This window comes from Vigna unguiculata, chromosome 3 (genome assembly GCF_004118075.2).
Source record: "Vigna unguiculata cultivar IT97K-499-35 chromosome 3, ASM411807v1, whole genome shotgun sequence".
NCBI classification, from domain to species: domain Eukaryota; kingdom Viridiplantae; phylum Streptophyta; class Magnoliopsida; order Fabales; family Fabaceae; genus Vigna; species Vigna unguiculata.
Genome location: NC_040281.1, coordinates 20678180 through 20750268, shown reverse-complemented (window position 1 = coordinate 20750268; position 72089 = coordinate 20678180). Strand labels below are relative to the sequence as shown.

General features: G+C 35.6%; 2 protein-coding genes across 2 annotated transcripts; one reads left to right on the top strand and one right to left on the bottom strand.

Moving 5' to 3' along the window:
• Positions 1 to 9544: 9544 nt before the first annotated feature.
• LOC114179861 (probable LRR receptor-like serine/threonine-protein kinase At1g67720) lies at positions 9545 to 14566 on the bottom strand. Its single transcript, XM_028066340.1, has 15 exons — positions 14340 to 14566; positions 13682 to 14219; positions 12988 to 13499; positions 12782 to 12911; positions 12493 to 12564; positions 12347 to 12415; positions 12182 to 12253; positions 12022 to 12090; positions 11708 to 11874; positions 11373 to 11626; positions 11031 to 11157; positions 10875 to 10940; positions 10432 to 10618; positions 10218 to 10350; positions 9545 to 10115 (listed from the first exon to the last, which is right to left on the bottom strand). Exons 1-15 carry the CDS (start codon positions 14407 to 14409, stop codon positions 9771 to 9773), a joined length of 2811 nt encoding a protein of 936 aa, XP_027922141.1. The 5' UTR covers positions 14410 to 14566; the 3' UTR covers positions 9545 to 9770.
• A 38609-nt stretch (positions 14567 to 53175) lies between these two features.
• Positions 53176 to 57561, top strand: LOC114179475 (two-component response regulator ARR11-like). The gene is made up of 5 exons (XM_028065824.1): positions 53176 to 53427; positions 55083 to 55235; positions 55353 to 55739; positions 55896 to 55972; positions 56319 to 57561. Exons 1-5 carry the CDS (start codon positions 53277 to 53279, stop codon positions 57291 to 57293), a joined length of 1743 nt encoding a protein of 580 aa, XP_027921625.1. The 5' UTR covers positions 53176 to 53276; the 3' UTR covers positions 57294 to 57561.
• Positions 57562 to 72089: the final 14528 nt, after the last annotated feature.

Below are 72089 nucleotides of genomic sequence, written 5' to 3'. Positions count from 1 at the left end.
AAATAGCCTAAAGTTTTAACTAGCCAATTCAACCCCCCTTTCTTGGCTTTTCAACCATTTCAAAACTAACAATTGGTATCTAGAGCAAGGTACTTGAAATTTGATCAAGTAAGGTCCTAAATCTGTTTTGAACTACTTGAAATGGCTGAAAACAAGTTACCCTTTGGTGAAGGTGCCTCAATTCATAGACTCCCTATGTTTAGTGGCATTAATTACCAATTTTGGAAAATTAGGATGAAAATCTTTATTGAGTCAATAGATCAAGGGATATGGGATGCAATCATAAATGGACCATATACTCCTAAACATATTGTTGATGATGTGCAGGTTAATAAGCCATGGACTCAATGGAATGAGGAAGAAAGGAGGAGAGCCCAATATGATTGCAATGCAAAGAATATCCACACTTCATCTCTCAACATGGATGAGTTTTTTCGTGTTTCAAAATGCAAGAGTGCCAAGGAAATGTGAGAGGTTCTTGAAGTGACTCATGAAGGAACCAATGATGTTAAGAGAGCTAGAAAGCATGCCTTGATTCAAGAATATGAGTTATTCAAGATGATAAAGGCTGGATCCTCTTTCAACATCAAGAATGTGCTGCTGGTTGAAGGACTCAAACACAATTTCATAAGTATAAGTCTACTATATGATAAAGGCTTTAAAGTCATGTTTGAACCAAATAGTTGTTTGATATATGATGCACAAGGTAGTATTGTTTTGATAAGCAAGAGAGTCAATAATATATATCTACTTGACTTGCATCATGCATCATTTAGCATCCATTGTTTGCTTACAAAAGAGGATGATACTTGGCTATGGCATAGAAGACTTTGTCACATACACATGCAGCATTTCAATCGGCTGAATAGAAAACAGTTGGTTGAAGGACTACCAAAACTCAAGTTTGAGAAGGATAGAGTATGTGAAGCATGTCAAAAAGGAAAACAAACTAAGGTCTCTTTTAAACCCAAAAATGTTGTTTCAACTGAAAGACCTTTAGAGATGCTTCACATGGATCTATTTGGTCCATCTCGAACCATGAGTCTTGGTGGCAATCTTTATGCATTAGTCATTGTTGATGATTTCTCTAGCTACACATGGACTTTGTTCTTAACTGCCAAAAATGACACTTTTCATGCTTTCAAAAGACTTGCCAAGATGCTTGAAAATGAAAAGAGTTCCAAGATAGTGTCTATTCGAAGTGATCATGGTGGGGAATTTCAAAATGAAAAGTTTGAACACTTTTGTGAAAAGCATGGTATCAACCATAATTTTTCTGCACCAAGAACACCACAACAAAATGGTGTTGTTGAGAGGAAAAATAGATCACTTGAGGAGCTAGCTAGAACTATGTTGAATGAAAACTCACTACCTAAGTACTTTTGGGCTGATGCAGTCAACACTGCTTGCTATGTCTTAAATAGAGTGTTGATTAGGCCAATTTTGAAGAAAATCCCTTATGAGCTTTTCAAATGGAGAAGGCCTGTTTTAAGTCACCTAAAAGTATTTGGATGTAAGTGCTTCATCTTAAATAATGGCAAAGAAAGTCTTGGCAAATTTGATGTAAAAGCGGATGAAGGTGTTTTTCTAGGCTATGCTACACAAAGTCATGCATATAGAGTCTATAATAAGAGATTGATGACTGTTGAAGAGTCTATGCATGTTGTATTTGATGAAACTAACCCAAAATTGCAAGATCAAGTGTCAAAGAATGCAGATGAGGAAGATATACTGCAGGAGCAGATTTCTGCTGCAGAAAAGTCCACTGTTGTAGGAAATCAGTTGGCTAAAAAGGAAAAATAGTCGACTGAAAAAGTTGCAGACAACAAATTGCCCAAGATTAGATCCAGCCTAGAGGTTTATCAAAGGACAACATCATAGGTGATATCAAACAGGGAGTATCTACTAGACGTAGGATTGTATTTTGTGAACATGTTGCATTTGTATCTCAAATTGAACCTAAGAATGTGAATGATGCTTTGAATGATAGTAATTGGATTGTGGCTATGCAAGATGAACTCAATCAATTCACAAGAAATGATGTGTGGTTTCTAGTACCTAAAACTGATGATATGAATATAATTGGAACCAAATGGGTTTTTAGAAACAAAATGGATGAAGATGGTAATATAGTAAGAAACAAAGCTAGACTAGTTGCTAAAGGTTATAATCAAGAAGAAGGCATTGATTTTGATGAAACTTATGCACCTATAGCTAGGCTAGAAGCTCTGAGATTACTCTTAGCATATGCTTGCATGTGTAACTTTAAATTGCATTAAATGGATGTGAAAAGTGCATTCTTGAATGGTTTTCTAAATGAAGAAGTGTATGTATCACAACCTCCTGGATTTGAGGATCATCTCTATCCTAACCATGTTTTCAAATTGAAAAAGGCCTTATATGGTTTAAAACAAGCACCAAGGCAATGGTATGAAAGGCTAAGCAATTTTCTCTTATCAAAAGGTTATGCTAAAGGTGCAGTGGATAAAACACTCTTCATTAGAAAACATGATAATGATGTTATACTTGTTCAAGTGTATGTTGATGATATCATCTTTGGTTCAAATAATAACACATTGTGTGAAGAGTTTGTTGCAGCAATGCAGGGAGAGTTTGAGATGTCCATGATGGGTGATCTTGCTTACTTTCTAGGGTCGCAAGTCAAGCAACTCAAGCATGGAACATTTTTAAATCAATCAAAATACTGTTTTGACTTGTTGAAAAAGTTCAAAATGGAGGATTGCAAAGAAGCTGCCACTCCAATTGCAACAAATTGTCTTATGGATGCAGATGAGGCTGGCCAACCAGTAGATTCAGCCAAATATAAAGGGTTGATTGGGTCTTTGCTCTATCTTACAGCAAGTAGGCCAGACATTCAGTTTGGAGTATGCTTATGTGCTAGATTTCAAGCAAATCCTAAGGAATCACACTTTAAGGCTCCAAAAAGGATTCTAAAGTACCTCAAAGGAACAACCAATATTGGTTTATGGTATCCATGTGATTCTAACATATCTCTTAGTGGTTTTTCAGATTCAGACTATGCAAGGTGCAAATTGGATAGGAAAAGCACAAGTGGTACTTGCCATTTGCTTGGATCAAGTCTAATCTCATGGAATAGCAAAAAGCAAGCTTGTGTGGCACTTTCCACAGCTGAAGCTGAATATATTGCTGCTGGACATGGTTGTGCACAAATCATATGGTTGAAACATCAACTTTTGGACTATGGTGTAAGCCTAAGTAAGGTACCTTTGTATTGTGATAATACTAGTACAATCAACTTAACCAAGAATCCAATACAACATTCTAAAACCAAGCATATAGAGATTAGGCATCATTTCATTCGTGATCATGTTCAAAAGGGAGATTGTGAAATCAAATTTGTTAAAACTGAAAATCAATTGGCGGATTTGTTTACAAAACCATTGGCTAGAGATAGGTTTAACAAGCTAAGAACTGAACTAGGTATTTTAGACATCAAGAATGTGGTCTGATGTGTTTGTAGCATGTTAATCTTATGTACTCATGCATTGGTTTCATAAAAATCTACTGCAGTATGCAAAAATTAAAAACTGTCATAGTCAACCTGTTGATTTTGCATTTCAACGTGTTGATTTCACTTAAATCTGCCTCTGTTTGCAAAATTCATGATCTGTCAATCTGCTGTTTCTATATTTCAACATGTTTATTTCACTTAAACTACCACTGGATGATGAAAAATTGATCTGCTATGATTTTGATCTGCTGTTTTCATAATTCAGTATGTTGATTTCATTAAAACTGAATCTGGAAAAATGAAGTTCAATTTCACGATTTTCAATCGATTGATTTTCAAAATCAGTCAGCTGATTTCACTTAACCAAATTCTGTTTTTAATCTCTGATACTCTGATGTTGTTTTAGTCGACTGATTTTATTTTCAACGTGTTGATTTCACTTAAATTGTGCTTTTACTCACGAATTGAATTGTTAAGCTGACTCAGTCAAAGCAAGCATCTTTTTGTCAGGTACTATCTGCTCTTAACTGCCCATTTCATCAGCCATGTGTTACTTTTACTGATTGTTTGACCAAAAAGAATTCTAGTGTACAATTCCAATGTGCATGCAGCTCACATGATCTGAACTGATTGATTCTCTCATAAAAACACATTGAAAACATCATGAATGCACGATATACTATTTTAGACTGCATTAAATTGATTTGGGTAACATAAAACAAATTAATTAGAAAAATCTGCACCATTTAATCAACTATTTCTGAAAATCAGTTTGTTGAATTATAAATACTGGACTTGTATTGCTGCATTTGCATCATACATCTCTTAGAAACAGCCATACCAACACTCATCATGCCTCGTCGTTCCCAAAGAGCTACCCAATCTGATGATGAGCACTCCACTCCTCCTACTCCAAGGTCTCCAAATCATGAAAGTCATGGGAGAATTGAAGCATGGTTTGAGGATCATGAGGACAACATTCAAGTGTTCCTCATTGAGATGAACAGGAAGCAGATCAGTATTCCTAAGGTGTTGAGGTTCTCATGGCTAAGGACTGAAGGCTTTGAGAGCCTATTCCAACAACTAAAGCATCAAAAGTTGAAGTCTTTCCTTGAACTTTCAGGGAAAATATATCCAAACTTGGTGAAGGTGTTTTTCACCAACTTAGAGTTCAAAAATGATGTCCTACTGTCCAGCATCAAGGGTGTTCAAATGGAGATCAACAAGAGAGCTTGGAAAGATTTGGTTGGACTCAAACCAAGGGGTGTGCAAGTGAGAAAAGGTAAAACTAGGGTTGTTCCAGAATTCAACAAGATGCAATACTATGGCCAATGCTTGAGGAATCCTATTGTTGAAATCAAACACTTCCATAATGGTGGTCTCAAGGTGGATCAAAGGTTACTTGGTATGATTGTCACAAAAATCCTTGTTCCACATGGTAGCAACCATTCAACATTGAATGAGGGAGATTTGATACTCATGTACTACATTCAACACAACATTCAAGTGGATTGGATCTATGTGTTTCGTGATCACATGCTCAAGGCCAAGAGGCTCACGGATTTTAGACTTCCATATGTGGTTTTGGTGTCTAAATTCATTGAATACTTTGGTATTGATGTAGAAGATGAGCTAGAGGAGTCAAGTGGACTATTGAACCATACCTCCAACCAAAATCTGCACAAAATGGGCTTTATCAAGGTGGGAAATGGATGGACAACTGCTGGTATTATTGGTGGTGCACATGACCATGAAGCCGGTCCAAGTGGTGCAAATCAAGAAGAGGAACCAACTGCTGAACCTATGGACTTGATTCCCTACAATCCTCCAGAGGATAGAGGCCCTGTGTACTCACATTTTGAGAGGATGGTGCTGAACCAGCTGCATGAGCTCAATGTGTCTCAACATGAACATCACAACTATTGCAATGAGAGGTTCAATGCATTGGATGGCCAAATCCATGATATCCATGATATACTCCACTCATTCCAGACCAGAAATGACCCTCAGGATGACTGAGTGTGGTGGTTGTTTAGGATCATGCATTGCATCCTTGTGTTTGTGATTTTTCAGTTTGAGTTCTGCCAGTTGGTTGTTTTTCATTTCAGTCGGCTGATTGTATCAGCTTTATGCATCTATTTTCTGTTTTCAGTTTCTGTTGGCTGTATTTCCTTCCAGTATTAATCAAATGATATGCAATGCTTGTTATCTCTATGCATTTGTTCTGTTTGATGAATCCAAAGGGGGAGAAAAATTGGAAAATTGGAAAGTGGATAATTGATCACATTAAACTAAGCATTAAAAATTGGAATCAATAATCAAATCTGAATTTGAACCCATATTATTGATAGGGGGAACATGATCACAGTTGTATACTTGCTAGCTTGTGTGTATTGCTGCTGTAAAATGGTTTTTCAGGTTCACAAGCTTCAAGCTAAGTGTTACTTCATCAATTGGTTTCCAACAAATGGAAGAAGCATTTTGCAATCGAAGATAGATGGAATAGAGGTTGGCTTCATCAAATCAGGGGGAGATTGTTGACATGAGAAGCCAAGGTGGTTTGCTTCTTGAAGATTTGATGAAGATTGAATGAAGCTCTTTTGAACTATCTTGAAGCCATAAACATTGGAATGAAGTCTACATTGATGAAGGAAAAGAGATTTGATGATATCCATGGTGATCAAGGCTGGAATGTGTGTTCTCCATGTACTTACATCATTAAGAAAGTGTGCTTGTAGTTTGTAATTCATGTTGAATAGACCTTAAAGCATTAATTAGATGTAGTTTGGTCTTTTGTGTGTTTTTAATCTATTGAATGATTTTCAACAGGTTAAAATGTCTTCTTTTAATCTGTTGAATGGCTTTTTAAACAGGTTAAAAGGTTGGCTGCAGTAGTCTTAAACTGCAACAAATTCAATCAGTTGATTTAGTTTTTAATCGACTGATTTCATTTAAGTCAAGTGAAATCAACCGATTGATCTGAAAATCAACCGATTGAATTTTGTAACAGTTTGACTATAAAAGCTGTGATTTTCGAAAGAGAGGTCTGTTGATCATTTTAGAGCACGATTTGGTTCTGGAAACGTGTGGAAACTCTCTCCTTCGTGATCATAGGTGTTGCAGCTGTTGAAGATTGATCTTGGATCAATTCTTGAAGCTTTTGGCTTGGTTTGAAGCTTGGAGAAAGTGGTTTGTGGTAGGCAAGGTTATGCTACCACTAAGGTTTGATCTTTCTCAAGCTTTGTGTGTGTGCCTGGTGGTTTTCCAGGTCTGCAAGAGGGTTCTTGCTGTGCTGGTGTGATTCTTGTGTGATTCAAGAGTCTTTTGTGGTGTTTTTGCATATTTTGGAAGTGTAAAGGTGGATTCTTTGTAAGACTTTTGAAATAGTGCAAAGTCAAGCTCAGGTTGCCTTGACAAACTGGATGTAGCTCAGGTTTGAGTGAACCAGTATAAAAATTCGTGGTGTCCTCTCTTCTCTAACCTTTCTCTCTTGCATTTTCATTTTAAAGTTTCAAGAACTTGTGTTTTAATCATCTTTTTCATGTTCTGGCTTAGGCGAGATCTGCTGCAGGCCACGTTGTTTTCTTCACTTGGTTGTTATGGATTGTTTGATTGGTCTATTTGCTCTATTTAAAGTATGATACTTGTGAATATGCATGAAATATCTGAGGTTATGAACTTGATTGATGTGTTAGTATGATCTTGGCATGTAATGAGTATGAAATGATTGTTTATAAAAGTGACATGGAATTGGTATGAGCATGATTGTGATATTGATTAATGGATTATGTTATTGGTATTATTATGACGTAATTCCACGATAGTTTCGTGGTGGTGCCTCATTGGTTAGGGCGTAATTTCATGAGCCTCTAGGTGAGACTTCATGGTGGTGCCTCAGTTGGTCGGGACGTAATTCCGTTACCCCTGTTAGTGGGAGTTCATGGTGGTGCCCCTTCTATATAATTTAGTAAGGATTCAAGGTAAGGTTGCATCCTAACACTCTAAAGAGTCAGTTAGTCTCACATAGAGCGTACTAACCCTAATGGTGAGAGTAGCAGGAGTCCTAAAACTCATTAAGGACTAACCTTGTGTGTGAGGGATGAAACATTGTAACACTTATCTCGGTAGAGCAAGGAAGTCCACCACAAGTGCAAGCATTAATTACCTTTTCATACTAACATTTCATTTATTACCTTTAGGAACATTTATATTCCTTCATAAATGTCAATGAATCTGGTTTTGTCAATGAATAGTCTCTCGTAATGATCGTAATACTAAACATGTTAATGTTAATTATTACACTATCAGAGTTACTAAATCCTTCTCCCAAATAATCAATATGGCCGAGATGTAACTAGCTTTACAAGAGATAACCAATATGGTCGAGGGCTATTCAACCTTATAAGCCCCCATGCCTCAAGTGACCAACCTGTCCAATATGTATTCGACCCGATACTATACATACTATATTTATTTGATTCTTGCATCGATAGATAATAACATGTGATATTGGTTAGTTAAGTGGATTATATATAACAATTTGGGTGTCATAAATAGGAGAAACAAAAGACTAAACTAATGAGTTTGATAGAAAAAGCGACATTAGCAAATATATAGTATCACTTGAGTTCAAGAGAGTAGTTTTTTAAAGGTAAGAATATGGCAACTAGACTCATTTGATGACCCTAGCTAAAATTTTATATAAACATGAAGATATATTATGAACAACCAAAAGACAATAAATATGAAAGATGAGTTCTTTTAGAAATAAAATGGAAGAAAAAACTTTATTGTCAAATAAAACAAGGCATTCTTTTAATGAGAAATATAAGGTTAACTCTCCTTAATCTTTTCTGTATTCCAAAATAACATCACCTAAACTAGTATCCCATGTAAGAGCAAATGCTTTTGAAAAAAATTACTTTATCTCTTCCCATCTAATCAATAAAATTTAAAACAAGATATACATTATAATGAGATTAATATAAATTTAAAACTAATAAAAATATTGGAAAAATAAGAGAATATTAATTTAAGGTTGGTTTTGTAAACAAATGTAAATTTAGAACAAATTTAATACTATTAACTAATTTTCTTAATCAAGATGAGAAAAAGATTGCAAGGAGTGTTAAATAAAAAATATCTATTATAAAATTTAATATACGCAGGGGAAAATCATAAGGAGAGAGATCAAGTTACATTATTCTATTTTTTATCAAATGTTATACTATTATAGTTACATTATTATATTTTTTATCAAAGGTTATACTATTAATAGTTTATATGAAAAGTCAAATTTTTATTATGTCAGTTCAGATATAATTTCAAATCATCATGATTATTCATGTTAAATTTTATTAAGATTGAACGATAATAAGATAATCAGATAATTTCTATTTTAGTATATGTTGAAAAGTATGTATTATATGTCCATTTTAATTTATATGATCAAAGTCTAAAATAATTTAAGGTTTACATATTTTTTTTTTTTTGTAAGTACGATTATTTAAAATCAACTTTCAATCTAATGACGAGTTCTGTAAAAAAAAAAAAAAAAAATCTTCTATGCGAGTGAATTTTGGGAGACGAGTCAAATTACTCAATCCAACTATTAAATTATAATTTTATATCATGATGATTATCCATGTTAATTTTTGTCAAAATTCAACAACAATAACAGGTGATGTTATTATATTTTAGTACATTGTCTGTGTGAATTTGAAGAGAGTCAAATTACACTTATATAACTTTTACAAAATGTCATACCATTCATAATTTTATATATAAATTTAATTTTGACTATTTAACCATTAAATTTATAATTTTATATAATCATGATTATTCATATTAAATTTTGTTAAATTCAAATAATAGTAATAATAAATAACAACAACAAAAGAATTCCATAATTTACGTTTTAGTGTATTTTGAAAAAAATATATATATATTACATCAATTTTGATCTATACAAAATAACATAAAATAACTTTAGATTGATGGAATTTTTTATAAATAGGATCCATCTAACATTGAGTTTTGATAAAACAAATATTATCAAACGAAACGGAATAAAGTGAATTGTGATGGTCATCATTTTAAAGTAATTTGTATAAGAAGATTACAATTCCATTGGTTAAAAAAAATGGCAATGCTTTGACTAGTTAGTGTCACAGTGTTAGTGCTGTAAACACATATGAGTTGAATAATAATAATAATAATGACAGTGGTTAAAAAGAAGTAAGTATCGAAAGAAAATGGAATGCGAGGTTGGTGTAATTTATCTTGCTGATGGAAGGCAACCATTTGAAACGTCAGGGCTCTCGATTTCAAGAAAGTTTGTGAGTAAAGTTTTGCGTGAAGAGTGTGGCTTTGAAGTGCTGCTACCTGAAAATGATGATGATGATGATAATGATTTAAACTTATTTTCTGTTCCTTGTTCTATCTTGATAGCATCTTGTATGGCCAAAATGATTTCTTGCATCCTTGGCCTTGAGGAACCATGGTGTTCCACACATTGCATGGCAATTTCAACCACCCTCCAAATCGACTCACTTTTAGCATTTCCATTCAGAGAAGGATCAATGATGCTCATTGCATCTCCTTTACGAGTTAATGATCTAGCCTGCAAAACCAACATTTTCATGGTAATTAATTTCATGATATGTTTTCTTTATTTAGTTCTATTTTAGTGATGCATGCCAATGTTTGATCTTGTGGCACATACCCATTGAACAATGTTCATTTCAGCACCGTAATCTTCTGATGAGACAGGTTTCTTTCCAGATATCAGTTCCAGCAGAACAACTCCAAAACTGTATACGTCACTCTTTTCTGTCAATTGCTGGCTTGCATAGTACCTGCAATTGTAGACAATAAACACAAACTGAATTCGAAACATTGTTGGGAAAACACAAAAACGCATTAGCCCCATCACTTACTCAGGATCCAAGTAGCCAACAGTTCCTCTTGCAATGCTCGATACATGGGTTAAATCTTCTTCAGCTAGTCTAGAGAGTCCAAAGTCTGATACTTTTGCTCTCATATTTATGTCTAAAAGAATGTTACCTGTCTTTATATCACGGTGAATGATGCTAGGATTGCATCCTGTGTGTAAGTATTCAAGACCTGTACAATACAAATTTCATATTCATCTCTCTTAACTTTGAACAAAAATACTAATATATATCTGTCAGGAACCACCTTAAAATGACATAGTCTAGTCCTATGACATGACATGTCTAAATGTATGTCCTATTATATTAGAATATAGAAATCATTTTCTGATCAACAAGAAAAATATTGCAATTACTAATAAGAACTAAGAAGCATGTTAAATCATATTAAAATTACTTAAAGATCATGAAGGTAGTTGTTGATCAACCTTTAGCTGCATCTTCTGCAATACGAAGACGAGCTAACCAGTCCAAGTTCTTCTTCTTGGAACTCTCTGTTGTAACATCGAAAATATATGTCATGAGACAAAAGTTTACTATTAAGTAAATAAATGCATACGAGGTTGCGAGGTTAGTCAATAAACCATGAATGTGATCCCGTAAAGTGCCATTGTGCATATACTCGTAGACCAGAATATGCTGACATTCTTCTTCACAATATCCAATCAAGGGAACCAAATTTCTGTGATGAATTCTGGATAAGAGGGACACCTGCATATGTGATTCTATAATCAAATAACTGAACATTAAGGTTGAGGTGTTTACATTTTTTTCTTCCTTGGAGAATGTGTCATACTAATGAAATTCATGGAATATAATACTTTTTGGTTGGTATAAACTTCCTATGGTAAAAATACTCAAAACAGAACTTGTAGTTAATCAGAATTCAAGTTTGAAAACGTTGAAGGAACAAATTTGAACTCTACCTCGTTAACAAATTGCTGGTTCCCATGGCAGGATGATTCACTCATGCTCTTAACTGCAATTTCTTTTCCATCTCTCATTTTCCCATAGTAAACAGATCCAAAGCTTCCTTTGCCAATTTTCTCTGAAAAATTGTCAGTAGCTTCTTTCAACTCTGAGAGTGTAATATGGCAAGTAGTATTTTCATCCATCAAACTTCCACCGCGAAGAAATGAGTATCCAGTTAAAGGTTTACTATTTGTGCGTCCAGAAATGCCTGTTGTAATGCTTGGTTAGAAGTTTGATTGTTGTCAAGTTTGTACAAAGTAATTAATTAGAATTGAATTTGATGGCTAACCTTTTTCCTCACGTTTCTTTTGAGATGCCTTTCTCCGCGTATTGAGCAACAGCACCAAACTTACCAAGAAGAATATTAACAAGATCACTAGTACTCCAATTGAAATTCCCACCACCATCTTAAAATGCTTCTTGTTCCCTCTGTATAGTCCAGGATTACCTTCAAATCTGGAACAGAAAGTAAATGTGCTATTTCAATGTACTCCAATTGAAAACAACCTTGTTCTATTAATGTTCATACTGATTATTTTTTTGTCATTAAAGCAACTGCACTTCATTATGTTAAAAAACTTGTGTTGTTCCTGACATACTTACCTGAAAACAATTTTTTCAGACACTAATCCAGCTGGTATTTCCCCGCTAAATGAGTTGTTCTGTATGAACCTGTCACAAACTCACAGATGCTAACTAGAAAGAGTACTTGTATGTTCTAAAATTTTGAAATGAGAAACATTTGGGAGTAAGTGCTACATACAGTGCTTGTAAACTTGGCAAACTACCAAGGTAAGACGGTAATCGACCAGACAACTTGTTGTTCTCTAAGTGCCTGCATGTCATCAATTGAAAGAGGAAACTAAGAAAAAATGCATTTGGGTTTATGAAAGCTACTAAATTTGTCAACAATATGAACTGAACTTACACGATCTTTAGATTTATGAGTTTACTCATGTCAGGCAACGGTCCACTAAGCAGGTTGCCATCTAACCACCTAAGCAAAACAGACAAAAGAAATCTCATTAAAGCACAAACCAGAAGCATTTCTATTTTGAGGATTGATGTACTTACAGCTCTGTCAATGCTTCCATGTTGCCAAGCTCAGGTGGGATTTCACCTTTCACATTCCTTCTTGAAAGAATTCTGATACAAACAATTGCGAGTCGTAAAAACTTGTGCTGTAAATGTCTAGCATAGCAGAATAATGCAACAGTATTTCTCATTCTGTTTTTCCAACTTTTTTAATGGAATCTAAATTTCTCAAGTGTTCAAAAACTTGTGCCAGGTATTAATGTTTCAGAGAACAGTAATTCACTTGCTATGAAACAAAATTTCCCACAGAAGTAATCGGAGATGTTACATTTTTGTAATTCTTGGCGTTGTGGTGGTACTACAATTCACCCATTCCCAAGGAGTTGGAACACAAGGGTCACCTTCATTTGTCTGGGAACTTTCAGCAGACAATAACCGAAATGCATTTACCACGGTTGCTGCAGAGTGAAAGTTTTGTTAGAAATCAATTTATCTGGCTCAGGATCACCGCAAAAACTAAAACTCAAAACTTACAGTCTTGTTTGTCTGTTTTTGAAGCAATCTCTACATATTTGCTTATTTCCAGTGCATTCAGAAGAGGTCCTCGGGTAGAATCTGGGGTCATAACAAAGGAGAATGATAAAACAAATTCTAGAGTAACATTCATGTAACTTGGTTCATATAAAGTGTAGCTCCCATTGGCATTCTCCGCAATATTCACCACTGCATTGCTATAGTCAGCTATATAAGGTTGCTTTAATTTGAATTTTCGACTCTCATTCTTGTCCAAATCTTCAATCTCTGCAAAATATGCATAAGCTCGAGCATTGGCAGGGAAGTCTTCCAGGTTCAATCTGTAGCTGAGTACTCCTTTTCTGCCAACAACTGCAGTTTGCATTACTTTAACAGGTGGATATTCTCTTGTTTCTACATCAATGTTCTTTGTAGTTCCAATCCTTTCCGTGCCTGGGGCTACCCCAACAAGATAATTTTGCCTTCTAATGAGATCAGAATCCCAAATTCTATCATATGGATCATCCGGGTACCTGACAAATACCTTTGTTTAAAACGATTGAACCAAACTCAAGCCATCCCAAATGCTGCTCTTTTTCCTTAATAAGGCAACAAGATTTCATACTTATACTGATGCTTGGAAACTCTTCTTTCAGTTATGTGCCAAAAAGCAAAATCTAACTAAATAAAACAAAAAAGGAGGTAGCTTTCATACCTGACAGCATCTTCGGTTGGTGCACCAAAATTGATTCTTGCAGCAACTTCTAAGAAGAAATTGTCTTCAAAATCCGTGGCATACATTGAAAGATTGAAGGGTCGCAACTCAAGAGTGGAAATGAAGGGAGAACCAGTGGTAGCACAGCACACACAGACATCAATAGAATTTGAGGGTGCCCTGATTATCATTTCCTTAACATAAATTCTTGAGGCATCATACACTGACACAGTAGCCCACTTGGTTGCATCCAAGTAGAGCTGAAACTGAGGGTAAGTGTCTCCATTCTCCAAGCTTCCATACTGAAAACTTGCTCTCACCAAGTACCTTCTTCTCTCCTCTGTGCTCAGTGTGTAACAGTACTTCTTCGTATCTATGGGAAAATCTCTCCTTTTCTGATATTGCACCATGCTTCCATTTGGACTTTGCACTTCCACTGAAATGCCATGTTCCATGATCCCAGAGTCTGAGATCCATGCCAAACCCGTGCTGTTATCAGTGTAATTGCTTGATCCACCACAATCAATGCTCACAAACTCTGCATGTGAAGAAGTTAGATTCTGTGTTTTGTATCATTACATGACACGATGGTTAAAAAAAGGTTTCAGGAATCATGGTTCCTTCAACTGAAACTGAATCGAAAAGATGCATCTCTCACCTTGAGGTTGGGAAACAGCAAATGATGTCAGCAGAGGAGTTAAAACAAGAAGGAGAGAAGGTAAACCCATGGATGCAAGGAAGAGAAAATAATAATTTTGCTACGAGAATTTTAAATGGTTGATTAATTTAACCGTTTGTTTGAGTGAGTCAGTTCAGCATCTCAACTAGAACCAGCTTTCCGCCACTAATCAACTTTAACTTTATCGATTCATGACTTTTGTTGAATGTTGATTATTCATTCACGTTCATGTCTTTATCCGAGTTTATGTTGGGAATCTTGTTTTTCCAACAAAAGAAGATTTTAGGTTCAACTTTTCTTTTTCTTTTGCTTTTCTTTTTTTTCTAAAAAGGAGTGACACGAAAGGCACAGGCAGAGAGGCACAAGCTACGAAACCAACCAATGCACTTGTTTTTGTCATATGAAACTCCTAAAAACATATAACAATTTGTCTCGGGGCTAAGGGACAACACGAAAACATACGATGTCGTTGCATCTTCCCAGATTTGGCCTCTTTTCATTTTTAGTTAGCATTACGTTACACAGAGATTGTGTTTTGAGAGCACACCCTTTTAAGTTTATGATACATACAAGAAAATTTTAACGAAATTATGAGGTAATATGTTATGAACCGAAAAGGGCTTAAACCAAACTAAAAGGAGGACAAAGGCAAATGATTGAAAAGGAGGGAGTGATTATAATGAAGATTGGAGGGCCATAAATTATGTACTTGGTTGGTGCTTTTTGCATACCCAAAAATCTTTGTTGGAATATTATGGGATTTTTTATTTTGAATAAAATATTATTTTAATAATCAGTCTCACAATTTAGTCTTGCATAAATAGTTTGTTCAAAAGGAGAAAAATGAAAAAGAAAATAGTATGTTGATGATGGTGAAGTGGACATGAAGAGAGACCAAGTCTAGAAGAGTGTGGTGTGGTCCTTCTCATATCTCAGCATTAATTCAATTGTCAAGGCTACAGATTTCACATTGACATGTTCTACTGAAAGTTTGTTTCTCCATTGTCACTTTCTTCTGTTCTATATTATTTATCTCTCTCACTCCTAGGATTGCAGCTTCGCTAACATTAAATTGGAAAATTACAACTTGAAAGGTGATATCTACGAGGTGAGTATCATAAACAATGTTCAAAAATGGAGCGAAAAATCCATTCCTATACTAATTTTTAAGAGTTAGAGTTTCAAGAAATAAATAAAAGGTTAAAATACCTTTTTTATCCCAATTTTCGTCAAGTTTTTTCAAATAAGTCATAATTTTGGTTTTGTGTTCAAATAGGTCCCAATTTTCGTCAATTATGTTCAATTGGGTCCTTTTTTGCTAACACCGTTTAAATCATTAACGGCCATAAACAGTGACTACTACGTGTCATTTCGTGGTTTTTTTGAATTTTTTTTAAATGTACACGTGTCAATCCAGGAGTGTGCCACGTGTCACTTTGTGGTTTTTTTGAATTTTTTATTTTATTTTTTTTGAATTTTTTTGAATTATTTTTTAAATGTCCACGTGTCAATCTAGTAGTGTGTCACGAGTCAAAGTCAATATTCTATATTCAATTTGATCCCTATATTTGTTATTTTTGTTCAATTAGGTCCTAATTTTTGTTAAGATTAACCAATTTGATCCCTGTAGAAGATGTGACCAAATTTAATTTTTATATCAAAGTTATAATGATGTGAATTTTAATATATTATATAAAGATATTTAATAAAAAATATAAATTTTAATATAAAAATTAAATTTGGTTTTAATTTGGAGAGGGACCAAATTGGTTAATAATGTTAACAAAAATTGGAACCTAATTGAATAAAAATAACAAATATAGGGACCACATTGAATTTAGAACATTGACTTTGACACGTGGCACGCTACTGGGTTGACACGTGGACATATAAAAAAATTAAAAAAAATTAAAATATTTTTTTAAAAAAATTCAAAAAAACCACGAAGTGACACGTGGCACACTCCTAGGTTGACATGTGTACATTTTAAAAAAATAACAAAATTTAAAAAAAAATAAAAATAAAATAAAAATAAAAATAAAAAAATTCAAAAAAACCACGAAGTGACACGTGGCAGTCATTGTTCATGGACGTCAATGATTTAAACGGTGTTAGTAAAAAAGGACCCAATTGAACAAAATTGACGAAAATTGGGACCTATTTGAACACAAAACCAAAATTAGGACTTATTAAAAAAACTTGACGAAAATTGGGACCAAAAAAGTATTTTAACCTAAATAAAATATTTAATACCTGTACAAAAGTTCTAGGACTGCTAAGTGGGTAATGTATTATATTATTGATTTTTGTCTGCAGTAGCAATTTTTAGAGTTTAGGGTTTACGTATTTCCTAGATAGCATACTGTAGACTATAATTACATGCATAGCACACTTTTTTTTTAAGGTGAGAATTTGGGATTTTTTTTTCAAAAGAGCACGGTTTGCTTGTTTTATTATATGCATAGCACACTGTATCTTAAATTTACAAACATAGCACTATTTTTATTTTAGTTGGGAATTTGGTCCTCCGGGAGCCGAATTCCAACCTTTAATTTTTTTTAATTTTCAATTCTAAGTCAGAATTCGATCCTCAGGACTCGAATTCTGAACTTGGTTTTTTTATTTTTTTTTCATTTTTTTAAATAAATTAGAATTAATATTTTTGAAATTTTTTAACAAAATAGATATAAGAATTATTTTTTGTTTTGTTTTATAAAAAAATGTTACATTAAAGGTTAAATATTTTTTTAAATAGATCTAGTATTGTGTTTTTAGTTATTTTAGGTATTATTTGAAAGAAAAAAATAATATATTTTTTTTTGAATTTGTTGATTTAAAAATAGATTTTGTATTGTGTAGTAAGTTTTTTTACGTGTAATTTGAAAATATAAATGTTAATTTAATTTAATTTTTTTTTACAATTTGTGTAGTATTAATTTTTTTTAATAGGAGTGATTGCAAGGCTGGGAGAATCAAATTTTTTGGGTGTTGTGTTTGGAATCTTTCCTTCGTGAACTTTCATTTCATTGTGGGTTCTGTATGTGGGGAGTCATGTTGGAATAAGTAAGGAGTTTTTCTTAATATTATGAACATCGCGCTAACAGTTTTTTTAATGTAAAATAGGAAACTTGAGTGTTAAGACAAAATGTTCGTTGTCATTGTATCATAGAAAAAAACTATTTTCATCACCACAAAATTAAAAAGCAGCTTTTTTGGATGGTGGTAATGAAAAGATGTCCCTTAAAGTATGTATGAGGTATGTGGGGAGTCTTGTTGGATTAAGTTGTGAGTTATTCTTATTATTTTGAACATCAGTTGCAGTAATTCAATGGATAGTATAAAAATGAAAAATATAAAACTTGAGAGTCAAGAGAAAAATGTTCATTGTAATCATATGATAGCACAATAATATTTCCAGGACTAGTTATTGTAAATGGGGAGTTATTGTAAATTTTTTTATTATCAGTTGTAGTAACGCAAAATATGAAACAAAAACTGGTACTAATCACCAAAATATCAAACATAACTTCCCACTTAATTGTTCTCCACTCCTCAATTTCGAACATAGTGTGACTCGAAAATTCTAAAAAACCTCGTGGCCACATTACCCAGTATTTAATGTCATGGTCATGGAAATGAATTTGTACTATGTTAAGGTTAATGTGAGGATATTATGTTCACATTGATTTTTATATAAAAACTGGGTAATGAAGACCAAAATAGTCATCACAACTCCCCACTTACTACCTATGTACTCCCCACTTACGAACAATATAAGTATTAGCACAATTTCAAAAATGTCCATTGTCTACATAACCCAGTAGTGAATGTTGTCATACTGGCTAAATTTTTTATGTTTCATAAGGTACCATGCATGAATCATTCCATAAGTGGTGAGTATAAAGTAAATTAATGGGGAGTGGTGATGAATATTTCGGTCTAATGTGTATGGCAAAATTTCAGGGTGAGAGTAAATTTTTGAATTATGTATTTTTATGAAGTGGTAAAATTATGTATCTTTATTCAGGGTGAGAGATATTGTCACCGTAGTTAACCTTCCATCTTCAAAATCAATAGCAGCTCCCTGAAATTTTACCACTTCATAAAAATACATAATTCAGAAATTTACTCTCACCCTGAAATTTTGCCATACACATTAGACCGAAATATTCATCACCACTCCCCATTAATTTACTTTATACTCACCACTTATGGAATGATTCATGCATGGTACCTTATGAAACATAAAAAATTTAGCCAGTATGATAACATTCACTACTGGGTTATGTAGACAATGGACCTTTTTGAAATTGTGCTAATACTTATATTGTTCGTAAGTGGGGAGTACATAGGTAGTAAGTGGGGAGTTGTGATGACTATTTTGGTCTTCATTACCCAGTTTTTATATAAAAATCAATGTGAACATAATATCCTCACACTAACCTTAACATAGTACAAATTCATTTCCATGACCATGACATTAAATAATGGGTAATGTGGCCACGGGGTTTTTTAGAATTTTCGAGTCACACTATGTTCGAAATTGAGGAGAGGAGAACAATTAAGTGGAAAGTTATGTTGGATATTTTGGTCATCAATACCAGTTTTTGTTTCATATTTTGCGTTACTACAACTGATAATAAACAAATTTACAATAACTCCCCATTTACAATAACTAGTCCTGGAAATATTATTGTGCTATCATATGATTACAATGAACATTTTTCTCTTGACTCTCAAGTTTTATATTTTTCATTTTTATACTATCCATTGAATTACTGCAACTGATGTTCAAATTAATAAGAATAACTCACAACTTAATCCAACAAGACTCCCCACATACCTCATACATACTTTAAGGGACATCTTTTCATTACCACCATCCAAAAAAGCTGCTTTTCAATTTTGCGATGATGAAAATAGTTTTTTTCTATGATACAATGACAACGAACATTTTGTCTTAACACTCAAGTTTCATATTTTACATTAAAAAAACTGTTAGCGCGATGTTCATAATATTAAGAAAAACTCCCCACTTATTCCAGCATGACTCCCCACAAACAGAACCCACAATGAAATGAAAGTCCACGAAGGAAAGATTCCAAACACAACACCCAAAAAATTTGATTCTCCCAACCTTGCAATCACTCCTATTAAAAAAAATTAATACTACACAAATTGTAAAAAAAATTAAATTAAATTAACGTTTATATTTTCAAATTACACATAAAAAAAACTTACTACACAATACAAAATCTATTTTTAAATCAACAAATTCAAAAAAAAATTATAATTTTTTTCTTTCAAATAATACCTAAAATAACTAAAAACACAATACTAGATCTATTTAAAAAAATATTTAACCTTTAATGTAACATTTTTTATAAAAAGAAAACAAAAAATAATTCTTATATCTATTTTATTAAAAAATTTAAAATATATTAATTCTAATTTATTTAAAAAAAAATGAAAAAAAAATAAAAAACCAAGTTCAATGACCCGAATTCTAACTTGGAATTGAAAACAAAAAGGTTTAATTACTCGGATCATACCCATATTGGTTCGAAAATTTCAAAATGGTATCCACTTTGAACTTTGTCTCAATTTAGTACCTAATTTTGATTATTGCATCAATGTAGTACTCTCTGTTAAGTCTTCACAAACGGCGTTAACTACCTTACCACGTGTCAGCCTCTGGAATTTTTAATTTTTTAATTTTTTTAAATTTTTTTAAATTTTTTTAAATTTTTTTTAAATTTTTTTGAATTTTTTTTTGAATTTTTTTTTAAAAAAATTTGCCACATGCCAAATCCTTGATGTGACACGTGGCATTGTCAGTGACACGTGACAAGGTATCGCCACGTGTCAAGGTACTTGACAAGTGTCATTGTCTTCCTTTTAACTTAGTCCCCACATGTGTCTATTTGTTTCAATTTAGTACCCATATATATTTATTGGTTTCAATTTAGTACCCAATTTATTTGTTTTAATTTTGTCTGAATATTTTTTTACAAAATAGAGAAATATTATGTTTCCCTTAAGACCAAATTTATTATTTATATAAATGTTATATTTATATTTGTTATTAAAAATGACTTACAAATATGTTATTCATGACTTTTACCATTAACTTTAATAAAATTTCAATACTTAATTTTATAACTCATTTTTAGTTTTTTAGTAACAAATATCAATATAACATTTATATAAATAATAAATTTTGTCTTAAAAGAGATACAATATTTCTCCATCTAAAAAAATATATATTTGAATAAAATTCAAACAAATAAATTGGGTACTGAATTGAAACAAATAAACATATATGGGTACTAAATTGAAACAAATAGACACATGTGGGGACTAAGTTGAAATGAAGACAATGACATTTGCCAAGTACCTTGACATGTGGCGATACTTTGCCACGTGTCACTGACAATGCCACGTGTTACATCTAGAATTTGACACGTGGCAATTTTTAAAAAAAAATTAAAAAAAAATTAAAAAATCTAGAGGCTGACACGTGGCAAGGTAGTTAACGCCGTTTGTGAAGACTTAACGGAGGGTACTACATTGATGGAATAATCAAAATTGGGTACTAAATTGAGACAAATTCAAAGTGGGTACCATTTTGAAATTTTCGAACCAAAATGGGTATGATCCGAGTAATTAAACCAAAACAAAAATAAAAAATTAAAGGTTGGAATTCGGCTCTTGGAGGACCGAATTCCCAATTAAAATAAAAACAGTGTTGTGCTTGTAAATTTAAGATACAGTGTGTTATGCATGTAATAAAACAAGCAAACCGTGCTCTTTTGGAAAAAAAAATTTGAGAATTTGGTTTCGGGACATACCAATTCCGAACTGCAGTTTTTTTATTTTTTTGATTTATTTGGTTTTATTTTTATTTTTTTTACTTTTCGTTTTTGTATTTAAAATAGAAGGAAAAAAAGTAAAAAGTTGGTTTTTTTTGTTGGGTTTTTTTATTTGTTTAGTTTTCATATTTTTTTTATAAGAGAAGTAGAAAAATAAAAAAAATTACATGTAAGAATTATAATAAGTTAATTTAGTTTGTTAATGTAGTAATTGATGTAATTTTCTCAAACAATAAATAGTGAAAAATGTATAATAATATTGTTAAATGAATTAAGTTTGTTCCTGCAGAGAACAAATAAGATGAGTTAGGCACAAGCGTCACCTTACCGTGTAGTCCGTTATCTCCTCAGTTGGTCTCTTCCCAGTCGATACATGTCGGATTGGACCCAGAAGGGGTTACCTGCAGAAGGGATTCCGAAGCTCAAGTGAGTCAAAACTCTCAAAAAGGTCCAATATGTGATTAATGAATGCGTACCTTTAATTATTGGGGTCCACGCGTATTTATAGAGTATTAATTATGTCTGGTTATTTCTATGGGTCGGGCCTTGGCTTGGGCTTTGGCTGTAAGTGGGCCCAGGCCCTGGCCCAGGCCCTTAGGACCTATTGAACGTTGGGGGGCTTTAATCTTACTGAGTCTATTGTAGTAGTCGGCCTAGGCCGGCTACTTTCCTTGACGGCTTATGTTGGTTATATAACATCTTGTGCAGGTTATTCCTCTAGATGTTTAGGTTAGATCTGATAAGACTTAGGCTAACTCGGCCTAGGCTGAATACTTGACTATTTTGGTATGTATGTATCGTTTACTTATTTGGTCAAGTTTGGCTAGGTGTGGTACACCAATCCCCCAGCCTTGGCCGATATGAGTTGTCGGTCAAGGGTAATATGTGTTGGTATGCTAGCAGAACTGGCTAGGTGTGATACACCAGTCCCCCAGCTTTTAAGTGTGGTGAACAGTGTTAAGGCTGAAAAGTGGTAACCGTTTGAAGGTAGATGAAGGGGTGTCAGGGGTCAAATCAGGAAGTTCTGGCGCCGTCGTTTTTAAGAATCATGTATTATGTAATGATGGTGTCTATTGATATGAGTTGTTGTTTTTGGCGGGAAGGGGTTTTCGTCGTTTGGGATCTTGGCCTATAAATACATATTTCAAAACGAGTGAGGGGTTACTTGGTTCATTTGCGAGAGTTTCGTATTCAGAGATCTTGTGTGCATTTTACTGTCCGACTAGTTCCCAATTTCAGCCGACATCTTTCCGTAAACACGAAAAAGGTATGTCTAGTAGCGATAGTATATTGTTGTCCACATCTAATAGTGAGAGTATGGGGTCGGAGAGGAGTAAAGATAGGAAAGTAGATGAAGAGGTTACTAGTTCCGGAGGTATGACGAGTGGAATTCCCATGGAGACGGTGAGGGAGGTTCGAGAAGATCCCCCTGAAGAGTTGGCCGAGAGTGATTGGCCGGCCAAAGGCGGTTACGGGTGGGCGGCTACCGATGTCCATAATCAATCGTCTTTGTTCCGGTGGTCTCGTTTATTGAACTCCTGGTTGAACTGTACGCTCGTCATCTCGAAGGGGGTAAGTGGTGATATCGTTTCCCTGGAGAGGGTTAGCGCTGTTGACCGTGTGTGTCACGGGCAAGAGGGGGTCGCGAAAAAGTTCTTTTATATGTACACATGTCACTTTTCGCAGCTACATGTGCGGCTACCGTTTGATGATTTTACCATGGGTGTGTTGCGTGCATTGAACGTGGCACCTACACAGTTGCACCCGAATAGTTGGGCTTACTTGCAAGCTTTCTACGTCCTGTGTCAATCTCTATACTTGGAGCCTTCTCCTTACGCTTTCTTGTACTTCTACGACACCAGACCCCGCCAGCCGACTACTTGGCTGTCTTTGATAAGTCGTCCTAGTATCAACAGACTGGACTCATTTTCCCAGTCTTTCAAGCACTTCAAGGATGGGTACTTCAAGGTTGTTGTTAAAGAAGAAGGCAAAGCTCATTTTTTGAATGCAGATGGGAGTACAAAATTCCCATTTAGTTGGATGGGTAGCCCTTCTCGGTATAAGGATATAGGGATGGATGAGTTATCGACGGGGGATAAGGAGGTGGTGGAGATCTTAATGAAGTTTGTCGATAAGTTGCCCACTAAGGGCTTAGTTAGAGTTTATAATTCGGTGCATCCGATTATAGATATTGAAGGTATCTGTTTATTACTTAAACTGTGTTAATGATTCTAAGTTGTTTTAATCCGAGTTGTAATATATTATTGTAGGGCACATGACGCAATTAGGGAAGAAGAACTTGGCGCTTTTCCAATCGCTGAGGAAGGAGATGGCCGCTAAGGCCAAAGTAGCTGGGAAGACTGATGTTCCCAACCTGCAGGAGTCCATGGTGGAAGTACATGTACACGGTGGGACGAAGAGGAAAGCTGAGTTACCGCCTCGACACGACAAGGGGAAAGACGTGAAGAGAGTGAGAGCGGCCTTGCTCAGGATGGGGTCGGCCAGTGGAGCAAGGTCGGCTAGTGGGGAGAAAGGACCGGAATCTGGTTTAATCGAATTGCCGAAAATATCTGTGAGGAAGGATATCGCGATCAACCTCCCAGATACCATTGTAAATTCCATTGATAGCATGGATGCAGACCATATTGTGAGGACGATGGTGGAGTTTAGAAGCAAAGCCTTGATATTGAGTCGTCGTGTGGGGTCTTTATACTAGAGGGAGGTGAAGGAGGGGGGTCGGGAAAAGGTGGAGGAGTTGCAGGGAAAGGTTGACAAGCTTGAGGAAGAGAAGGCTGCGTTGGAGAAGGCGAAGGAGAGTTGGGAGGTAGAGAGAAAAAGGTTGATAACGTGGAGGGTTTGCTGTTTGGACTCAGAGGAAAGATTGAAGAAGAAAATAGGGGAGTGGGAGGAAGATTATGAAGAATTGAAAGAGAAGTATGACGGTGCCGTGGGAGAGCTTGACGACTTGAATAATAGTATTATACAAGAACATATCAACGGCTTTGAGAAGGGACTGCGTCAAGCGGCTTTTTTCCATCAGGATGTGGACATAACGGATTCAAAGTTCGATGTGAATAAGGACATTGTTGACGGAAAGCTGGTCTAGGAGGACGAGGGCAGTGCAGATAAGGAGGCAGAGGAGAAGGCGGCAGAGGAGGAGAAGAGAGCGGGCGATGCCGAGGAGGTGGCACCTGTCGCAGTAGAATAGGATTCTAGTTTTAATTGATTCGAGAATATTATTTGAGCCTATGTTTGTAATATTTAGTACATTATGCTACGTTGGTACATTCTTGCACTTGTGTTTAAATGCGATTAAGGTTCTGTATGTTATTATGTATGTCGTGTTTTGATCATATGTGGTGTATGTGTGATACGATCGATTGTATGTTATGGGTGTTCGACCCAGGCCGCTTACTTGTGGTAAGGGTGGGGAACTTAAATGAATTAAGCACAAGTTAAGGGTGTTCGACCCAGGCCGCTTACTTGTGGTAAGGGTGGGGAACTTAAACGAATTAAGTACAAGTTAAGGGTGTTCGACCCAGGCCGCTTACTTGTGGTAAGGGTGGGGAACTTAAACGAATTAAGAACAAGTTAAGGGTGTTCGACCCAGGCCGCTTACTTGTGGTAAGGGTGGGGAACTTAAACGAATATGAGAGTAAAAACGTAGGAAAGTTGTATAGTTGAGAACCCTTCGTTTTATTTATTGAATATGGGGTGCCTCGTTAAAACCTCTCTGGCCAAAACCCTCCTTAGGGAAAAAAGACCAGGTGAGGAAAAAGAGTACACTTAGGGTTACAAGTATTCGACTCAGTGCAGTATACATTTAACTGAAATAGAATTTGAGGTGGGACACATTCCAGGTGTTGGGTATTTCTTTCCCAGATAAGCGTTCAAGTCGATAAGCCCCTCCTCCCGCGTCTTCAAGTATGCGGTATGGGCCGTCCCAGTTGGCGGAGAATTTGTCATCCTTCTTTCTTGCACTGCTGGCCATTCTCCACACTAAGTCCCCGATTGCGAATGATCGTGGACATAGGTTTGCATTATACTTTCTGGCAGCTCTTCGTTTGGCAGCTAAATTGCGTATTTGGGCTTTTTCTCTGAGTTCGGGTAAGAGGTCGAGATGAGTGGCCATGTTTTGGTGGTTGTGGGTTGGGTCATATAGTTCTCGACGCAGGGTGGGTTCGCCAATTTCAACCGGTATCATGGCGTCTGCGCCGTAAACTAGGCTGAATGGGGATTCGTTTGTTGATGATTGAGGGGTGCACCTGTAAGCCTATAGCACTTCTACTAACTCTTCGGGCCATCGGCCTTTGGCGTTGTCTAATCTCTTGCGCAGTTCCACTAGGATATCCTTGTTGGCCGCCTCTGCTTGTCCATTAGTTTGTGGGTGTTCTATAGAACTTGTGATGTGTTTGATGCCCAAGCCAGTGTAGAACTTGGCTAGCTCCTTATCTATAAATTGTCGACCATTATCTGTGATGATGGTATGTGGAACACCATATCTGCATATAAGATCTTTCCAAACAAACTGTTGAACTTGGTGGGTCGTGATGGTGGTTAGGGGCTTGGCTTCTATCCATTTGGTAAAGTAGTCGACGGCTACAATTAGGAACTTCACTTATCCCTTGTCGGGTGAGAAAGGGCTAAGAATGTCCATTCCCCATTTAGCAAAGGGCCATGGGGATAGTATATGATGGAGTTGTTCTTACTTCTGGTGGATGAGGTTGCCATGTTTTTGGCATGGTTTTTACTTTCTGACATAGTCCTGGCAGTCTGCTTCTATAGTCGGCTAGAAGTACCTGACTCTAAGGACTGGTAGCCATGGTACGTGCACCGGAATGGTAGCCACAAATGCCTTCATGTAGCTCTTTAATAATATAATGTGCTTGCTATGTCGTGACACATTTGAGGAGAGGTTGGCCATATCCGCGTTTTTAGAGGTCATCGCCTATCATGGTATACCTGGCGGCCTTAGCCAGCCAAGTTTTGTCCGCATCCTGTGGGGGGTTGCCGGCTTTTAGGTATTGGATATAGGGGGTGGTCCAGTTATGGTTCTGGGGAGGAGCGGTGCTGTCCGTTGGGGGGTGGGTTAGGTTTTGACAAGTATGTGTTATGGAGGGTGTAAAAAGTGTTTGCTGCAACAAGGATCGGTGGCGGCTTCTTAATTTGGTGCTGGCCAATTTAGAGAGGATGTCGGCTCTGATGTTGTCGGTTCTTGGAATATGTTCGATGCGGACTCGCTCAAAAGTGAATTGAATGACTGTTCGGACCAGATGGTAATATTGTAGAAGGATGGGGTCTTTAATCTGGAATTCGTCATTTAGGTGCCCTACAGTGACTTTGGAGTCGATTTTGCATGTAAGTGTCTTGACGCCTACTTCGCGGGCAAGGGAGAGGCCGGTGAGGATAGCTTCGTATTTGGCCTGGTTGTTTAACGTTTTGAAGGCAAAGTGAAGGGATTTTTCGATGAGGATGTCGTTGGGTCCTTCCAACACAATGCCAGCACTGACACCTTTTGGGTTTGAGGAACCATCTACGTGAAGCGTCCACTAGTCCTCTGTGGGTGTGTGCTGAAGGTCGTTAACAAAATCTAAGAGACATTGAGCTTTGATGGGGCCATGGGGCTCGTAGCGAATGTTGAATTCTGACAGCTCGACGGCCCAGGATGACATCCGTCCGGCTAGATCTGGTTTTTGCAAAAATTTTTTGATGGGGTAGTCGGTTTTGACGGTGATGCTGTGGTTTTGGAAGTATGGGCGTAAGCGGCGAACTGCGTGGACTAAAGATAAGGTCAATTTCTCCACCATTTGATATCTGGTTTCGGGATCCTGTAGTGTCCTGCTAACAAAGTATACCGGATGCTGCGTGCCTTCCATTTCTTGGACAAGCGTGACGTTGACGGTGTAGTCGGTGGCTATGATGTATACGAGTAGGGGTTGGTGGGTGTCCGACTTGTGGAGGATAGGTGGTGAGGTGAGTGTGGTTTTCAGTTTTTGAAAGATTTGTTCATAATCATCAGTCCACGTGAACCGGGTGGATTTCTTTAAGAGTTGGACTATGGGTTGGGTTTGTTCGGCTAGCTTGGGTAGAAAGCGGGAAATAGTTGTGAGGTGGCCTATGAGACGTTGGACTTCCTTGATGGTAGTGGGGCTGCGCATCTCGATGATGGCCTTACATTTTTCGGGATTGGCTTCTATGCCGCGCTGGGTTAACATAAAACCAAGGAATTTACCCCGGTCGACGCCAAATACACACTTGTTTGGGTTGAGGCGAAGGTTGTATTGGCGTAGTAAAGAGAAGACTGCTGATAAGTCTTCGACATGTTGGTGGTGACTTGGAGACTTGACAACCATGTCGTCAACATATACTTCGACACATTGTCCCATTAGATGACTGAAAACTCTGTCCATCAGCCGTTGGTAGGTTGCTCCAGCATTTTTGAGACCAAAAGGCATTACCCTATAGAAGTAGTTGGCATCGTCCGTGATGAAGGCGGTTTTGTGCATGTCAGATGCGGCCATGAGAATTTGGTTGTACCCGGAATATGCATCCAAAAAATTAAGCACCTTGTTTCCTGCCGCGCCGTCCACGAGTCGATTGATGTTGGGTAAGGGGTAGGCATCGCGAGGGCAAACCTTGTTTAGATCCATGTAGTCTACACACATCCGCCATTTGCCATTGGCTTTCTTCACCAAGACTACATTAGAAAGCCAAGTGGTGTACTGAACTTCTTCTATGAATCCTGCGTTTAGTAACTTGTCAGCTTCGACCTTAGCTGCTAGCCGATGTTCTTCGTCAAGTTTGCGTTTTTTCTGGGATACGTAGCGGGCTTCTTTATAGATGGATAGTTTGTGGGATACCACTAGAAGGTCCACCCTAGGGAGGTCAGCGGCTGACCAGGCGAAAAGATTTGTGTTGTTGATGAGGATGGGTGTGATGATGACGCGCTCGTCAAAGTTTAAACCGGTGCCTAGGTTGATAGAGTAGCCGTTGGGAAGCTCTAGAGGGGAGGTCTCCTCAACTGGTTCAAGACGAACATCCCGACCTACTCTAGGGTCCAGATCTTCGTCGGACAGGGCGATGCTGGAGCCAGGGGGTCGTTCAATGTGGTTGGTTTGTTGATATGGGAGTTGTGGTCATAGGCTAGCCATGTAGCATTCGCGTGCCAAGCGCTGGTTGTAGTGGATGGTGAGGATGTCACCGGAAGGGGAAGGGAACTTCATGGCCAAGTGAAGGGTGGAGACAATGGCGCCAAGGATGTTGAGGGAAGGACGGCCCAGGGGGATATTGTAGGATGTTGGCGCGTCGACGATAAGGAAGCAGATTGGGATGGTTTTGGTTTGGGTCCCCTCACGAAAGACGGTGTGGAGGTCGATGTAGCCACGGGTGGATACTTGTTCACTAGAGAAGCCATAGATTGGCTCATCATACGAGACCATGGCGGTGTCCGAAAGTTGAAGTTTTTGGTAGGTGGCCTAGTAAAGGATATCAACAGAGTTGCCCTGATCAACAAGGACTTTCTTAACAGCGTAGTTTTCGATTTTAATTGTGATGACCATGGGGTCATCTTGTTGATGGTCGAGGCCATGAAAGTCGTCATATGTGAAGATGATAGGAGGCATGCGGCGTTTGTGGTGGGAATGGGTGATATGGTTGATGGATTGGATATGGCGGAGGTGTCTCTTTCTGGCAAAAGAAGAGGATCCTCCAGTAGCGAAGCCACCAGAGATGGTGTTGATGGTGCCGCGTAGGGGAGGGTCGGCAGGGGTGATGTCGGTGCGGGTCGGTTCGGGTTCTTGGTTGATGGGTTGGGTGGGACGTTTGTCGTGACGGGAGTCATGTGGAAGGCGTCTGTGGTCGGATCGAGAGGAAGAGGAATGGTCATCTCTGCGGATGAAACGACGAAAGTGGCCAGCACGGACCAGTTCTTCTATTTTATCTTGGAGTGCTTTGCATTCTTCTGTAGTGTGGCCATGGTTGCGGTGGTAGCGGCAATATTTCGTCATGTCAGCGTTAGGAGGGCTGGTTGTCTTGCATTATGGAGGGATTAGGTCAGCTTGTAGGGCCTCATCGAGGATGCCAGAGCGAGCTACAGTAAGGGGGCATATCTGGTGAAGCGAGGTTGGCGGGGCTCACGCGAGCAGGCATCAGGGCGGGGAGGTTGCGGGGTAGGGTTGGCGGTGGTGGCTGCATAGTCATTACAGAATTTGGTGTGAAGGGTTTGCATTTCCTCCATGCGGACGTAGTCGGCTGCACGTAGTTTGAGTTCATGCATAGAGGCAGGTGGGTGGAGGTAGACGTTGTTGGCGAAGGGGCCGAGTTGCAGGGTAAGTGTCATGCACTGGAGAATCATCTCTTGGTTGAGGTGTGGGGTGCGAAGAGCTGCCTTACTGAAGCGATCTATGAACGCTCTGAGTGGTTCGCCTTGTTCCTGTCTAATGCCCAGGAGGGAGATTGTGGTAGTTTGGTGTGGACGGCTGCCAGCGAAATGGGTGGAGAACATGTGGGAAAGGACGTCGAAACTGTCGATGGAGTAAGGCGGAAGAGTTGTGAACCATTCTAGGGCAGGGCCCTTGAGGGTGGTGGGGAAGGCTTTGCAGAAGACTGTATCTTGGGACGTGTACAGGGCGACATGGGTGATGTAGACTTTGAGGTGCTCGTCGGGGTCGGTTTCGCCAGTATAGCGGTCCAGGGTGAAAGGTTCCCACTGGGTAGGAAGAGGGGTGTTGGCGATAAAGTCGGTGAAGGGGTGACGACGTCTGGGCTGGTGGGGAGGGAGCAGATGGGGTGGGATGGGATGAGTGATCATAGTGGGGAAAGTGGAAGTAAGGTTGTGAGGGGGGATGTGACTTGTTGGAGGGTACTGTGGGTTGTATGGTGGAACATGTGTGGTGTGTAGGGTGGTGGGTATGTTGTAGGGGATCTGGGTGGTAGGGAGGGTAGCGGCAAGGGTTGGGGCTGCGGTATGGGGATGGGTGTTTGTTGGGTAGTGGTGAAGGTATGAAGGGTGGGGTTGTATTCGCTTTCCTCCTCTGTGGGCTGGAAGGTCGCGGACCTTGCAGCTTCAGAGGTTTCCTTGGCTTTTTCCTTCAGGTTGGGATCAACTTTGATCTTTCGCTTGAGGCGAGAGTTCTCTTGTCGCAGCGCCTCCATCTCGTCAGCACTGCGCTTCTTCAGATCTGCCAGCTCTTGTTGCATCTTCGCTTGGCCGTCTAGAATGGCGGCCAGGTCAGGGGTGATGCCAGCAGGTCCTGAGGGACCAGCATCCATCTGCTTGTTCACTCCAGCTTTACTACGGGTTGAAACCATCTTCGGAGAAAAGCGGGTACTAAAGGTGTTTGTCTCATGCCCCACGGTGGGTGCCAATTGTTCCTGTAGAGAACAAATAAGATGAGTTAGGCACAAGCGTCACCTTACCGTGTAGTCCGTTATCTCTTCAGTTGGCCTCTTCCTAGTCGATACATGTCGGATTGGACTCAGAAGGGGTTACCTGCAGAAGGGACTCCGAAGCTCAAGTGAGTCAAAACTCTAAAAAAGGTCAAATTTGTGATTAATGAATGCGTACCTTTAATTACTGGGGCCCACGCATATTTATAAAGTATTAATTATGTCTGGTTATTACTATGGGTCGTGCCTTGGCTTGGGCTTTGGCTGTAAATGGGCCTGGGCCCTAGCCGAGGCCCTTAGAACCTATTGAACGCTGGGGGGCTTTAATCTTACTGAGTCTATTGTAGTAGTCGGCCTAGGCCGGCTGCTTTCCTTGACGGCTTATGTTGGTTATATAACATCTTGTGCAGGTTATTCCTCTATATGTTTAGGTTAGATCTGATAAGACTTAGGCTAACTCGGCCTAGGCTGAATACTTGACTGTTTTGGTATGTATGTATCGTTTACTTATTTGGTCGAGTTTGGCTAGGTGTGGTACAAAGTTTATTATTAATTTATTGTTGAAAGTTTATAAATTAGCAATTGATTGATTTGTAGTATTATTTAAAAGTATAAAAATTAAATGCAATGTATACATTAGAAGGAAAAAAGAAAAAATTATTATATGTAAAATTATAATAAGTTAATTGAGTAATTGTTAATTTAGTTATTGACGTAATTTTTTTAGATAATAAAATTGAATGTATAATTATATGTAATTATGAGTTAATTATTACGTTCTTGTATACATTATTAAAAAATATAATTTAAAAATAACAGTGTATACATTATTAAAAATTAGGAATCGATAATTTGTAGTTTTATTTAGAAGTAGAAAAATTAAATGTAATGTGTACATTATTAAAATGTATATTTTAAAAATAAAGGAATAAATAATTGAGTAAAATTTTGTTGTTCAAGAAAAAAAATATTTAATTGGTTTGATTTTGTGAAATTATACTTATAAATATTTTTTATTTGATTTATTAAATTATCGGAGATGAGAATAAAAATTAGGAAATAAAAAATGTATAAGTATGATGAATAGAATTCAAAACTAAAAGAATATCTTATACAATAAACATTCGTCTAAGTTCACATTCATTTAAATTTGAATCTCGTTTAAATTTGCATTTGAAAAGAAGAAACTTTTAGAACAATAATTTTGGTAATATATATATATATATATATATATATATATATATATATATATATATATATATATTAGTGCAAATATGAGTTTTAATATAAGGATTTAACGTCATCTTTTTCAAAAAGGATGTAAAATATAATAGAAGACGGTGGCATAATTGTAATATTTTAATTCTATATTACATCGGTTAAATTAATAACCGATTTAACATCTATATTATAGGTTCTATTTCACCCTTTCCTTCTCGCTTGTTTTTTAGGTGCATTTTCCCCCTTTCTCCATTTCTTTTTTCATCTTCGTTCCATTTTGAGCTCCAAACTACAAACCATGTTAGGAACAAGGTAATAAAGAAAAGAATAAAGGAGAGAAAAATGACACAAAGAATTTAACATGGTTCGGCGTACAATGTGTATGCTTACGTCCACGACTATACTAGGAAGTATTTTTATTTTTGGTGCATCTCAAGCTTTACATAGGGTTTCTTATCTAGTAAATAAAGATCCACATCTCACAATTCTAAGCAATGTGGGACTAAATCAAGTACCATAATATTAACAATTCTCCCACTTGGGGTTTGATTTACACTACCACCTAGTGTAGTGCTTTCATCATCAACTTTCTTGAAGGCCAGTTGAGGCAATGCAAAGCCTCAACTTAGTTGTTGTGAAAATCTTGGTCAACATATCAGTTGAATTCTCTACACCTGGAATCCTCAACAAAAACAAGTCTCCGTCATTTATCAAGTTTGTGATAAAATGATACTTCAATTCAATATGCTTGCATCTAGAATGAAGAATTAGCAAGACAAATAGTACTTTGATTGTCACTGAACAACGAAAAGTCATCTTGTTGTTTTCCTAATTCTTTTAGAAGGTTCTTCAACCATATCATTTTCTTCGCTACTTCTGAGATAACTACATACTCAGCTTCAGGGGTTGAAAGGGAGACTTTTCCTTGAGATTTGTACTTCCAACTGATAGTTGTACCACCCAACTCATTCAAGTATTACAAAACCAAGATTAAAAGTCACCCTACAAACTCATTCAAGTAACTCAACTCGAGACTCAAATACCTACATAAACACATTACAACATAACTATATGTCCTGTCACTACTTTTTCACTCACATGAATTGAATTCAACTAACCTCATCAGTTGTGAAAGACAAAATGCAGTCTCCTCCAACCAATTCGTCTTTATTTTTCACATGCCTCATCATATTGGACTCTTCCATCTTTGACAATTGATCCATTTCATCAAATATTTTACTCCAATACTCCATCTCTATAAAGTGATTACAAAACAATACAATAAATTTCACTCTCACCACACATGAACAATATAACATGTAAAGAACCATGGTAACTAAAAACATCTGAAAAACAAATTAACATTTCGAATTATGTAATCCGAAAGTAAAATTATTTTTCAAATTATACAATTCAGAATGTAAATTTGCATTCCAAACTGTGTAATCCGTAAGTAAATTTACATTCCAGATTGTACAATATTAAATACAAATTCACATTCTGTATTGTATAATCTAGAATGTATAAACTTAATAATTTTTATTTTAGGTTATGTAATTCGGAATATCTACGGATTGCATAATCCATAATTATAATTCAAAAATGAAAGAAAGCTTAGGTACAATGAATTGTAAAGAATCGAATGCAACTTCCTCCCACCACCATGAATGATCTCCACCAAGACACACATTGTAAGCTTCACAACAAACCTAAACCATTCAATATACTCTCCCTTTTTATTAATTTACGTAGGGGCATAGTTGAGATTTTAGAAAGCATAGCTGTGTCGGAAGAAAATATAAGGGTGGAGAAAGAAATATCCATTAGACTATTTAGGGTGATTTTGCAACCATGTCAAACACATGTTTTTTAAAGGGGTGGTTCCTACACCCCATTATAATTATAATTAAGGGAGTTCCCAAACTACCCTTCATTAACATTATAATTAAAATCCCTACACCTCCTATTTTTTAATATTTTATGAATTGAGTATTTTGAAAGGTATTTTTATCTAGAAATACATTCTGAAACACTCAATTTGGAAGGTATAAAAGATATATTTCGAAACGAATGTTCCGGAAGGTACTTTTAATGGTGTTCCAAAATGTATTTTCAGATTCAAAAATGTTTATTTATTCTTAAAGAATACTTTTATTTCAGATTGAGTGTTCCGGAAGGTGTTTTGAAGTAGAGTTGTTGCAAAACACGATAAGGGAGAATGAGAATGAAGTGTTGGGTATGATGGAGGTGCAATAGTGTTGGTGGGAAAAAAGGTATTTAAGAAGGGGGATGCAATGCAACTAAGGTGTATAGGGGATGAAGAGGCTGAGGGAGGATCTGCGTTGGGGGAGGAAAAATTAGGGTTCACTTTACTATTGAAAAGTAGAACAATATTTATAAATTAGGGGTGCGAGAAGAAAATAACGGCCTTTTTAAAGCATTGAAATAGGCCAAAGAAAAATTTAATAATAGTGACTTGGGTTTTTCTTTCCGCACCCCTATTTTTCTTTCTGCACCTCCAATTTTTATTATTCTGTTGCTACCTTTTGGGAAACCGGTGTTACCAAATTTGTATCCAACGTAAAACGTTCTCACCAATTTTTATAATTGGATTGAACCAGATTTTATTTTTGTGTGCAAGGTACAAACATATTGAGTTTATTATTTATATATTTTTCCTAAGCAATTATAGACTTAAAAGATTTATAAGATTGAGATAAATTTGAAAGAAGAAGCAAAAAAGAGTAGAATGATTAGGAGTGAAAGCAAGTGGGTGAAATGATTAGGAGGAAGAATATTCCCCAATTGAAGTTGGGGATTGCATTATTCAGCATATTCTGAGTTAGAGGGTAAGAAGAGTGAAAAATTGAAGAGTGAAAAAGAAAAAGGTAAAGAGAAGAAGTTTGCATTAATTAATTGATTAATTAAAGAAAAGAAAAGGAATTCCACTGAGGAGAAGGTTGCATGGAGTTGCCAATCATTCGCCGCCTCACCACCCTCTCTTTATATTAAATAATTCTCTCCTTATCATCAAGAATTTCTTAGTGGGAATTTCCTTTTTAGGCTCATTCATTTTCTTTTTCCTTTTTCCTTTTTACTCCTCCGTACTCCCTCCCACTCAACTCAACTATATCTATACCTTTTCATTTATTACATTCATATTTTACAAATCCAAATTTCATATTCTCTTAAATCTTATGTCTTAGTTTTACATTAAACAGTGTGTTAAAATTGATTGACATTGAATCATCTTGATCCAATATTTGTATATGTGTGGATATGCCATTAAGTAAAAAAAAGAAGAAAAAGAGAATAATTGTTTTGGCCATATTAATATGATAGTTAAATGATGAAGAGACGAATTTTGAAGGTACAAGTTTCAAAATGGAGTCTGAAAAAGCTGATTAATTTTTCATCTAATTGAAAATATATAAAGAATATGGTATTTTATTTAGTGTAAACCATGTGGTGTTAAAATGTGACAAGTCTAAGAAAATGAAAGAGAATATAAATGGGAAAAAAGAAGGAAAAGAAGTGCGCATTGGTATAGTAATATAATATAATATATATATAATGTGGGTTATAGCTTTTCTTGATTGGATCATCTTATGTCATGGTGTAGCACGTAATGGGTCTCTTAATTAGATACCTATTGATTTTTATTTTGGTTTTGTTTTAGTGCAACCTCCATTAATATTTAGTAATCATCTACGGTGACTTCCAATTTCAACCCTTTATTTATTTTTTTTATCTTTATTATTTCATTTAAAGAATATATTTTAGACTTGTTAGTGGTCATCATCACTTTTATTTTTGTTGTGGTGATTAAGTTTCCACCACAACATTTACTTTTAGTTTTACAAATGATGAAGGTAAAAGGGTTTTCCCTTGAGTTAGTTTGGAACCCCATAGGAGTTACACAAAACCATCATAACTTTAATTAGTCTTTAACATGCACTCAAATACTGTTAATTCATTTTTTTAAATTAAATATTACTTTTTCTTTAAATTCTTTTTAAAAATTCTATTTCCTCCTTATATTAAATTATACATCTTTTTCGTTTTTACACCTATCCTCAGAACATGATATGTGAAGCGTTTTTAGTGACAAATAGAATTTTACGATGTATTATAATATATCGTAATATGACTTTCGGTACAAAAATGAAATAAATATATATATTTTAGTTTAAGAATGAAATATGTATATATTTTTTAAATCATTTGAAAACGAAAAATATATTTAATTCAAAAATTAAAATAATTAAAAATAATATTTAGAACATGTATTATGTGTAAGATGGCATAAGGTTATGTTCATTCAATAAAATGAATTTAATCTTAATTTTGATCCAATCTAATTAAATTTAATTGTATTGGGTTGGGTGTATTTATTTTGATGGGTTAAGTATGTTTTTAGTCCCGAAATTTGACTCAAAATTCGAATTCATCCCTGTCTGAAATTTCGATACATTTTGGTCCCTAAACTTTATAAATGAATGAATATAGTCCTTTTAACCAAATTATGTTAACTTTTTTTTTTTTTTACGTGTCGAACGTTTTTCATATTAGTATGAGAGTTTTTTACATTGTTTGACACATTCTAGGTTCAATATCTATTGAAAAATATGCTTGACACTTCAAAAAAAATTAACGTAATTGAGTTAAAAAGACTATATTCATTCATTTTTTAAAGTTTAGGGACCAAAATATATTAAAGTTTCGAATAGGAACGAATTCCAATTTTGGATCAAAGTTCAGGGATTAAAAACATACTTAACCCTAGTTTTATTGATTGATGTTATGGAATTCGATTATAATCGGATTATATTGAATTCAACTATTGTGTTGAATAATTTAATTGAAAATGATAAACTCTTAAAAAAATTATTTTTGTAATATATATTTTTTTATGTAATTATGTTGACTCAAATTTATCGAATTTGAAATTCATAAAGGCACTATACATTCCAATTCTAAGTGAGTTTCCTACAAAAAATTAAATACAAACCAATGAATGTCCACAAAAATGGATTGAGTGGATTTATGACTTAACTACAACATACTTGGTACACACCTATCTTCGAGTGCTATATAGTACTTAATCTTTTATTCAATAAATGATTAAGTAATTATAAAGTAACCAGGCTTACTTTTCATATATTATGTTTTAAGTATGGAGAGAGTGAATTACATGCAATTTTCAAAGGTTTATTCGTAATGTTTTAATGATGTTACATTAATTTATTTCTTATAAACTTCAATTATTTATTAAGTTAATATTAAAAGGTAGTGTTTAGTTACTATTGGAAACAATTCAAATAATTATCAATTAGAAAATGAGAGTGAAAATAAAATAATTGTTGGTGTAATTAGTTAAGATTTATTTACTCCAAAAAATTCTAAAACTCAAACCATTATTCTATTATCAATATATATTCCAAAAATTTAATATTTTCATTTAAAAAACATTTATCTTTGTTTTAGTTGTTTCTCGTTCTCTTTCTGTTTTAATATTCTTCAGATATAGTATTTTAAAAATGTAGATTAAAATTTGAGTTGATTTTAAGAGATTTAGTTTTTCATTTTTATGATTAGTTTAGAGTTTTTTTTTCCTTATAATAAGTTTAAATTCTACTTGTTTTATATTATATAGCTTTTTAGAAAATTTATTTTATATATATTTTTTATACGATTTTGATTTGTTCTTTTGTGTTTTTATTTTTATTTATTTTAATAGATTGATTCGTATAGTGATAAATGATAATTGAAATCTAGGATGTATGTATAGTTGAAATATCAAAAGTTTATAATATTTCATTTAAAAGAAATTAATTTGTAGAAATTATTCATATATCTTTTTAACGATTTTTATTTCCTTATTTATACATAAATTAATTTTACTTTACAAAAAAACATTTTCATGTTCTTAAAAAAATTTGTAAAGAAAATTTTGAATAGAAATTGCAAGTATGTTATAAATTTTGAGAGTGCAAGTGTGATGATAGTTGTAAAGAGAGTCTAGAATCCTGATTTCGTCATATTTACGTAGTTATTAGTTACACTGAAAAGGTTACTATTGATGAAGAAGAAAAGGGAGAAAAAACAGAGACCAATGGTTTGGAGACAAACACTCACTAAGGTATTAGTGACACTGATGTTTTGTCCCTCTTCCTTTTCATGTGTTCTGTCTTGGTTACAATTAGAATGCTTCTTTTTGGAACCCATCATTTAGGGTTTGACAACATCATCGCCTTCTAAACCTGTAAATGTTGGATGCCAAAACATTTTTTTATGTCCTATAAAATTCCACCATTTAACCATAAAATAAACTTCCAAGTACGTAAAGTTGATCACACAATAAAAATATAAATAATAATAATAAGGTTTTCATGCACCCACTTTAATATTTTAAGGTTTTTGGACCCAAATCATTGAGTTACTGAAATTAATTAGGGACTCAACTCAATTATTCTATTCTCTTTTCTATCTCATATTAATTATGTTTATTCAATACTAGTAGTAGTACTGGAGTAAAAGAAATGGGAAACTTTTCAGTGATTATTTTATTAGAAGAACATAGTATGTGGTAAGAGAAAAAAAAGAAAAAGATTTTGAATGCATGGCATAAGCATATTGGCTAACAATGGCATTAATATTTGTCCAATTAAATGTGGTGGGGATGCTTCATTTGCTCCATTGGGTGATTACTTTTTTGCTTAAATATATTATAGTATTTCAATGTAATTTTATCATATTATATTAACTATGATCATATTAATTATATCATTTAAAAGTAATTGGAATGCCTTTGATCAACTTTGAAATTTACAAATAAGATAAAAATGCGTCAAGCTAAGGCTTAATGTATTGACACAAAATTCTTTTAATTAAGGGTTATTCTAAATGCATGGCCCAGATTAAAACGTTACTTTAAATTATATTTTATACCAAGAGCTTTTAACTAAAAAGATAATTATTACTAATTTCGCTAATGGACTTAATTATCCTTAATGTAAAACTAGCACGAAAGTACCTATAAATAAGTTAATGAAAACATAATGTAAAATAGTAAAAAAAAAATTGTGTATCATAATAAAAATTTAAATAAAATATGGGTCAAGCTAATCTTTAAATAAAATAGGTGTAACGTATTTTTCAAATCTAAGGCTTAATGTAACGATATAAAATTCTCTTAAGGGTTATTGTAAATGCATGGAAACGTCACTTTAAATTCTATTTTATACTAAGAGCTTTTTACTAAAAAAGATAATTATTACTAATTTCTAAATAAATTTATATAAGGCATAATTGTAGTTATATGAAAATTTTATTAAAAAGTTAAAAAAAAAAATATCAGGACTATACAAAATTTATGATAAAATTACATCGCATTTATGAAAAAAAAAACTATTTTGAACTCCAAATAGACAGCAAAGATTTAACAATTTTTTTTTCATTAGTGCATTTGAGTTATTGTGTTGTTGCTCTTAAGTGCCTAAAAGTTATGTGTTGACATGCCTTTTTATGCTTAGATATAGAGTGATCTTATCTCAAGTTAATTTTCATGATAGCTATATGTTTGAGTCCTTGTTTGTGTCATTATTCATGTTGTTTTGAGTCTTTAAATGTGTTTTATCTTGTGTTTGAGTCATATGTCATATGTTATGTTGTAGTTTTATTGTCCTTCTTTCCGATGCTTGAATGTTTTTGATAAAATGCTTAGCTTATTATGCATGTATCTTGATTTGGTTGGTTGAGACTAAAGATAAGAGTTAAGTGTTCATAAACATCTAGCAACTAATTGACAATTTCATTTCTATTCTAGAATAAAAAATTATTTTTTTCTGTATTATTGGAATATATATATATATATATATATATATATATATATATATATATATATATATATATATATATATATATATATATATATATATATATATATATATATATGCCAAGAGCTTCTTAGGCCAAATCAAACAATTAAAAGTGTACGCAAATTGATTCTAGAATTTGACGCTCTAAGTAGTGTGGATAAATATGGCAAATTAGTTCCACCATTGTGGGGTCCTAATCATCTTGGTATGTGTATGTTGAATGGATTTTATTGCATGTTTAAGTATTTCTACTAGTCTTCTTTCAAGCTTTTCTTGTTTTAATCTTTTTAAAAGTTTTGTCAACAAAGTCTTTCCTTAGTGTGCCATTTCTTGCTTTTGTGCTTTTCTTGCTTGTCATAGGTTTCTCTAGTTTTGTCTTTGTTGTTTTCTTTCTCTTGAACTTCTTTGAGTGGTTGGTTGGTATATATATTTCCATTTGAATGCAAATTTTCAAGAACTTGGACTTGAGGGTTGGAGCACTCTCTAACTTTAGCTTAAGAGTTAAGTGCATCCCACCTTGAAATTGTGGTGAGCTACCCAAACCCTTTAAGGGTTTATTGGCTTTATTTTTAATTTTGAGCTAACTATTATGTTTGGACAATTTTGGGTTTTGCTTTTGTTATTGTGTAGTGTTAGAACAAGTGACCTTGGTGCATGAAGAATTGATGAAGATGCATTGATGATCAAGTTTCTTGTTTGCTAAATCTAGAAATGAAGTGAAGATCATGAAGTTTATATGTTGTATTATACTTGTAGACTATATGACATAAGTTAGATGTCCTTTTAGTCTTGGTGTGCCCTTTTCAATTTGTTAAAAAAGTTTTTAATATGTTAAAAATCTTGTTGCATATAGTTTTGGTATGAATGTATTCAATCATTTGAATTGTTCTTCAATCAACTTATTTCACTAAAGTCAAGATAAATCAACAGATTGTATAGACAAATCAACCTGTTGAATTCACTTACGACCAAGCTATAGAAGCTGGTTTCAGAGAGATGAGGTACAATTTTGAGTTTGAGCGCAAAAAACAGTCTTACACTTCTGGAAAACTTTCTCCCTCTCTCTCTGAATCACACAGTTGTAGCTATAGATTGAAGATCTTGATTGATCTTGGAGGCATTTTTGCTTGGTTGAAGCTTGAAGAACACATGTTTGGTTGGCTAGGGGAAGCCTCCATCGATTTTGTTGTTCTTGTGCCTTTGTAGTGTTCCTAGTGTAATTCTAGGTCTGTTGTAAGACCCGTGAAATTTAATTAATTAAATAATTAATTAATTAATTAATGTGGGTGGGAGAACTAATTATGACATTAAATTATGAGTGAAATGATGTGGAAAAGTACTAGTTCAAGTGGTTAAGAGTACTTTGATTGTGTGAGAGGACTTGGGTTCGAGTCTTATGTATGCCATTTTGTGTTATTATTCATTGTTATTTTAAATAATATGATAATTGAATTATGATTGTTAGCATGAAATCTGAATTGGTTAAATGGGTTGATATTGATTTGGTAATTGCATGGTTATGGGTTCAAGCCTTGGAGAACTTACATTAAACTTTAATTTTTGATATTTTCGGCTTTGGCTTGAATATGAAGAGTTGAGGAACATCCTAGCGGAATGGCAGAATAAGGGTGGCAATTTTCGTTTTAGGTTTGGAATTCTGTGAGTTTGGAGTGAGACTTGAGGGGCTGAATAGAGAGGAGCCAATGAGGGTTGGTGTTCAAAGGAGAACTTCTCAATTTTCAAAGTTTAAGCTAAAGGATCCAAGTTAGGGAAGCTTTTACACGTTAGAATTTTATGCTTATATTCGAGTTGCATGAACTATATGAAACTGTTTAATTATTGTACGTTTCTGGTTAAATTTTTGTGTTTCTGGAAAATTTCCAGAAACCGCCTGGCGGGCCATCCATAGCCGCCAGGCGGCACATACATTTATACGTGTTCTGGGTTTCTAGGAGAGAAACCGCCTGGCGGCACGCCCCCTGACTGCCAGGCGACACACGACGTTCTACCTAAATCTGGGTCTGTTGGATGAAGCGCCTGGCGGGGTTGGTTGTACCGCCAAGCGGCGCGGGTAAAAATGACTCGTTTTCGGGTTTTCTGGGTTTCTATGATGAACTGCCTGGCGAAGATGAATTTCCGCCAGGCAATGCGAGTCTGTTGGGTCTGAATTTGGTGATTTTGTGATTTTGGATTGTTTCTGATGGTAGGAAAATTTTGTGACAGTGTTAAGTAATGAGATAATGTGATATTGTTCATGAACTGAGTATATTTGAGGGACTAATTTAAATGAGCAGTGGAAAAGGGGTTGTAAGGTCGAAAGGGGTGTTTGCTGGCATAAGGAATTTAGGCGTAAGTGAAGGTTTAATAAAAGTAATAATCGTAAGAAAATGAGAGGGTGGAATTGAGTGGAAGGACGGAGGAACTGGGATGAGGAAATTGGGGAGGGTGATTTGTACAGAGTGAAGAGATTTTGGAAAATTCCCAGAAAAGCAGGCACCGCCTGGCGGTAAGGGAATGGCCGCCAGGCGCCAACACAGTGAACATGTTCTAAGTGGTTGTCCGGGACTGTAACAGTGTTTAGGGATATTCGATGTTTGGTCTTTTGGTAAGTCAGTCTCTGGTTTAATTGAGAGGGGATAGGGTATTGTGATCCCATTAAGGTAATGTCACTTTTCTCTTACTTTGTAAGCGAACTTATGGGTGTATAAAGTAGTGGTGTGAATGGTAATTAGACTCATGGGGAGTATGTTACCTCATGGAGTATTCTAGTGCGATCAGGGCCTTGATAACATGCATAACAGTATTGAGTTGGGAAAACATGAATGACACCCAACCATTGGTGAGTCTCTTGGAGTGGAATTGTTTTGTAGAGAGTTGTGGTAGAGAGGGAAAGTGATAAATGTTCATACAAGTAAACAGTATCATGCACTGAGTTAGGAGTATAATGGATTGAGGATGGGTGCGAGTGTAAGATGCGAAGAGTACTTGACCAAAACCAGTACTGCATAAGTACTGATACAACGCTTGACAACAGAGTTAGATCCGCCAGGCGGTAACGAGGCAACAATGAGGTTCTGATGCAAGAGGCGCCTGGCTGCAGGGAGGTTCCGCCAGGCGATAGTGAGAAAAATCGTGGTTCCTGAAACAGCGTCCGCTTGGCGGTAAAAATGGTTTCGTCGGGCAGTAGTTGCAAATTTTATGGTTCTTGAGGTGCTTGGCGCCTGGCGGTGCGTGTCCCCCGCCAGACGGTCTGGGAGCGGATAGCGCCTAGCGGTACGTGTCCCTCGCTAAGCGATTTGGCTGCTGTAAGTCCTAAGTATTGGACTTTGTAGGGTGATCTACAAGGCTTTTAGTGATGCCTCAAAGGTAAGATTGCTGGGTTCCTTGATTTGAGCTCGTAACGTATCCCTTGAGTTGAGCTCGGGATAGGGGTTAAGCACGTACATTCCTCAAGTTGAGCTCGGAATAGCATCCCTCGAGTTGAGCTCGGGATGACGGATGAACACGAGGAACCCTTGAGTTGAGCTCGGGTTGGTGAGTGTTGCCGGTGTGAGTGTGCTGGTTGTGGCCAGTACGGATGGGTCCAGATAGATTGCCCTCCTCAGTTGTCGGCTGACGAGTTTGGTAGTCTTGGGACATTACGGACGATGTTCGTAAGTGGGAACTCCACCTGGTGTTACGGTGTATGATCCGTGGCATTGGTTCCCGCACGTGCTCTGTCGGTTGTGGCCGATAGGTTTGGCAGCAAATTATCTTGGGGTAATCACTAGAAGAGGTAGAACACGAATGGTTTGGTTGTGGTCAGACGTTAGAGAATTGAGTAAGAGATGTTATCTTGATTCTTTGTAGAATTTACAGCTGTATAATTGGTTATTTGATTATTGTTATGATGTATATTGTTTTCATAAGCTCACTCTATATGCTTGTGTTTGGCGATTATCGTGTACGCGGTACACGTGAGCAAAGAATGTTGATGCAGGTGGATCCGGTGAGGCTTAGTCACAGAGCGTGGGAAATGCTTGGGAGTTTTATACATTTTTGTATTATGTCGAGTTGGACTATTTTGTAAACTCTTATGAGAGGTTTTATTTTGTTGTTTCAGTTTTATTAACTATGGATTTTGCTTTTATCCTTGGAGCTTAATAAAATTTAAATTTCCCGCGTTTTTGGGAAATGAGGTTTATTCATAAATGCGGCAGCTTTATGTTTTTAATAGTTTTATTTATTTAAATCAGTAATATCCTGACGGGATGTTACATCTGTTAGTGGGATTCTTATAGTGTTGGTCATAATATTTTTGTGAAATTCAAAAATCTTGGTGTTTTCTTTATTCAAAAGTGTAATCCTAGTGTGATTTTGTAAAACTTTTGATAATAGTGGAAAACTAGGCTCAGGTTGTTCTGGTAAATTGGATGTAGCTTTGTGATTGAGTGAACTAGTATAAATACAAGTGTGTGATCTTCTTTCTCTCATCTTGTTCATCACTTAAATCTCAAGAAAACCAAGCAAATCAATCTTTGTTAGTTGTGCATGTGCTTTTATGTTGCCTGATAGTGTAATCAAGTTAGAATATTGATTGGAACATATTTTAATTAAGAAAGCATGTTGTTTGAGTGAGTTTCGTGCATTTCACATTTCTTCATAATTTCCCAGAACTTTAGCTTATTGTTTTCATATTTCAATTTGTTGATTCATAGTGTATGAACATATTAACATGTTGTTTTTTATTTCAATAAGTTGAAAGTGTATTGTCCTGTAACTTTTGCTTTCTGATTACGTGGTCAATATGATTCAAAGAAAAGGGTTCTTATGCTTTCAAAAAATTTTATAAAGCCAATTCACCCCCTCTTGGCTAAACCAACCATTTCATTACTTACATGTAGGTTAAAAAAATGGAAGATTCATCTAACACATCCACACCCAAACATGAAGAGGCCTTGATGACTCAACACCCAACGTCATCCTTAGTTGAGCTCTTGAAAGAGAAATAAATTTCAAGAAAGGAAAATGAAAAATATTTTAGTGACACCATCTTAAGATTAGAGATGGAAAAGGCCAAGATAAAAGCTAGGAATCATCCTTAGTTGAGCTTCTCAAATAGATGTAAATTTCAAGAAAGAAAAATGAAAAATATTTTAGAGACACCATCCTAAGATTAGAGATGGAAAAGGCCGAGAAAGAAGCTAGGAGAAGAAGGTTTCATTCACCACATAGCTCCCAAATAGAATGAAGCTACCATAGAGGAAGAAGAAATTTTAGGCACAACACATCACCATTGAAGCAAGCTTCAAAGATCCCTTAGTTTCATGGAGATAACTATCCGAATGTGTATTTAATGTAAACCCACTAGGAGATCAAGAATTAGACTAAGTGGTAGTGTAGTTTGAGGGATATGCCATGACTTAGTGGCATGAAATTTGTATGAACAATTACCAAGGGAGTTCTTCTCGTTGAGCCAACTTAACGAGAAAACATTCTTCACACAAGATTCCTCATTAGCAATAACGTTTGTTCTCTAAGTGTACATTTGCTAATGGACCTCTTATTTTGAAGTTGTCACCTTTTTAGAAGAAGGAATGGCTAAGAAGGAGTCTAGTCTAAGGGAGTGTTCTCACCAAACCACTAGTTTTGCTAAGAATACCCCTTTGAAATGGAAAAGGAAAGTATCTTGAAAGATCTTGGTGTGGGAACCACTATGAACACATGGAAGAAAAAGAAAACACCTTCTAGATGACTTTTAATGATTGGTGAAAATTCTCCCTCTACCTCATGCTTAGGATTTTCTAGAAGATACTCTTTGATTTTGCTACATAAATCATCATGTTATGCATTATTGCTAGGAGGTCCCTCTCTTAGCCTATTTAAGAAGACCTCTTCCTTAATTGTAAAGGGTTGAAGATTTGAATAGTAAAGTTATTATGCTTCAACCTTTCTAGAGTAAAGAGAGTGATCTTTAGTTCCCAAGTCTTATCTTCAACTAAGGTTGAAGTGGGGACACTACCACTCATCTTGGATGGCTTAGTACCCTAAGTGGTGTGACCACCTTGCTTCTCCTTCCCCTTCTTGCCTTTCCATCTTTTGTTTCATTTACTCTCACATTATTATATTCTTTGTCCTTTTTATGCTTTCGTAATTTGCGTTGTCTTTGATATCTTGTGTTTTTCTTTTGGTTATATTGAACCCATACCCTCTGTAAATTTTGAAATGGTTGAAATGCCAAGAAGGGAGCGTGGGGGTTGAATTGGCTAGTTAAAAAGTAAGATGAGTTTTAAAGGCTTAAAATTGTCATCAATTTAATCAACCCAACCAACAAATAAGGATGCAAACACTTCTGGACTGGACACTTTTAACCGATCAAAAACAGAGTTAGTCGATTGATTTTATTAAACAAATGCAGTACTGATATAATCAATCGATTGAAACACAAAAATAGTCAACTAAAATACTGGGAAAATGCATAAATTCATATTCGTGATTTAAAGCAAGATCAATCAAGACATGTTCCAATGAATACAAATATATCAATGTTGCAAATAATGCTAAAACACTCAAGAATGTCAAAAAGATGGTTTAGATCATAATTCTTTAAACTTTAAATGAAAATGCAAGAGAGAAAGGTTAGAGAAGAGAGTAATGCACAAGATTTTTATACTAGTTCACTCAAACCTAAGCTACATCCAGTTTGTCAAGGCAACCCAAGCCTGACTTTGCACTATTTCAAAAGATTTACAAAATTTACACCCTTACACTTTCAAAATATGCAAAAACACACATAAAAGACTCTTGAATCACACAAGAATCAAACCAGTGCAGCAAGACACCCCTTGCAGACCTAGAAAACCACCAGGCACAAACATAAAGTTTGAGAAAGATCAAACCTCAGTGGTAGCACAACCCTGCCTACCACAACCACCTTCTCCAAGCTTCAAACACCAAGAAAAATGCTCCAAGAATTGATCCAAGATCAATTTTCACCAGCTGCAATTTGTATGATTACGAAAGAGAGAGAGAATTCCCAAGTTTTCATAATGATTTCGCGCTAAAAAATGGTCTTACTACCTCTCTTTCAAAAAATACAACTCTTATAGTCAAACTGTTACAAAATTCAACAGGTTGATTTTCAAATCAATTGGTTGATTTCACTTAGCTTAAGTGAAATAAGTCAATTAAAAAATAAATCAACTGATTGAATAAGTCATAGTTAAGACTACTGCACCTAACCTTTTAATTTGTTAAAAATCCATTCAATAAATTAAAAGACACAATAAAGACCCTATACATCTAACTAATGCTAAATGGTCTACAAAGTGAATTACAATCTTCAAGCTTATTTTCTCCATGATTGATTCATATAGAGGGCATGCATATAAGGCTTGATCAACTTGAGTGACATCAAATCTTCATGTCTTCATCAATGTAGGCATGGTTCCAAGGCAATGTCTTCAAGTTCCTTCATCAAAGCTTCATCAAATCTTCAAGTAACACACCATCCAGGCTACGCATGTCAACACCCTCTTCTTTCTCATTGAGTCTCTTGAAATAAACCTTCACATATAGACAACGTAGTAGTCTTAATGTCCAGTAGGGATCTTCTTAAGACTTTTTTAAGCAACTTGAACACATATACCTTGTCCATTAAAATCAACAAGACGAATTTACATCACATCTTATTTGCATTAGTTTTATTATAATTGCATTAGGCACATAATTTCAACATTTAGGTTTAAGCGCATTATAACCTTAGTTCCTTCATGCGAGTTGTAACAGTTAGGTTTGACTAAAGTTTTCATGTTGTCCATTGTTGCTTTTGGTTGTTATCTTGTTTTTATTTAGCCTTTTAGTTTGTTTTTGCTTTCCATTTTTACTTAAAGTTTCTACCTTTTACTTCTTTTGTTATTTTATTTGCCTAACCCTTTTAGTTTAGATTTTATAAGGATTATTTTGTTAAAAATCAACTTCGAGCTTGTTAGGAGACAACTTTGGATTATCTTTACCTTTGCTAATATTTTTGCTACAATCTTAACAACACTAAAGTTGATATAGTTAAGTAATATTGATTTGAGAACGTCAATGATGGCATTATTAAGAAACAAGAAGAAGATTGGAAGAAGTAAGAAGAAAATCAAAGTAAAGGAAAATAAAGATCAAATGCTCAATATATTTATTGGATTTATACAACATTAGATAGTAATATTTGAAGATCAAACATCTCTCTAAGGAAAACCAAGATTAGGTGACCCTGATGGAGGGCCTACCAAACATCTCCTATGGTAGCATCAATCATTAGACAACTCAAGTCAAGTGGAATAAGCATGATATGAAGGGTGTTTTTACACTAGATACATTTGTAAGAAATCATAATGTTTAACTTCCTATAATTGACTCACAAAGGCTATTTCATAACGATGTTGACACAAATACCAACTATAAATGTGTTAGAACCCTTTTTAGTATTGTCAATTACGTAGAGTCAATTGTGGAGATAAACATGTGTTTCAATCACCTAAAAGTACAAACAAGTCAAAGGATGTTACCTAAAAGACTTTAAAATAAGTACATTGTTTTCTAGATTTAGATCTTTTGTGTTTTACGATTTTTGAAAGTTGAGATAGATTCATTGTGATTTTTTGTAGAAACTCATACAAATTTGATTTGATTTTCTTAGTTTTTGCTTGGAATTTAGTAATTGGCCTTATGGATCTAATTATAGTCCATAATTGAACCTACGCATATAGTTGTTCAAAGCTTATATATAGACATACTAAATTTATTTATTTAGTTTTTCAATTTTAGAATTGCCTTTTTATTCTTCTTTTATCTTTTGGGGTTTTCCTTCTTCATCAATCAAGAACTAATTCTTGAAGTTTGATTGACGAAATCAAGATCTTACATATGAATTGAATTTTGCATTGATGGTTTAACATTCCAAATTTTTTTTCTCTATTTAGTTTCATATTTGCATTTTATGATGTTAAATTGTGTTCTAATTTTAGAAATCAAACATGAATCAATTGAATCTTGATTTGATAATTAGATGTAGATTTGATTTAATTGATATTTCTTGTTCAATAACATATTTTTTTTATAGAAATAGTACATTGTTCAAACTTTGGTTTTAAATTTTTAGAAAACTATAATAAAGAGAATTTTATGAATCTTGAATTTGTGAGCTGACCTTTTATTTCTTGACGTTTCATTTTCAACTTTTATATGATTTTTATAATTGTTACATTCTAAACTTATCCTCCAAATTAATTTATATAGAAAGAATATGAACACTGAATACAATAAATATGTATCCATTTGAGAATCAAGCTCAGTTGTGCTCTATTACAAAATTTTGTAGAAAACTTAGATGATTTGATTTCATTAGAACAATGAATATTGTAACTCCATGCAAGAATCTATTAATGTTATATTATACATGGAACAAAATAATCTATTAATGTTAAAAATAATCAATTGTGTTAACTCTTATTTGTTTTATATAAACTTGTAGATCTTTATTATTATCAATCAATCTAAGAAAAGTTATCTTACTTTAAAAATCAAGAATCTCTTCAAGAAGCAAGCATATATGTGAAAAACTTCTCATTAAAAGATTTTTGAAAAGATTACGTGCGGTATATTTCAGTGCTCTCAAAAGTCATTGTTCTACGTTGTTTTAATTCATTACTTTAAATTGATATGATTGTCACTAATATGATTTTAATGAGTTGTGCATTAGATTTTTGTAAAATTTTATAATATCTCTTTAGAGTTGTTCAAGAGATTGGTTGGGACAATATTTAGAAATCTAAGTACATGTTTATTAAATGCGTTTTGGTTATAATCTTGATAATTTTAAATAGTTGAAACAATCGTTCTAAGGTTGAATAATTAATATTGAATGTAAAATTAGGAAGATTCAAATGAACCTAAAATCTACTTAACATTGTTTCTATTTATCTATTGTATTTCTTATTTCTTTGATAGAAATAAATGGCTCACATTAAACTTTCCAAGAAATATTTTTCAAAAAAATTATTAATATTTAAAAAGTTTAAAATGCCAATTTATCCATTTTTTAATCAATGATATATTCCTATTTTATTTACCCATTCTAATTATTTTTTAAAACAAAATACTTTATTCTATTTTAGGAGTTGTTACTTGATCGTATATTAGAAAGGAGTTACCATTTCTATTACGAAACAATTTTTGTTTTTTTTTTTTATACAAACATCGGTCAAATTAGAAGTTATTAAAAAGAAAACACACAATCACTAATATTAAAAGAAAAATGAATTTCTAATAAAAAGTTTTAGCTTTTTGGTATTTGTTTGATAACTTGAACTGGATCTGGATTTATATAATATTGAAAAAAGTAAATTTTGAAAATAAAATCTGTTAATTTATTGGAACTTATCATTAAATAAACTATATAGTTATTACATAATAAATACATTTATAGCACAATTAATTTCTTTTAATTTTTCTTTCTTGCATTTGATAATGAAAATCATGTGGCTTATTCTCCTCCATAGATGTTTCTAGTGACCATCTTTACACTTGTCTAAGCCATATTAACCAGTTTTTTTTCATGCTTTTTCTCGGTTGATGTTACATCATCCTCTATCTCTTCATCCCATATTTTATCATTTTCTAGAACTACACAATTAAACATTAATGTTCTTATTTTCAGTGCTATCGCATTTTATTTTATTTTCTATAGCACTCAAACACCTTTTTATTAATTACAGAAAATAACTAGTCAAACAATAATATAACAAATCTTTTTTTAAGTTTGGAAAGTACCTTCTTATTATTTTAAAGAGCAATGATATTTTGACTACTAAATTTTAACAACTTTTTCTTATAACATGATGTGTTATCTTTTAAGTGATCTTGGAATATTGAGAATGAAAAAAATGAAAAAATGGAGAACCATTTAGAAGATGCCACCTAAGATTGTAAGAGAAAATTGTCAAAATTTAGTAATCAAAAAATTATTTTTTTATTTTAAATATTGTGTGAAAACTTTATTTCATGAACATTGTGAAATCGAGTTAGATTTTATTTCTTCTGATCACCGTTAACACCATAATAACATAAGTAGTATTTGAGTTATTAGTTAAAAAATAAAATTTGTTATTTTTTTATATATATTATTAGATTATTTATTAATATTTAGTCTCGCCTATAAAACAAATATATCCATATAAAAAGGTATGTTGAAAGTTTATATCAATTAAAGATTTTTTATATTTGTGCCGTAACATTTTGTTTACTTCTTAATCTAAATCCTTTTCCTTTTTATTTCTTACTAAAATTTGTAATCACATACTTCGTCCTAGTCTTATTATTTTGGTTCCACTCTTCGGTGTCGAAAACACAAGTTTATACTTAATTTCTTTCCTTGAATCAAAATTATAAAATTTGCAAAATGTATAGTGCATAGAATTCTGATAAAAATATATAAACAGAGACAATATTCTATATATTGGTAAAGCTCGCATAAGTCTAAATTAAATATAGATTCAAACTCATATATATATATATATATATATATATATATATATATATATAAAGTTATCTTGTTTTATATTTTTTTAGCATAAATTTGATTTTTTTTTGTTTAATAACATATTTCATATAATGACATATAATAGATAAATTTTGGACTGTCAAAATACACAATAATGATTAACGTAAATTAAAAAAAAAAAACTCTTACATACAATTTTATTCTCTTAAAAGAAATTTGTAATCTTTAACTCTTATAATTATCACATTAATAGTAACATCATAATAGATTTTTTTAAATAATTTACATGTAAATTACTTAAAAAATCATATTCTTTTTCTTTAATATAAATTATGTTTAGACTCTTTTTTCACATTTCCATCAGTCCCATAAAGGGTAAGTGATTTTTGTTATACATTTTCAGCACAAAATAAAATTGATTATTCTCTTACTATGTGCTCAACTCAATCACCTTTTTCTCAATTTCATAGCGTGTTTCATAAGTATTATTCCTTTATAATTAGAAAATTCTAAAGATGTTCTTTACCTTTGCATCTAAGAATTAAATTATTTTTCCTCATCTCATGTATTTTCTTCAATCTTAAAGAACCATTAAAATAGATTAACATGTTAAATGAGACTTTTTTTGTTGTACACTAGGCACTTAGTTTTGAGAGAAGTAGCTAACCAAAAAGAAAAATTAAATACAAGTACATGAATTTGTAGTTCATATAAGGAATAAAAACCTAAAATAAGTCATGTTTTTAAAAATTATTTTGGTAAGCTTTCCTAAATAACTATAAAATAGATTTGCAAGTGTCGATAAAAAAAGTGTTGGGTTGTCTAAACCATATTCTCTTGTCTCTGGAATGCATTCCACGTGCCTTTCTACAAACGGTTTATCTTCTTATTTTTCGTTTTCACAAAGATACTAATAAGCAGACAAACATAGAGGTGATGTCCTCTTTATGCATACTTCTTGTCGCCTTTGCTAATAAATTCCTATCTCCAACATCCTTTTTCCAAATATAATTCCTTTCTTCTTCCTCTACCAATATAAACCCTAGATCAACAACAAACACAACCTCTTCAAAAAATTAAATAACTTTATTAGATTTATAACAAAATAAAATTACTTTATATAATATTTTATTTATTTTATTTTTATCTCTAAATTTGTTTACACAACATTTTAAACTATGAAATAGAAACACGGGCTATAGGCCGAGGAAAAATAAAAAAATCATTACGAATGAAAAAAGTTAATAAAAAGTTGAAATCAAGTTAAAATTCAGCCATTTATCAATGATAAAAGAATATAGTTAAGTTCCTCATTTAACCTTTTGGAAAAGTAGATTTCAACTTATGAATAATCTCTCTTTTTTTTTTTTCGTGAAAAGTTATTTCTCACTTTTGTATTGTTTTCATTTACCAAGATTTTATAGAAAACAAAAACTTTTTAGAAAAAAAATTACACAAACACTTTATTTTGGCTCCATTTTGCAGCACAAATTAATTGTTTATTCCGTTTCTGAAAAGTTTGATTCTGTCTTCTTCCCTTGGATATGACATTTTGATATTTGAACAAATCTTCTCATCATCATCCCTTTTGTTTATTTTCAATCTGAACATGGCAATGCAAAACCAGCCCAATGTTCTCTTAGTCCATTATCTCTAAACACTAAATTTGTCATTTTTACAGAAAAATTAATCTCATTCTCATCATCTATTCATATCCTCTTTACCCTCTTAAACATAAAAAAACTTCTTGTTCCTAGTATACACTATTCTCTTCATCACAAAAATTGGAACATCATAACCCAAATGGGACATGAGCTAATGTGCGCCACTGGGACCGTTAATATTCGTTAGTGCTTTTTTGTCACAGTGCATGAAATTATATATATATATATATATATATATATATATATATGTTTATACCTGTATAATATATACATACACACACATATATTCCCTTCACCTCAAATTTTAATTTAAACCCAAAGAAGCCAAACCCATTTTTTTCTTGAACTGAGAAGCAGTGATCCTTATGACTCTTCTCTCCAACAGCATGGACAATGGTTGCTTCTCTTCGCCACGCCATGAGGCTTTTCCAGCTGGTCTGCGAGTTCTTGTTGTTGATGATGATCCAACATGGTTGAGGATCCTTGAAAAGATGCTCAAGAAGTGTTTGTATGAAGGTTGGTTTGTTTTACTCGTCACAAGTGCTAGCTATTATGTTACCCTTTTGTTTCTCCACTCTGCTACTTTTGTGGTGGCGCTGATTTGTTGCACAAAAGGGCTTTGACATCTATAAGCTGGATGTGATTGGATAAACTTCTCGATAAGAAACTTTTGGAAGAGAAACATAAGGAGAAGGAATAAAATTAACTTCTCTCTAAGCTAAAATTTGTTAGTTCTTAAGTTAACTTGTGTAAGTTTAACGATATAAGCTCTCTAAATTTTATTGTTTAACGTTTTGATAAGCTGATCTTAACTTGTGAAGAAACTCATTTCATATTTTTTAGAGCTTGTGTTACGCTATTTGTCTTCTATAGCTGGATTCTGGTTTTTTACTTGCGGTATCTGAAGTTTTAGTCAATGATGGGATGTGTTCATGTTGAGCTATATTTTGATAGTTGCATGTGTCTTAGTGGTGTTTTGTTTGGTCAGTTTAATTCGTTTGTTTATAATTTTGAACTGAAGTGTTTCTCAGAGTACGAAGCTGTTCTTTTAATTCCATTTTTTCAGTAAAGGAAAAAGTTGGCAAATTGGGATGATAAAACTTATCAAGATTGAGGGGGCTTAATAAAAAGTACCTGGGGTTTGGATGTTGCCAAGAGGCTTCTGCAACACATGGATCCCTGTTATGCCAATTGATTTTGAGATAAAATCTAACCTGATATCAGAGCCTATTTATTAATTCATCTTAGTAATGACCGATTCTATTATGCAAAACTTTGTGCACACTTTCTGTGGCGTTCTGAAATGCCCAATATGTCACTAGTCAGTTTAATACGACAATGGAAACACCGACAACTTAGTTGAGTTCAAATTTTCCTGTTTCTGTAATATGGTGGTAGGTAGAGAAGAGTTTAAGCCTGTGCTAACTTCTGTTCGTTATGCATCTTTGCACTTTGGGTTGAATTTATTTGCACAAAGTTGAGCGGAGCTTCAACTCTTAGTCTCCGTAATTGGAGAATGGAAATCAAGAATAAGGTTTCTTCTTAATTGATGCTATGATGTGTATTGAAAGATGGCAGGCATATTAGTGAACCCATGTTACTGATATGAGGCAATTTGAATTGCCACAGTTAAGCAAAAGGAACTCATTGGCATTTACATACTTTATATGGCACAAATAAAAACCCCAGGCAACTTGAAATATAATCCAACCAGTTATGTGACTCCACATAGAGAGAATGATTCAGAAGCCCTGTTCAACCAGAGATGTGACTCCATATTGAAGGAATGATTTAGAACTCATACGAGTTTTAGTCTTAATGTCAATGGTATCAGTAAAAGCTTTCATAACATGGACAATTTTTTTTTTTTACATTATTTAAGTCAAGCACTCTAGCAATTTATGGAGTTAGATTGGATTGGACTATGCAAAAGCTCGAGCTCAGCGATTTGCAAATGTAACATAAGGTCTTTCATGTATTTCATTCAATCAACATCTTTAGTAACTTCCAAATTCAAGTTCTCTTTCTCCCTCTTTTTGATTTCTTGTTACTCTGTTCATATTCGCAAATTTTCATGAAATTAGCAAATTTTGGAAGCAAGCACATATTGTGTCCCTTGTTAGTATGCTCTTTTACGTATTTTCTTCTGACTTACTTATTATGTGTTTCAGTGACTACATGTTGTTTAGCGACAGAGGCTCTGAAAAAACTTCGAGAAAGGAAAGATGCGTATGACATAGTGATCAGCGATGTGAACATGCCTGACATGGATGGCTTCAAACTTCTTGAGCAAGTTGGACTTGAGATGGATCTTCCTGTTATTAGTCAGTTCTCTTTTAATTTTATATGTTCATATTTTTCATTAAATTGTATCAAGTAATCTTTTGATGACATTGAGTTGAAGTCTATGCTGACAAGCCACATTTGGCAATGGTGTACAGTGATGTCTGTTGATGGAGAAACCAGCAGGGTGATGAAAGGTGTTCAACATGGTGCATGTGATTATCTCCTCAAGCCTATAAGAATGAAAGAACTGAGAAACATATGGCAGCACGTCTTTAGAAAAAGGATGCATGAAGCGAAAGATTTTGATAGCCATGAGGGTTTTGAGGCCCTTCACTTGCTGATGAATGGATCAGATCAGTCCGATGATGGTAACCTGTTTGCTGTAGAAGAAATTAACTCAATAAAGAAAAGAAAAGATGCAGATAGCAAGCACGAGGATAAAGAATTTGGAGATCATTCTCCCACAAAGAAAGCTAGGGTAGTTTGGTCTGTGGATCTTCACCAGAAATTTGTCAAAGCCGTGAATCAAATTGGATTTGATAGTAAGTTTTCTATCAACCTTCTCTGATAAGTGTAATTATGAATTATGACTTCGGCAAACAACATTGTAATTTCTGACCTTACTCTTTTTGTTAATATGACACAAACCTCCTTATCTTTTATGTACAAGAACGTAACATATAACTTATGTTTGGCAGAAGTTGGTCCCAAGAAAATTCTTGATTTGATGAGTGTTCCCTGGTTAACCAGAGAAAATGTTGCTAGTCACTTGCAGGTATATCACTTGCTCATATGCTTTGCATAAGTGATACTATATTAACAGTCCTCAGCTATTATCATTGAAAGAGTGCCTAATAGGACACTTCAGTCATAACATTACTGTCAATAAACATCTGGGTATCTTAATTCTCCATATTGTGCTAAAATCATGACAGAGGTTGTCTTTAAGATACTGTTTAGTTGGAGGGAAAAATATAGTGGAGGAATTTTGATAAAATTTCCATAAAATTAAACGTGAAGACTTGAGAGAAATAAGAGGGAGAAAAGTGTTTAATGGTCTTTAAGTTTGAAGTATGAAACTCATAGGGTTCCTTGATGAGAAAAAATAGTTTATCCTGCAGAAATACAGGCTCTACTTGAGTAGGTTGCAAAAGGAAAATGATCAGAAATCTTCCTCAAGTGGAATAAAGCATTCGGATTCACCTTCAAAAGATCCAGGAAGTCTTAGTTTTCTAAACACTGCAAGCAACAAGCAACAAAATGATGTTGCCATCGACAGCTTCAGTCATTCAGATGGAAGTTTACTACTTCAGATGGATGCTCCAAGTCATGAAGGTGATCTCAAGGGAATCTTGTCAGAGCCTACAACCGAAAAAAGAAGAGCTTCACCAAAAAGTTCACAGATGAGCCTGAATCAACCTTTTTCATCTGTAGAGTCATCAGAAGCAAGCCATGCAATATTTGATTGCACCATACAAACACAGTACTCTTGGGGTGAGTTTCCAAAAGGTCCACTCAAAGAAGAACAGAAGACAGTTGTTCAATCAGAGGATAGCTTCAGCCAGTTGCCATTACATGGTACACGGCATCACATTCAGGTTGATCAATCACAATCCATTGCTTCCATTAATTCTAATCCTTCTATAACAGAAGAAGAGGTTGCTCCCAGCTTAGACACCAAACCTTTATATGCTGGTTACAAGAGTGATTATGTGAGTCCTGTGAGTTCAATGGGAACTGCAGTTGACACCTTTCCTAATCATTCCAAAAGCCTCATCGTGAATGATCAATCTTCAGAGCCCATTTTCACCTCAAATTTGGGATTGAAAACTGATGGATTTGATTTTGATTGCATTTCTGATCTGGATTTTTACCAAAGGAATCTATTATTGGGTAGTGAGGCAGCTTCTGCAGCACCTTTGGAAGAGGACCTGAATTTCTTTTTGCTGCAAACTGAATGGTACAACATGAATTTTGGGCAGCAGAATATAGATATATCAGAATGTTATGATCCAAGGCTTGTTGCTGAAGCCCCTGGCTACTTTTATGATTCTGCAGATTATTCATCGGTAGACCAAAGTCTATTCATAGCATGATTCAACCTGCCCTGCCCTTTTCTGCATCAAAGGAAGATTTACTGTTGCTACTTGACTTTTTTTTTTCCTTTCAAGAATATCAACTTCAGGGGGCTCGGATATTCTTTTTCCAATCAGAAAGGATTTTGATATTGGAGCACAGATAAAAGTGGGTGATGTGTGATGACAAACATTAAGCTTATCAATAAGCTTGCTTCCTTTTAAATAATAAATGATTATTCAGAGAAGCATTTGCTTGTGTTTTGATAGAGATCTCATGTAGATCAGAGATATGATTACATTAAAATATACAACTTGAAGTAAATTTTACCTTATAAGTTAATTGTATAAAGTTGAGATAAAGTTAAACTCACTTTCTAAGATTGGAAGAGGTTTTATCTTAATGAGGTTTACTGAGACTCTTGTACTTGTTTTGAATCACCCTATTTCACAGATTTTGTCAAATTATAGTATATAAACGGGTATAAAGTCATTTTTAAGGGATTTGATCATAAGATGTTCATAAGCTCTTAACATAATCTCTTCAATCAACCAGCTTAACTGATAGTTTTTCGCTTCCGCTGTAGTGAAAAAGTTTCATGGTTCAATTCAATGCATATTTTCATGATGCCTAGTAAGCAGAAACGATAAAACTTTTAATGTTGCCAACTTCATAACAGTCTCAATTAGGAAGGAATCACGTTGAGATCGTTGGAACAATTATAAAGGGTAAACTATTAGTAAAGATCTACACCATCTTCTTCCACTTCCTTTTTTTTTTTTTTTCATATTTTCTACCTTTTCTATCATATAGAGTTGCCAAGAACAGCTTAGTTTAACATAACGAGACAAATAAATCCATTAAAAAAAATCGGTCAAGCTAAAAAAATAGTAACCTAAGTTGAAGCATACCCATTTTGGTCCGATTTCTTTAGCCTGTGGTCTAAATAGACTTATAGTGATCCAATCTAAGGATTTATAGGCCAATTGATATAAATAGTATAAGGAAAAGTTTATTGAAGATGGAGTATAAGAAGAACTATGAATAAATACAATAATTATGGCAATGGAAAGAATAAAAAGATTCCAAAGAAGTTTTACCCAAAAAAAAACTAAAATAAGTGGGAAGATACAAAGAAGTAAAGGAGCTTGTAAATTTTAAAGAGTATATAACCTATCATAAAATAATATTATGTGATAATTTAGAATTACAAGGGTAGATGGTTAGAAATATGAAAAGTCATTTTTAAGTACATATGATGGTTGTAAGTACCTTCACATGTTACTTTCAAGTACATCTGATGGTTGTAACTACTTCACATGTCCTTCTAAGTATGTTCAACAAAATCAAAATTAATTAAGTAGTACTTTGAAGAGTTTCTAATTTTCACATGTCATTTTTAAGTACATGTGAAGGTTATATTACTTCACATGTCACTCCTTTGGTAAATCAGATCTGTCTAATATAACCCAACCAAGAGGGGGTGGGGTGAATTGGTTATTCAATATTTTACTAATTTTAAATGAATCTTGAAAGTTTCTTTAATCTTGACAACCCCAAATAACCAATTTTCCAGTTCTGTATTAATGGACTGATTAAGGCAATTAGGAAAGGCATTAAAGATGAGAGAAACAACGAACATAACAATTTATACTGGTTTGATTCAAGATGAATCTACATCCAGTCTTCTCCTAAGCAACCCACTTAGGAGGATTCCACTAAATCAATAGAGTTATAATAATTACAAGAGCATATATATAATTCAAGACCCTAAAGACTAAGGAGTTTGATCTACAAATCAAAAACTCCCCCTAGATGCAATGCATCCACACAATTGCACCTAGACCTTCACTTTACATAGTGAATCAACTGTAAACAGAAATACAATAAGAAAAGAAACAAGGAACGAATACACCTAGTGGATGTGTAGGTTTATCACTTGATCCTAGATCCAAGCTTGACCCATCAAGGTTGAATCCACCATCAATCTTCTTGAATATCCAATTGAATGATCTCCCAAGAAAGCACAAGAAATTTATGTATCTTGATGTCAGAAAAGAAGTCTCTCAGTTCGTTTCTAAGTAATTCAGTTACTTTTCTCTCTATTTTAAAACTGATTTCAAAACCGTTTTTATACCAGAGTTCTGCTGCTGTGATTAATGGATTAGGAATTTACCTAGTAGATTATCGTGGGTGTATTTTCACTACATCAATGTAGTGCCCTCATATAATCTATTAGTTAAGTATTTAATCCATTTACGAGTTTTGCTTTTGACACATTTAAAAGTTTGATAGCTGATTTAATTCAGTTCAAGCTTGGTTTACATGTAATCCTAGATATACAACACTTAATGTAAAAGATTAAATTCAGGACTAAGCCTAAACTAGTGATGCACATGTTTGTATAGCTTTGGACATCATCAAAATCATCTTCGTTGGAGTTGAGCAAGCTCCCCCTTTCAACAATCTCCTTCATTTTAAGGGAACTCATGTGCTTTCATGTAACTAACTTTATATACTTCTCCTTAAATAAGGAACCACTCATGTGTTGTCCTAAAATCATGGAACAACCCATGTGATAATTAATATTAGGAATAAAATAACTATTAAACATAAGAATATTGATACATAACTATATTCAGAAATTTCATCACATATATCTCCATATGATCCAATAGGTGTCATATATGAAAAAGAGCACCCAGGACGGCTTACATGACTCTCACATGGAGCTTGTGTAAGACCCGGAAAAATTAAATAATTAATTAAGTAATTAAGTGGATAAATGTGGGTAAGGGGAACCTTTAAAGTAATAAATGCGGAGTGTATGACGTGGAAAAATACTAGCTCATATGGTTGAAAGTACTTCTCTTGTGTGAAAGGACTTGGGTTCGAGTCCTGTGTATGTTATTTTTTGTGTGTTATTAAATTTGTATTATTTTGTGTATATTAAAACGTGTTGTGGATTTTATAATTATTGAATTGTATTGGTTAGTATGAAATATGAATTGGTTGCATTGGTTAGGCATTAAGTTGGCATGTGCATGGGTGTGGGTTCAAACCTTGGAAGACCCAAATGAAACTCTATTTTTGCCATTTTTGATTTTGATTTGAAGTTGAAGGGTTAAGGAAGCAGAAAAAAAAAATCAGTCAAGGGTAGCTGGAAAAACAAGCCAATTAAGGGAGTTTGAGTGATCATTATCTCACATCTTAATGCCATTTTCGTTTACAGTATTAGGCCACCATTAAAATACCACTAAGTAGGTAATTGTAAGGGAGGAGAAAGGTTTCTGCAGGGCGAATTGTGAGGTAGATAGGGGAGTGCGAATTTCAGTGAGATATTGAGAGTGTGAGAGGAATCGTGAGGGGGCTGAATTGATATAAGCCAAGGGAGGCCATTTTGAGTCAAAGGAAAGAATCGCGAGACTACTTGGGAAAGCTTTAATCCAGGTTAGGGGAGCTTTTACTTGTGTTTCGACAATAATCGTATGTTTTCATGCTTTATTGGATGGTTGCAATGTGTATTCTGATTTGTGTCGAATTCTGTTGAATTTCTGGAAATTTCCAGAAACCGCCTGGCGGGGTTGAAGGACCGCCAGGCTGCTCATGCCACGAGCTCTTGTTTTTCTGAGTTTTGATATGCACCGCCTGGCGGCTAAGGGTATCCCGCCAGGCGACACGAACTGGGTTGCCCAGTTTCCTATGATTTTTTTTGTGTTTTCGTGGTGTGAGAGGCTTGGGAGAGGTTCTTGTAATGCGAATGTTATTGGCATGATAGATTGTTATCAGAAAATTTGTAATTGATGGATCTCGCATGAACTTTAATCGAAGTGGGGATTTAGGGTTCATGAATGATTAGAATAGGAAAATGGGGACGATCGCTGTGATTAGTCGTATTGATGAAAAAATGGGAGTAAAAAGAGAATCAGGGTATGAAATCTGAATGTTGGGTGATGTGTAAACATGTTAGGCTTAATGCAAACTGAATTGGGAGTGATCGCGAATACTGTGAGTGCTGGAAAATGGGACAGATCACAAAACCTTGTATGAACCGCTTGTCGGCTTTTGGGTGCCGCCAGGCGACACATCAGAGGCAAAGGTGTTCTGGTGGCGTGCTAAAAGTAAAATGCATCGTAGACGGTTTCGGGGAAAAATTCTGGGGGATTCGGGGTAATAGTCAGTAAACTTCTCTCTTTGGAATTGAGTGAATAAACCAACATGTGAGGGCTAAGGATTAAGTTGTAGAATGACTTGGGGGTAACTGAAATCTGAAGAGATCAATGTACGATATACCTATATTGGGATAAGTGGTGAACCTACAAATTTATACCAGAGGGCTTGTTCTTATACTGAATTATGCAATATATTGTAATGTGGTGATTAAGTCTTGGGTTTAGACAATTGTACATATATCATTTCTGGTTGATGCATGTATGGTAATGCTCTGAATGTATGTGTCCTGAAGCATTGTGTAAATGGGAGTCTATTCAGACCTGTAAAAAGGACCAAAAACCAGGAATACTGCGCTACTGGTATAGCGCCGGGCGGTGCGGGATGTATCGCCTGGCGGTAGAGTGAAGACCAGTGACAGTGGTCACTGTTAGCGCTAGGCGCCTGGCGGCATGGTGGTCTCCGCCAGGCGGTGACGGAGAATTACGGGTCCTGTCTGGGCCGTATCGCCTGGCGGTGGGGGTGTGATCGCCGGGCGGTTTTGAGTCAGTATCCGTCTAGCGGTGTCTAGGCGATACCAGGCAATTTGCATTTCTGTATAATTGCTTTCTTTTGCTTGATTAGTGGACTTGAAGGACTAAGTTCGCTTCTTTGTGCTTGGGCTTGATGGCTAAGTCCAATAGGGGTCTGGGATGTGCTTGAACGATCGAACGCATGATGGGCATGGAACTAGTGGAGTTCCCGTCGGCTACTATTGGGCGAGGAGTCCTTAGTATGGTGATTGCATGCGTTGGGCGCACGATGGGCAAGGAACTGTGATGTTTCCGTCGGCTACTATTGGGTGAGGAGTCCATAGTATGGTGATTGCGTGCGTGCCAGGGTCCAAGTTGTGTAAGCTTGGATGTGTTACTACAGGCGAGGAGTCTGTAGGGTTGGACTATGAGCAGGATTGGCTCGTAGGGTTGGACCACGAAAGGTATAGTTTCGTGGAAGCACAGTGAAAATCCCATGGCCTAGTTTCATGCATGTGACTCAGGAAGGAATCTGAGATCAGGGTGGATAACGTGTAATTAACATGTAGCTGTAAATTTTTATTTGGGAAGGGTATCATATTTAATTTGTTTAATTTGCATAGCTCACCCTATCTGTGTGTGCATGGCGATGATCGGATGATTCGTTATCCGGGAGCAGATGATTTGACAGGTGAGCCGGGAGATGCTTGAGGCCAGAGAGAGCGGGAAGATACGGGTTTTTTTGAAGATTTAAAGTTTTTGATGTACTTATGTGTTGGAACATTAGCCGTTTTGGCTTTTATGAGTTGTAAATGTTTTAATTGAGAGCAGTTGTAATGTTTTGATATTACGACTTTAAATTTCCCGCGTTTTGGAAATCTGCATAAATAAATGAGGAAAATTGTTATATTGTCGTATTTAGTCTCATTTATTTAATTGTTTGTGATTTTTTTAAAGGTAATATTCCTTCGGGATGTTACAGTTGGTATCAGAGCAAAAGTTTCGAAAATGTTTTGAAAAAAAAAAAAAAAACATGTTTTGGGGCTTTTGGGGAGTGAGCTTGCTAGGTGTGTGCATGATATTATGTGTGTTAAAATTTAAGGAGGTAAGATTATGTTAAACTAATGGAATGATGCTTAACAGTTGAATATGTGGCGTATCCAGGCAATGGCAGCTAACAGAAGAAGAAGGAATGTTGGCGGTGCTGATGACATTACAGAAGCCATTCATCGCATGGTGGATGCGATGCAACAACCTATTCCAGCACAGCCAAGAGTGACAATAGCACCAGCCAGAGTGCCAACCGTAGAAGATTTTTTGCGCCATAAGCCCGCAGAATTCACGGGTGGGGCCACCCCAGACGAAGCTGATGCCTGGCTTCGCAAGTGCGAAAAGATCTTTGGAGTGATGAATTGTGCTGATGAGCAGAAGCTGGCCTTTGCCGTGTACCTGTTGAATAATGACGCCGAGTACTGGTGGGCAGGCACGAAACAACAGATGTTGGTGAGGGAGGAGCCAATAACCTGGGAGAATTTCCGAACTCAATTTTTGGAAAAATATTTCCCAGATACTGTTAAGTAGGACAGGGAAGCAGAATTCTTGGCTCTACAACAGGGAAACATGTCGGTACAAGAGTATGTTAACAGATTCGAGCAATTGGCAAGGTATTATTCCCAGGCAATTACTGAAGAGTGGAAATGTCTTAAATTTGAGCGGGGGCTTAAACATGAGTTAAAGAAGGTGGTCACGCCTCTGAGAGAAAGAAGGTTTCCAATCTTGGTAGAACAAGCCAAGAGTGCAGAGTACCTAGAAAGAGGGCCGAACCCAGCAAGTCGACATCAGAAGAATATTGCAGAGGCAAGACAGATGAAGAAACCGTATAGTCGACCCCAGATTTCTCAGGGCCCTACGTGTTACCAGTGTGGGGGGTCCCATTTAAAGAGGAATTGCCCTCAGTTAACCGGTGGGGTGGGAGGATCGGGGGATCGTCGCAAATGCTTCATATGCGACAAGCCGGGCCACTTTGCCAATAACTGCCCGGAGAAGAAGAATATCGGGGTGAAAAAGCCAACAACGTCCCTAGCTGAGAGAGCTAGAGCAGCAAGAAGGGTGTTCGCTATGACCTCCACGGAGGCTACCCAGTCAGGTAACCTTATTCTTGAGCCCTGTGTGTTAACTGGCCAGTCAGTTTTGGTGTTGTTCGATTCTGGAGCAACACATTCCTTCATTTCTAATGCTTGTGTGGGGAGACTGAATTTGGAGGAACGTGATTTGGGATGTGAGTTGCTGGTGTCAACTCCTTCCTCAGGTCAGGTAGCAACCAGTTCAGTCTGCGTGGGGTGTGTGATGGAAGTGGCAGGTCGCAGATTCAAGGTGAACTTGGTGTGCTTGCCTCTGGAGGGACTGGACGTAATATTGGGAATGGACTGGTTGTCCAATAATCACGTCATAATTGATTGTGGACGACGCAGTTTGGTATTCCCAGAGCAAGAAGGGTTAGAGTTGATCTCAACTCAAGAAGCCGTGAGAGCGCTGCAAGAAGGGGCCACATGTTTTATGGTGATGGCTAAATCAGAAAAGAAAAGCGCATTGGAGATGATCCAGAATATTCCTATTGTCAATGAGTACGCATATGTATTTCCGGATGAAGTACCGGGACTGCCTCCAAGTCGAGACATAGATTTCTCTATCGATTTAGTTCCTGGTGCAGGACCGGTATCCATGACGCCGTACAGAATGGCACCTGCAGAATTGACAGAACTCAAGAAGCAAATAGAAGATCTACTTGAGAAGAAATTTATTCGGCCTAGTGCGTCACCGTGGGGAGCTCCGGTATTACTAGTGAAGAAGAAAGATGGGAGCTCAAGACTCTGCGTTAATTACAGGCAGCTAAACAAATTAACAATTAAAAATCGGTATCCGTTACCGAGGATTGACGATCTACTAGATCGGTTGAAAGGGGCAGGAATATTCTCTAAGATAGACCTGCGATCTGGATATCATCAGATCTTGGTGAAGCCGGAGGATGTACAAAAGACGGCGTTCAGGTCGAGGTATGGCCACTACGAATATGTAGTGATGCCATTCGGAGTCACGAATGCACCAGCCATATTCATGGATTACATGAATAGAATCTTTCGGCCGTGGTTAGATAAGTTTGTTGTCGTTTTCATAGATGACATACTTATTTACTCGAAGACTAGGGAAGAGCATGTTGACCACTTGAGGGTAGTATTGAAGATACTCAGGGATCATCAGTTGTATGGGAAATTATCCAAGTGCGAGTTTTGGCTGGACGAGGTACAATTCCTTGGGCATGTCATATCAGCCAAAGGCATTGCGGTGGATCCGGCTAAGGTCGAGACGGTCCTTAAGTGGGAGAGGCCTAAGACGGTGACTGAGGTGAGGAGTTTCCTAGGTCTGGCAGGATATTACAGGAGGTTTGTGGAGGGGTTCTCAAAGAAAGTGAATCCATTGACACAGCTCACAAGAAAAGATCAGCCCTTCTCTTGGACTGAAAAGTGTGAGGAGTGTTTTGAGAACATGAAGAGGTGTCTGACTACCGCCCCGGTGTTAGTGATTCCTGATCCGGAGAAAATGTTTGAGGTGTATTGTGATGCGTCTTACCAGGGACTGGGGTGTGTGTTGATGCAAGACAAGAGACCAGTCGCATATGCTTCTCGTCAGTTGAAAGTACACGAGAAAAATTACCCAACTCATGACTTGGAGCTAGCCGCTATTGTATTTGCTCTTAAGTCTTGGAGACACTACCTATACGGGTCGCAGTTCCAAGTTTTCAGCGATCACAAAAGCCTGAAATACTTGTTCGACCAGAAAGAGTTAAATATGAGACAGCGCAGGTGGATGGAGTACCTGAAAGACTACGATTTTGAATTGCTTTATCATCCGGGCAAGGCAAATGTCGTAGCTGATGCATTGAGTCGTAAAAAGATGCATGTCTCCTGCATGATGGTAAAGGAGTTGGAGCTAATTGAAAAACTCTGAGACATGAACTTGGGAATGCAATTTGGTCAAGGGGTCATACGGTGCAGTATGTTGAAGGTTACTAATGACTTCTTGAATGAGATACGTGTGGCTCAGGGGCATGATATGGAGTTACAGCAATTTAAAGGATGGTTGGGTACTGATAAAGGAAAGGATTACCAGATGGGGGAAGACGGTATTCTACGTTTCAGAGGTAGGGTGTGTGTGCCTGGAGGACCCACGTTCAGGAGGGAAATTCTAAAGGAAGGTCATCAAAGTCGTCTTAGCATACATCCTGGTATGACTAAGATGTACAAGGATTTGAAAGAGTCCTTCTGGTGGAACGGAATGAAATCTGACGTGGCCGACTTTGTTGCTCAATGTTTGGTATGTCAAAAGGCCAAAATTGAACATCAAAGGCCGGGAGGTACCCTACAACCATTGGAAATACCTCAGTGGAAGTGGGACAGTATCTCCATGGATTTTGTGACACACTTGCCGAAATCGATCAGAGGTCATGACTCGGTCTGGGTAATTGTGGACAGATTGACTAAGTGTTCGCACTTCTTACCTATAAATCAGAAGTGGTCGATGGATAAACTAGCAGAAACTTATATACGAGAAGTAGTGAGGTTACATGGGGTGCCAGAAAGCATAGTGTCGGATCGGGATCCGAGGTTCATCTCACGGTTTTGGCAATCCTTGCAAGCAGCCTTAGAAACCCAATTGAGGATGAGTTCAGCGTATCACCCCCAGACGGATGGTCAGTCTGAGCGTACTATACAATCATTGGAAGACTTGTTGCGGTCGTGTGTGTTAGACCATCTGGGAAACTGGAACGAGGTGCTCCCTTTGGTGGAATTCACATATAATAATAGTTATCATGCTAGTATTGGAATGGCACCGTACGAAGCATTATATGGTCGTAGGTGTAGAACACCGCTGTGTTGGTATCAGGATGGGGAAGCCCTTGTGCTTGGTCCCGAGTTTCTGCAGCAGACAACTGGAAAAGTTAAATTAATCCAGGATCAAATGAGAGCCACACAGAGTCGGCAAAAGTCCTATGCTGATAAAAGAAGGCGGCCATTGGAGTTTGATGAAGGTGATCATGTGTTCTTACGGGTTACCCCAACCACGGGAGTTGGGAGGGTTCTAAAATCAAGGAAGTTGACACCGCGGTTTATAGGACCCTATCAGATTACGCGGAGAATTGGGCCGACAGCCTACGAAATTGCCTTGCCACCTCATCTAGCGAACTTGCACAACGTATTCCATGTTTCTCAGTTGAGGAAATACGTTGCAAGTCCAGACCATGTGTTAGAGGCTGATGATGTACAAGTGCGGGGAGATTTGACCATACCAGCTGGACCGGTTCGCATCCTAGACTCTCAAGTCAAACACTTGAGAGGTAAAAAGATAAACACGGTGAAGGTGCTTTGGGATGAGGCGACTCAGGAAATGACCTGGGAGATGGAGGATCGCATGAGGTTATCCTATCCACATCTGTTCCCTGGTAAGTCTTGTTTTCGAGGACGAAAACTTTTGAAGGAGGGGGAAATGTAAGACCCGGAAAAATTAAATAATTAATTAAGTAATTAAGTGGATAAATGTGGGTAAGGGGAACCTTTAAAGTAATAAATGCGGAGTGTATGACGTGGAAAAATACTAGCTCATATGGTTGAAAGTACTTCTCTTGTGTGAAAGGACTTGGGTTCGAGTCCTGTGTATGTTATTTTTTGTGTGTTATTAAATTTGTATTATTTTGTGTATATTAAAACGTGTTGTGGATTTTATAATTATTGAATTGTATTGGTTAGTATGAAATATGAATTGGTTGCATTGGTTAGGCATTAAGTTGGCATGTGCATGGGTGTGGGTTCAAACCTTGGAAGACCCAAATGAAACTCTATTTTTGCCATTTTTGATTTTGATTTGAAGTTGAAGGGTTAAGGAAGCAGAAAAAAAAAATCAGTCAAGGGTAGCTGGAAAAACAAGCCAATTAAGGGAGTTTGAGTGATCATTATCTCACATCTTAATGCCATTTTCGTTTACAGTATTAGGCCACCATTAAAATACCACTAAGTAGGTAATTGTAAGGGAGGAGAAAGGTTTCTGCAGGGCGAATTGTGAGGTAGATAGGGGAGTGCGAATTTCAGTGAGATATTGAGAGTGTGAGAGGAATCGTGAGGGGGCTGAATTGATATAAGCCAAGGGAGGCCATTTTGAGTCAAAGGAAAGAATCGTGAGACTACTTGGGAAAGCTTTAATCCAGGTTAGGGGAGCTTTTACTTGTGTTTCGACAATAATCGTATGTTTTCATGCTTTATTGGATGGTTGCAATGTGTATTCTGATTTGTGTCGAATTCTGTTGAATTTCTGGAAATTTCTAGAAACCGCCTGGCGGGGTTGAAGGACCGCCAGGCTGCTCATGCCACGAGCTCTTGTTTTTCTGAGTTTTGATATGCACCGCCTGGCGGCTAAGGGTATCCCGCCAGGCGACACGAACTGGGTTGCCCAGTTTCCTATGATTTTTTTGTGTTTTCGTGGTGTGAGAGGCTTGGGAGAGGTTCTTGTAATGCGAATGTTATTGGCATGATAGATTGTTATCAGAAAATTTATAATTGATGGATCTCGCATGAACTTTAATCGAAGTGGGGATTTAGGGTTCATGAATGATTAGAATAGGAAAATGGGGACGATCGCTGTGATTAGTCGTATTGATGAAAAAATGGGAGTAAAAAGAGAATCAGGGTATGAAATCTGAATGTTGGGTGATGTGTAAACATGTTAGGCTTAATGCAAACTGAATTGGGAGTGATCGCGAATACTGTGAGTGCTGGAAAATGGGACAGATCACAAAACTTGGTATGAACCGCCTGGCGGCAAAGGTGTTCTGGTGGCGTGCTAAAAGTAAAATGCATCGTAGACGGTTTCGGGGAAAAATTCTGGGGGATTCGGGGTAATAGTCAGTAAACTTCTCTCTTTGGAATTGAGTGAATAAACCAACATGTGAGGGCTAAGGATTAAGTTGTAGAATGACTTGGGGGTAACTGAAATCTGAAGAGATCAATGTACGATATACCTATATTGGGATAAGTGGTGGACCTACAAATTTATACCAGAGGGCTTGTTCTTATACTGAATTATGCAATGTATTGTAATGTGGTGATTAAGTCTTGGGTTTAGACAATTGTACATATATCATTTCTGGTTGATGCATGTATGGTAATGCTCTGAATGTATGTGTCCTGAAGCATTGTGTAAATGGGAGTCTATTCAGACCTGTAAAAAGGACCAAAAACCAGGAATACTGCGCTACTGGTATAGCGCCGGGCGGTGCGGGATGTATCGCCTGGCGGTAGAGTGAAGACCAGTGACAGTGGTCACTGTTAGCGCTAGGCGCCTGGCGGCATGGTGGTCTCCGCCAGGCGGTGACGGAGAATTACGGGTCCTGTCTGGGCCGTATCGCCTGGTGGTGAGGGTGTGATCGCCGGGCGATTTTCAGTCAGTATCCGTCTAGCGGTGTCTAGGCGATACCAGGCAATTTGCATTGCTGTATAATTGCTTTCTTTTGCTTGATTAGTGGACTTGAAGGACTAAGTTCGCTTCTTTGTGCTTGGGCTTGATGGCTAAGTCCAATAGGGGTCTGGGATGTGCTTGAACGATCGAACGCATGATGGGCATGGAACTAGTGGAGTTCCCGTCGGCTACTATTGGGCGAGGAGTCCTTAGTATGGTGATTGCATGCGTTGGGCGCACGATGGGCAAGGAACTGTGATGTTTCCGTCGGCTACTATTGGGCGAGGAGTCCATAGTATGGTGATTGCGTGCGTGCCAGGGTCCAAGTTGTGTAAGCTTGGATGTGTTACTACAGGCGAGGAGTCTGTAGGGTTGGACTATGAGCAGGATTGGCTCGTAGGGTTGGACCACGAAAGGTATAGTTTCGTGGAAGCACAGTGAAAATCCCATGGCCTAGTTTCATGCATGTGACTCAGGAAGGAATCTGAGATCAGGGTGGATAACGTGTAATTAACATGTAGCTGTAAATTTTTATTTGGGAAGGGTATCATATTTAATTTGTTTAATTTGCATAGCTCACCCTATCTGTGTGTGCATGGCGATGATCGGATGATTCGTTATCCGGGAGCAGATGATTTGACAGGTGAGCCGGGAGATGCTTGAGGCCAGAGAGAGCGGGAAGATACGGGTTTTTTTGAAGATTTAAAGTTTTTGATGTACTTATGTGTTGGAACATTAGCCGTTTTGGCTTTTATGAGTTGTAAATGTTTTAATTGAGAGCAGTTGCAATGTTTTGATATTACGACTTTAAATTTCCCGCGTTTTGGAAATCTGCATAAATAAATGAGGAAAATTGTTATATTGTCGTATTTAGTCTCATTTATTTAATTGTTTGTGATTTTTTTAAAGGTAATATTCCTTCGGGATGTTACAGCTTGTCCTACCCTTACTTTTAAGCAATCCACTGAACTTTGCTTCATCTAGTGTAACTTCAACAAATATGGAGGACAAGGTTGTGAGGATGGAAAATGAGCTTGCAACTCTCAAAAACTAAATGTAGATGTTGTTTGCTTACATTGCTTCTAGAGAATATGCTCTAGAATATATCACTACAATGGTTGTTGGTTTAGTATATTATTTTGTTAATGAGGTATAATTTACTTAACAAAATTATTTAAACTTAATATATTGTTATCTTAATTTATATCAACAAAATATTACTTATATTCTTTATTTATTGAGACACACTTGACATTGGATAAAGTAAGAGGATTAAGTGGAGGAAGTAGAACAAATGAACAATGTATACTTTTTTTTTTGGATATTTAAATGTAAAATTAGAACTAGCAATACTTTGTACTTTTTTATATATTTACATTGTAGTTGTGAGTAAATGTACCTTGTTATCTTAAATCATCAATGAAATTAAGTTGGTTAATTTTGTTGTGTAATGTTATAATTTTTTATATTTTATATTTATCATTGTAAAAAAGAAAAAATTATTAAATTGTGAAATTAATTAAGAAATTATAAATGTAGGTGGATTATAAACTCTAAATTTAGATTATGAATTATATAATCTGTGAATTATGATGTTTAAAAATGTCATAATGTAATGTGAATAATGTCAGTTCAAATTATCACTCTTTACATTAAATTTGTTTTCCAATAAAAAAATCATGACGATTTTAATCACCATAATTTACATATAGAAAACACTGCGACGATTCACTTAAAACCGTCACAAGCGTAAATAATGGCAATTATAACTGCCACATTATACAAAAATAGCCACCACATTTTACATTATTTTTTATAGTGTGTGTTCATACTAGGTGTCATAATTAATTTTATGTTAATACTTAGGATTTCTTTTCGTGGATTAACATTGGCTGTAATCAACTTGTAATCATTTACATTTCTTTTTGGACGAAACTTTTGTTATAAACAACAAACACATTTTTAAAAATTGAGTGAAATTATCTTTTGTGAGACATCTTTGAGAGTTTTAAAAGTGTTCTATTGTTGCTTTGGTTCTAATCTTAGAATGTTTTTTTCAAATAGTGAATCCTCTTTGCACTTATATTATGATATTCTCTTTTGAAGGTGACGTGTTCTCCATACCCTTTTCATAATCCATCTTTCTCGTTTTGAAAATTGTTCTTGTTTTCTTTGAGGTGTGAATTTGAAACCTATGGAGTTTCTTGCTTTTACTTCTTTTATTCTCCCATGGTTCATAATTCTCCAACACCTCTTGAGTTGATCAAGATCATCTCATCCTTTTAAGTGAAGACAACTCAAGATCATCTCTTGAGTGGCTATCAAAGCTAGAAGACCAACTAAAAATAAGAAGTTATTTTTCACATCTAACTAAGTGTTCTTCCAAAAATGGGTTTTATTTTGTTTTCCAAACCTATTTTCATTTGTGATGTGTTTCTTTGTTTCTCTTTTATTTTTCATGTGGCCAAAACATAATAGAATTGCATAGAACTTTTTGTTTAGTTATTTTCATTCGTTACTACACTGATCAAGTCATTGTATTCATATAATCATTTTTAGTTGAATTCTATTAGGAACAATGAGTATAATTTTGATGTTTGGTTGATTTTGTTATGTCTAAATTTTTGTTTA

Excerpts from the sequence above, each read along its gene's own strand:
- LOC114179861 (XM_028066340.1), bottom strand. The coding sequence starts at position 14,409 with ATGGGTTTACCTTCTCTCCTTCTTGTTTTAACTCCTCTGCTGACATCA. Across the intron at positions 12,912-12,987 it reads AAAAACAGACAAACAAGACT|CAACCGTGGTAAATGCATTT; the intron begins GTAAGTTTTGAG and ends TTCACTCTGCAG. Across the intron at positions 11,875-12,021 it reads TCTGAAAAAATTGTTTTCAG|ATTTGAAGGTAATCCTGGAC; the intron begins GTAAGTATGTCA and ends TTTCTGTTCCAG.
- LOC114179475 (XM_028065824.1), top strand. The coding sequence starts at position 53,277 with ATGACTCTTCTCTCCAACAGCATGGACAATGGTTGCTTCTCTTCGCCA. Across the intron at positions 55,236-55,352 it reads GATGGATCTTCCTGTTATTA|TGATGTCTGTTGATGGAGAA; the intron begins GTCAGTTCTCTT and ends AATGGTGTACAG. Across the intron at positions 55,973-56,318 it reads ATGTTGCTAGTCACTTGCAG|AAATACAGGCTCTACTTGAG; the intron begins GTATATCACTTG and ends TTTATCCTGCAG.